At 40.5% G+C, this 58,374-nt stretch overlaps 2 protein-coding genes across 4 annotated transcripts; one reads left to right on the top strand and one right to left on the bottom strand.

Annotated features, from left to right (window-relative positions):
* Nucleotides 1–1,237: 1,237 nt before the first annotated feature.
* Nucleotides 1,238–30,253, bottom strand: tbc1d2b (TBC1 domain family, member 2B). Of its 3 annotated transcripts, none has more exons than XM_052119643.1 (13): nucleotides 29,867–30,253; nucleotides 26,465–26,609; nucleotides 24,909–25,074; nucleotides 22,010–22,182; nucleotides 21,444–21,667; nucleotides 12,794–13,186; nucleotides 10,842–10,952; nucleotides 10,363–10,559; nucleotides 8,848–9,342; nucleotides 6,304–6,421; nucleotides 5,586–5,771; nucleotides 4,199–4,320; nucleotides 1,238–3,364 (listed from the first exon to the last, which is right to left on the bottom strand). In XM_052119643.1, the coding sequence occupies exons 1-13, from the start codon at nucleotides 30,203–30,205 to the stop codon at nucleotides 3,169–3,171; spliced, it is 2,865 nt and encodes a 954-aa protein (XP_051975603.1). In that variant the 5' UTR covers nucleotides 30,206–30,253; the 3' UTR covers nucleotides 1,238–3,168. The 3 variants fall into 3 exon arrangements, with proteins under 3 accessions (XP_051975603.1, XP_051975605.1, XP_051975604.1); XM_052119645.1 differs by having other exon boundaries at nucleotides 5,640–5,771; XM_052119644.1 differs by having other exon boundaries at nucleotides 24,909–25,071.
* Nucleotides 30,254–36,307: 6,054 nt separating this feature from the next.
* LOC127638635 (uncharacterized) lies at nucleotides 36,308–41,452 on the top strand. Its single transcript, XM_052120245.1, has 7 exons — nucleotides 36,308–36,380; nucleotides 37,486–37,652; nucleotides 38,088–38,177; nucleotides 38,448–38,613; nucleotides 39,777–39,938; nucleotides 40,263–40,952; nucleotides 41,122–41,452. Exons 1-7 carry the CDS (start codon nucleotides 36,366–36,368, stop codon nucleotides 41,164–41,166), a joined length of 1,335 nt encoding a protein of 444 aa, XP_051976205.1. The 5' UTR covers nucleotides 36,308–36,365; the 3' UTR covers nucleotides 41,167–41,452.
* The last annotated feature ends 16,922 nt before the right edge of the window (nucleotides 41,453–58,374 follow it).

Raw genomic sequence — 58,374 nt, 5'->3', positions numbered from 1 at the left:
ATAGCGTTCTTAAAGATACAGCTCAGAGCAATAGCTTACTGACACTGAGCTATAGATGTCAAAGAAAACTAATTACAGCCAGATGGCAAACCTGGCATCCAAGTTGTGGGTTAGAGCTACTTTAAAAAGCACTCAAACATTTTGAGATTGCCGTTCATAAAAAGCATCAAGGGCCATGCCTTGCAAAAAAAGAGATTTCAGAAGACTTATGATCAAGAATTGTTGCTTATCGCTAAACTGGAAAGGGTTACAAAGTTATCTCGAATAGCTTTGATTTTCATCTGTCCTCAGTTTGACAAATTGTGTATAAATGGAGACGATTTATTACGGTGGCTACTCTCCCTAGAAGTGGCTGTCCAGCCCAGATGACTCAAAGGACACAATGTGGTAATAAAGAACCCTAGAGTGACAGCTAAAGACTTAAAGGAATCATTGGAACTGGTTCATGAGTATACTATATGTAAAACATTGTACAGGCATGGTGTCCATGGCAAGACACCACGAAGGAAGCTGCTGCTTTCCAAAAAAACATTGCTGCCGACCTGAAATTTGCCAATGACCAACTTAACACCCCACAACACCACTGGGAAAATGTTTTGTGGACAAATGAAACTAAGGTTGAATTTTTGGGGAAGAACACACAGCACTACTTATTGCAGAAGTTGGGTGTTGCAGCAGGACAACGACTCTAAACATTGAAGTAAAATCCACTACAGAATGACTTAAAAAAAAGAAAATACATCTTTTGGAGAGGCCCAGTCAGAGCCCAGACCTTAACCCAATAGGGATGCTGTGGAATGACCTCAAGAGAGCCATTCACACAGTCATCCTAAGAATATGGCTGAGCTGAATCTGTTCTTTAAGGAAGAATGGTCCAAAAATCCTTCTGAATGTTGTGCAGTTCCAATCCGCAGCTACCGGGAACGCTTAGATGAAGTTATTGCTGCCAAAGGATGATCGACTAGTTATTAAATACAAGGCTTCACTTACTTTTTCCACAGCAATGTGAATTTTTAACGGTATGTGTTCAGTAAAGACATGAAATATTATAATTGTTTGTGTGTTGTTATCTTAAACACATTGTACTATCTGTCTATATTCGTGACTTTGATAAAGATGAGATCACATTTTATGAACAATTAATGCAGAAAACCAGCTGGGTTCAAATGCCACTGTAATATATATATATATATAAATTAAATAAAAAAATTACTGAATGCATTAGGAATTTATTGGATAATCACGCTTTATTAAACACAACAGAACTGGAAGATTATAAAATGATAAAAGAAAGATATATTTCAGTAACTTTGTAAGAATTCAACATAAAAACAAATAATTTGTGTACAGCATAAATGCTTTACAGATGCATGTAAATACATGTGCAAAGCATTGCATCGAGCAACAGCAACAAAGACGGTTTGAAATCATAGCTTACTCACTGAAGGTATAAGAAAATTCTTTGCTATCACACAAACATCGTTGATGGGTAAAATAGAGATGCTATGAATGAAGATTTTATGATTTGGCCAGAACAATGGAAATATGGAAATTAACATTCAAGTCCAAGTTCGAGACTACCACAAGTTCGAGACTACCACATATTGCAAAAAAAATTAGAAATTAATTTCAAAGCAAAGCTTCACTAAACATATTCTTAATGTTTAATGAGGGTGATAACATTTATATCCTACACAGAAAACAGCATCTTGAGAAACCAGCTCACACAGAAAATCCAAAGACTGCCATAGTTTTAGATTGATGCTCATTGTCAAGCTGAGTCTAACAAGTCTCATAATGTATAATGGAAATTCATGCAAAGGTATATTAATGAGAATGCATAAATGAGAATTAACTGCAAAAATGAAACTGTGAAGCAAACGTGGATGCTTCCGATAGGACAAATGAAAAAAAGAATGGGAGTACAGCTTTTCCAAGAATTGATGGGTCTTTGAAATGATAAAAAGTACAATGGTACAACAGAGACAATTGAGAAATGTGCAATTAATCCACAATTAGACAATCCCTCATCAAACAGGCCCTTCAATTCTTATTCCATTTTCAGAATTAGGTGAATTCCAAGACATAAAACATAAAAACAACCCTCATTTTCATGCACATTTTTATGTTGATTTTGAGCAGCTTCAGTGTTATGGTGTTATATTGTGTACTTTAGTAAATCATAAACAGGTTTGTTGGTAGAATATTCAAGTTTGAAGCAGAGAGTAAAAACTACAGGAACTATACCTGTAATACACAAAATGCATTTAAAAACAATAAAAAGGTACCTGGTAAGACACCTATAAAGACAGAAAATTGTGCTCGTAAAACAGCAATACAAAAGACATGATGCTTGTGAAACCTGTTGAAGTTTCATTCTGCAAAATGGCAGTGTGGTAATCATGTCCAAAGAACAGACAGGAAGGACGTAATCAGATTGGTAGAGAGATCAGTCTTGTGACATGTTCATGTCTGTGTTAGCCTGCAACATTCGTTAAGTTTTGCCAAGGATTGCCCAAGCATTATTTACAATCATGCACTTTGAAATTCCCTGATAGGAGAAATTGTGTCTAAATGACTACTAAAGTGATCTAAGTGTTTCAAAATGTGGAAAAAAGTACTGAATGTACAGAAAGAGGGCAGGCCTCGTAAACTTGAAATATGCAAAACATGTACAAGTTTGATATCACATTATTCTATTAAACAAGAAAATTATGTTTAATACGCATTTATGGATATGACAATTACTGATTGTACGTAAAAAAAACAAGAGTTGTACGTTTTAAGAAGTGTGAGAGAAAACAAAAATGTTCAGGACTGTTCATCCCTATACTATGTCCAGCATAATGTAAGTGTACCAAAGTTTTGAATCATTTTTCCAATCCACACCGCATAATCATTACTCCCTAAATGCAAAGCACTTGAGTTCATTTAATACTGATTTTGGTTAACATCAATATGTACAAATGGATGGATTATTCAAGGAATACAAGACAATGAAAAAGGAAAGGCAACAGGAATACTGTCCTTTGGTCCCTGAAAGTCACAGTTTGATACCTAGAAGTAGGGTTTCAATAAAACCTGAAATACAAAAGAACTTTGAAATGTTTAATCCACTTTCTGATTGGTAAATCAGCTGTGCAGGTCTGGTCCCTTACTGGCTGTGCTTCAGCTGTCCTCCTCATCATCACTAATGAGCGTGCGGCCATCCAGGGTGGTGTCTCTCTCCCGCAGGAAGGTTTGGCGGATGGCTTCCAGCTCGGTGAGCTCCAGGCGGACCTTCTCAAGGTGGAATGTGCGGCGATTCTGGATCTGTCTCAGTGGGAACGGGTTCATGTCCACAAAGGCGATGCTCATCAACTTTCTATGTGGGAGGAACACAAAATGTTGTATAGTTAACCCAATAATGAAAATACTCTCATCATTTACTCACCCTCATGCCATACCAGATGTGAATTACTTTCTTTCTTCTGCTGAACACAAACAAAGATTTTTATAAGAATATCTCAGATCTGTACATCCAAACAATGCAAGTGAATGGTATCAGAACTTTGAAGCACCAAAAAGTACATAAATGCAGCATAAAAGTAATCCATAAGACCCTGGTAGTTAAATCAATGTCTTCAGAAGCGATATGATAGGTGTGGGTGAGAAACAGATCAATATTTAAGTCATTTTTATTATATATCTACACTTTCACCTTTTTCTTTTTTTTTTTTTGGCGATTCGCATTCTTTGTGCATATCGCACCTATTGGGAGACAGGAGACTTTATAGTAAAAAGGTTTTAAATATTGATCTGTTTCTCACCCACACATATCATATTGTTTCTAAAGACATGGATTTAACCACTGTATTCGTAAGGATTATTTCTATGCTGCTTTTATGTTTTTTGGAGCTTCAAAGTTCTGGTCACCATTCACATGTATTATGTGGACCAGAGATATTCTTCTAAAAATCTTCGATTGTGTTCAGCAGAAGAAAGTAAGTCATAGCCATCTGGGATGGCATGAGGGCGAGTAACAGAGATTTGTTTTTATTTTTGAGTGAACGAACCCTTTAACAATGTTGCTACAAAGCATCTCTTCAGTTCGATTACGTTCTATTAGAAAACTGTCGAAGCAAATGTGTTTATCTTGGATTCAGAGACTCAGATAGGCTTTAATTCATCTTTCAAAATCTTCATCAAAAGCACACACCTTGCATCCAAGATTGTACGTGTGAAGTAGCGAAGGTATTTGAAAATGGACATGGGATCCTGGAGCTTAAGAAATTCCTCTTCTTTGTACTTGAAGAGCGAAAGAGCAAATCGGAACATTATCTGCCAAAATAAAGAGACAGATGGGTCAAAACATCAAAAATAGTCAGCATTCAAGGAACAATATAATTTTGAAACAACATTCAGACTGGTAATGAGGGTCATATGATGTATATATATGTATGCATGTACACCGATGAGCCAAAACATTCGCTCACAGGTGAAGCGAATAACGCTGATAATCTCCTAACAAGGCCACATGTCAAGGTCTGGGTAGATTGGATGATAAGCAAACAATCAGTTCTCGTAGTCATCGTATTGAATGCACAAGAAATGGGCAGGTGTAAAGACCTGAGTGACTTTGACAAGGGCCAAATTGTTATGACCAGACGACTGGATGAGAGCAAACATTGTTCGGGAATGGTTTTAGGAACATGATGAAGAGTTCAAAGTGTTGCCCTGGCCTCCAAATTTCCAGATCTCAATCCAATTGAGCATCTGTGGTATGTGCTGGACCAACAAGTCTGATCCATGGCGGCTCCAACTGCTGCTAATGACTTGGTGTCAGATACCACAGGACTCTTTTATGGGTCTTGTAGAGTCCATGCATTGGCAGGTCAATGCTGTTTTGGTAGCACACAGAGTCGAACAGCATATTAGGCAAGTGGTCATAATGTTTTGGCTCATCAGTGTATACATGTATGAAGTACGAAAGCAATTTGCCAAGTATTATTACTAGGCCAGTGAATTTAACACTTTTATTGAGTGCAATTAAAAATAATATTTTTTTATTTTTTTAAACTGGATGATACATTTGATTCCAAAATGGATTACAATGGACTGTAGGCTTATGTTCAGTAATAATGAACTAAAAGAAACAATATATTGAACACTAAAGCTATTTTGTGAAATTACTTTTTAATGCTTTACTTGTATACTTTACTAATATGTATTTTTAATTATGCTTTATACAGTTTATGTATTCTAAGCATATGTTGCCATTTGCAACCAATTTGATCAATTAATTAGTGTATTATGTAATTGTTTAAATTAATTTAAATTTAATAACAATTGTACCCATGTATCTTAAAATAAAAAAGTATTTCTTTTTTATTTAAGGTGACTTATATAAGGATTTATTCATGAAAGGCTAATTATACCAATTCTTTGATGTCATCAGTTTTAAGGAAAAAAAAAAAAAGAACTGAATCATGATTATCAATTAGACATAAATTAGTACAATAAATTATAATTTTTTTAAGCAGTCAGTGCACAGTTATTAGGATCTGTTTTACTTCTCAAGTTCGAATCCATTTAATCCTTCATACCTTGGGACCCTCATAGAGAAAAGAATCCCAGATCTTGAAGAGAATGTCACTGACCACACTGTCCACAAACACAACCAGGAACCAGTTGAAGGTAATGAGAGAGAAGTCCACTTTATAGTGCTCAAAATGAGCGTGAAGCCTTGGCAACTTCTCGTTCATCAGGTCCTTAAACACACGCTGATCTACCTGCAACAAAATGTCAACAAGAGTCAATATACTCTGTTTGCCTTTGTCACAAACCTTCACTGTTGACTGCAGTCACATGTCAGCAATGAATAACCACAACTAGCAGCCTCCCAATAATATGGTATATATATATATATATATATATATATATATATATATATATATACATATATATATATATATATTGGTACAATTAATTCCAAATTAAAAAGCAATTATGTCAATTCAATATGCATGTGAACTTGTTGTTAGTAACCAAATCTAATGTAAAACAATCATTTTCCTGTTGCATAAGGCCAAAACTGTGGTAATGTTTGTTTGAGAAGTGCAGAACGTTAATGTCTTGGCATCAGAAAGGAACCAAAAAACAAAGTCACAATGAGAGATGACAGAATAGAAAAAAGATGTGCTGTTAGCCTGCTGCTAGTGAGTCATACCCAGTAAACAATGACATGCTCAAAGTCCCTGTCTCTTGTCCATTGTTATAACTCTGGCAGTGTTTTTGGGGGAAATTTCATACTTGAAACTGTACCTGTGAACCAAGCAGCGTTTTGGTGTAATAGTCACGTGGCATGAAAACCTCCACAATGGCAACGAGACACCAGAAAGCGTCCTCTTGATCCAAATACAAAAGAGCAATGGCTGCCAGCCTGAAAGATTGAAAAACAACCTTTAAAAATGAAGTGTGTATTTTCTGCGCCATTAGCACCACCAAACTGAATTGCAAAGATGAGTATTGCTATTAAACAGCTTTCCAAATACACCCATTGACTGCTGTTGATCGATGTTGATTGAACAGATGGTCCCACCCCAACTCACATCATTGAATGAGCCAATGTTGTCCTGTCGGGCTGGACAGGTTGGTTAAAACATACAGAAGATGCAAAAATGTTACAGCGCCACAGAGACACGGTTTAACATTTTCGTGAAAATTAACCAATGAACGGCTTAGGTATAGTTGTCTCTGTATGGTGAACAGACCGACATGTAAGCTGTTTTACACTTTTAAATTAAATCAATTCATCAATCAACTCATGTAAACAGAGCCCAAATCAAATATGGCGATGATATGTTTGATGACATCCTGATGTTTGGCCTTGAGACGTGCAGGAACCAACAAGGTTTTATTGACGCGTCACCATTTTTGATTTGTGTTAATAAGTTACTTGATTCGATTTGAGAATGAATAACAACTTAAAGGAAAAGTAAACAAGTCAATGGGTTCCAACACTTTCAAGCTCCAAAAAGGACATACTGTAAAGGCAGCATCAAGGTAATCCATACGATTTATGTGGTTGAATCCTTCTGAAGGGATTTGATTGAATTTGGGTGAGAAAATACCTTTTTCGGTATAAATCTTGCCATTTGCTGTCTCCTTGGCATAGTCATGATTTGAAGTTCAATCATAATTCCTTGTGCTTGACACATTTGCAGATGTGTAATTGAGAATAAAAAAAGTCGACATGCGGGTGAAGAAATTATGAGAGAATTATCACTTTTGGGTGAACTGTTCATATACATTTCAGTCTGTTCATCATACAGAGTGATAGTATTCCTTAAGAAGACTTGAAATATGATGCACGAGCTGCATGGACTACTTTTAGGAGACTTTGCTTTTTTAAGTTTTAAAGTGAGTCACTATCAACTGCTATTGTATGGAAATGAGTGATCATGACATTCTTTAAAATATATCCTTCTGTGATCTGTAGAAGAAAAAAATAGCTTTGATGGAAGGCATGTGGTTTTGGAACTACATTAGGGTGAGTAAATAATGACATCATTTTAATTTTGGGGATCACTGTGGTGGAGATATACTCTACAGTCCTAGCAAAGTATGCCAGATTGAGGTAATCTACTCCATCCTCCATAACCTAGCACTCAGAACCAGCTTGCAATCTGGGGAATTGCAATCAGCAGTAATTTGTAGGGATGGAACAATACCAATTTATTTCCTCTCGGCCGATACCGATCCTGATCCGATACCAATGTTGTTTTTTCTTAATGAGTTTAAAACATCTATAATTCACTGTGTGGAACTGATTGGGAGAACTCTTTGTGTAAAGAAACAAAAACCTCTAACAATATATTATTTCATTATAAAATAGAAAAACAAAAAAACAATTACATAAGAGCATGTGCAAACTTTATGTTTAACTAGTATGCAGCGGCAAAAATAACAGTAATTCCAGTGAAAGTCTTCAGTAGGAAAGAAGCCAGTTCTCTTTACACATTTGAACTTGTATCTGGACTTGTAAATGTTTTCAGATATCTCTCTCTCTCTCTCTCTCTCTCTCTCTCTCTCTCTCTCTCTTATTTTATTTATTTAATTTTAGTTTTATGAGTATATCAATCCACTTTTAAATCAAACACATTTCTGGAACCCAATTTGTTTTAACTGTAATTTGTAATAATAATTTTACTATTCATTGGCGATGCATTTCAGTTGTAATTTCTTAAGGCTTTTATTTTGAAAGTCCAGTGTTGAGTGCTCCAGGAAGTCTGTGTTTAAGTGTTTGTTTGTAGGCTAATTTACAGTAGTGTAATACACTTCTCATTCAACATCTGGTAAGATGCTTGTCCTGCGCCGTTCTCAATGCATGTTATAGGTGGACCGAACTATAGATCATCTACATCTGAGGTGGAGTTTGTGTGGAGTGACCACATATTGCACTGGGCAGCACATGTGTATGTTTCTACAGAGCGGCGCTCGTTCAGTAAAGCGTGGTGCCAGAGACTACTTAGCTGTGCATGCAGACACTATATTTATTATTAAACAGCTTTTTGCAATTCACAAAGCTTTTGGATGACTTTAAGAGTCTGAATACGAGTCCATATAAGTTGCACTCGATCCGGGTAAAAAGGTCAGTATAGGACCAGATACCAATCCAGGTATAGGATCAGTGCCATACCTAGTCATTTTTAGACTGTTTTTTTATAATATAATTTCTATAGAGAATCAGGCGTTAAAATAAACGATAATGCATGCAAATAATCAACACAATCAGCAGTTGCAATTAATTTTTAACGGATTCCTCCTAGCCTGCTTTAGCCATATAGAGCTGTTTGGACCTGTTACCTGTTCAGGCCTTGGCAGTAGCCGATATCTGGATTCCTCCAGGAGAAAGCCAGCAGCACATTCCTGAGTTTCTGAATGCCTTCAGAGTCAGGAGAGGCATAGTGCTTGTTGTTGGGAAGTGTCCGCAAGAGATCTAGCTCAATCTGTTTGCAGGCTGGGTTGGGTTTATCACTTGCCATGCACAGAAGGTTCTGGTAATAGTCTTTCGGCTGACTGTCACGGATCTTTTTCACGTGGAAGTTCACACACCAACTCCACACTTTGGAGCGGTGGTTATGGGGCACCCCACTTCGCATCAGCACCTTCAGCTCTGGAGATCGAACCATATCTCTGTTCATGGTGATGGCCAGGTAGTTGTCCCATTTTACTCTGACTGATGTCTCCTGGTCTTTTAGGGAAAGGGACTTCAGGTCCAGCGCTCTCTTTTTGGCTTCAAGTTTTTCCTCCTCATCCTCCTCTTCTGGCACGGTCTTGAAGCCATGCACGTCATACTCGCTAAATGAGATTTAAGAAAACATTAGCTTAGGTCATATGAGGCCAATGGTTCATAAGAGTAGTTTGTGTTAATTATAGTACCCCGCCATAGATAATAAGTGTCTATACACTTACTTTAACAAGGAAGTTATATATTTCCACCTTTATTTTGCAATGTCTCGCCCATATTCTGCCAAGCTACCATGTCATATAAAGCATATATAGATATTAGAAAGATTTAAAGGTTGCATCTTAAAATGTCCCATGGCAAATTTGTGTTACACAGTGAGACTGAACTAGGCATGAGGACAGGGGCATAGATCCAAGGTGGGATGGGGGGAGAGGTATATATAAAAAAATATAAAACACTAATAAAAAAAAGCAAGTATAACCCTCAATGATCAATGGAAACATGTAAATTCTTCACACTGTAACCCCCCCAATGTTCAAGCCAAATCTACGCCCTTGCATGATGATATTTGTTTTCACACCGTTTTGTGGAACAAGAAAACTGTTCATTTAGAGTTGCGTTTCAAGACCAGTAGAATGAAATGTTTGAGGATGAGATCTTTAGATATTGTAGGTTGGCAATAAAAAAAAACTAAAGTAAACATAAGTAAATGCAAATGTTATGGTGGCAGGGCTGGTTTTAATATTTGTTTTGTAGGCAGGGAATTTTATTTTAAATTTCATGTAGATTGGATTAACAGTGGAATTTGGTAATAGACAATATGCAATTTGAAGAGGTCATTTTGTTCACATTGTATTAATATTTTTTTCTTAATTCGACATATGTTATTCAAGGTTGTATGCACCAAAATTGCCAGATTTTAGTTTGAACATCAATACCATTACAATAAACAAATAACCAGGCTTCTGCAGCTCAATTTGTAAAAACAGCCTGGGTGGACTGGTGAGGGAACTTTGTGTTGTGAGTATATCTACATAGTAGACTGAATTTTTATTTCTTTGCCTTTAGGAAAATGTATTATCAAAGCATGGGGTTTTGTGTCACTGAAGGTTTTAGGTTGACTGTGATACCTGACAGCGTTTGGTTTGAGTATTGGATGCTCCTGCTGGTCTGTGCTCTCCACCTCTAGTGCATCTTCTAACAGACGAGTGATGAACTCTCCGCTATGGGTTTGCTCCGAGAAGGAGCACACGGGAGTCTTTACCTCCTGAAGAAGAACCAGGTACTTACTCTCCACCTGACAAAGCTTGGCCTCCAAACTGGTGTACTGTAGATGCAGAATAGATGCAAAGATGGACAGAAAGAGAACAGGGTGAAAAAGAGAGAGAAAAATTATTCCTCCGGAAAGAAAAACATGCACATCAACCTTGCGAAGGATAGGGGAATGCTAGAAAAAAAGGAAAAGCAAATGCCAACATGGCACAAAAGCAGAACCAATCTGCGAATGAAACAGCCAGGGTCATTTAAGTGCAAAAAGTTATTGAAGTCACTGCTGTACTTGCATTGGAAACACGTTTGATAAACTGTCTAATACAGAAAAAGCACAGACCTTTGCCTCAAGTGCCTTCTCTCTTGCTTCAGCATTTCTTCGCAAGACAGTCAGCTCCAGGATTTCTTTGTTCAGGAAGTTATTTTGGGATTTGTAGCCCTGAAGACTGTCCTGGAATAATGTTAAACCCACAAAGTTGAATATAAGACATTAAAAGTCATGTACAGAGACCAAACAGAACCTCGAAGTATAGATATCATGTAACAATCACTATAGCAATTAATTCGGTTCACATACTTTCTGTAACATTTCTTACATCTCTGAACATTTCACCTCTGAAAGGACAAGCAACTGAAGGACTACACAAAGTCAGTATATTATTGACCATTATTTCTGCAGTTTTTGAAATGTTATTCCCCCCGCACTCCATTAAAGCCAAGTTGCTTACCATGCTAATATACTTAATAAAACTTGTCACTATATACCATAACAGTCATTAAGGGTGTGTTCACACTTGGCAGGTTTGGTTCGATTAAAACGAACTCTGGTGCAATTGCTCGTTAGTGAAGTTCACTTAAACAAGTGTGAATGCTGCCATCCAAACCTTGGTGCATACCAAACAAGCGGGCCGAGACCCTCTGAATTGTGGGTCTCGGTCCGCTTCCAAACGCAGCATGGACCTAAGACATCTAAACGGACCAATAACAGGATGTGATTTCACAAGATGTGACCCTAAAAATAACATGATTTGATGACATAGAAAGAGCAGTAAGAGCGGTGTATGCAAAACTAAATGAGTGGACACATTTTGGAACATGGAGCAATGAGGAGGTAAAGTTATTAACATTTGATACGATGAGCATATTTCCAGTATACTGGAAAAAACACACAAAAATGCTCAAGAGTTCAAAATGTTCAGTGATAGGTTAAGGGAACGTGGGTCCAACGAGCATACTTAGACCAGCAGCAAGCATTGTTTTGGATGTTTGGCAAGTTCTGTCGCAAAACATATGTTATAAAAGCTATCCAATCAGGTTGTGACCTTATCCTTATGTCTTTTGTTTTGTATCTTTAGGTTCAGTGTTAAAAATGCCAGTGTGAACGCTAAGCGAATTAGGACTAAACATATAATTTTCTTTTTTGGTTTGGATCAAGTGAACCGAACTACAAGCGTGAACACACCTTAAGACAGGGCTTATAAAACTACCGTAACCTGCAGTATATAGAAAACTATAAACAAAAGAGATTTAAGACATAACAACCTGCTCTCATGACAAGTCCTTATAATTAATACAAGATGCGAAATCTTGAGAAATCCATGAGTTGGGTCATACAAAAACGTATAACTTTTATTCCCACAGAGAAAAATAAATGAACCAACAAATTACGTTATTAGAATTTTTCCAAAATTTAACCCCAAAACCAAACCTAAACCGAACCATAAAGTTCAACCCTTTACCCAAACTTAATTAAGTGTTGGATTGGAGGCTAGCTAAAATTGTATGTCTATATTGTATCGATTTGAAATTCTAAAAGTCGTACCTTTTCGTACGAGCCAAGTCTTACGATATCTTAAGATTTTGCCATCTCGTACAAATTATTAAGATTTGTCATGAGACTACCGTATGTTGACATAATATAGAGTTGATATTTTTTATTTGATTGTGACTCTATGTCAGGTAATTGTGAGTCTTACACATAACGGTTGCCATTGTCAGATTTATAACACCCTTCTGAAGAAAAAAAAAAAAGCTAAAACCAGTAGCCTTGCCAAGCTGGTTTTCAACTGATTTTAGCTGGGAGTCAAGCTGGTCTCCCAGCTTGAACAGCTTGCACAAAGTGGCCAAAATCCTCTAAAACAAGCCAATTTTAGCTGGTTTTAGCCATTTTTTTAGCAGGGATATCTGACCCAAAGCTCCCACCCACACTGATCATCTTCACAAACATATTCATATTTCAGATAATATAGATCAACTAATTTGGAAATACACATTTGTAGGTTCTTGTACTACCTTCAGGGTGTCCAGCTCTTGTTGCTCCCTGTTGGCAGTAGGTGAGCTGCATTCAGCTGATTGTGTTCCTCCTTCATTGGTTTCCTGGGAGAGTTTTATGATGACTTCATCCTTGGCCTGAATGGTCTCCATGAGCATTCCCAGCTGGTCGTTTATCTCACCAACTTTGATCTTCAAAGCCTTTAACTCCTTCTGAAGACTCTCTTTCTCCAAGGCTAGCCTCTCCATGTGGCCACAAAGTTCCTTGATTTGGTTGTCTCGTTCTGCCAGGGCTTTGCCTGCTTCAGTCTCATCCTGGTTTTGGTTGTGGGGCCCCACGCTACTCCGAGGTCCTGCGGATCGCCAGTCGCATTGGGAGCTACGTAGTGTTTGCTGGAGGAGACGAACCAACTCCTGGTAGAGGAGGACAAAATGGTGAATAAAACACAAGCCTTCAAGACAGTTCAGCAAACAGGAGCAACCAATCAATCACTTGCATAAACTACGCAAACACACACAGACTGATCTGGCCAAACAAACTGGTTAGCTCCTGTCTTTGTATCTGGAAAATTACTCATTCATTGTTTATCAGATTTGTTTGTGTAGGGAAAAAACACCAAGGAAACTGAATAAATATGACAGACACTTGCTGTGGTGGGCCATTATACTGGGGTTCTAACAGAAATTGGAGGCTTGTCCGGGATCTGTTAAAAGACTGTCATTTATGTAACATTGTAACAATGACTATTCAGCTTCATGGACTGGTGAATGATCATAAATAGGCAATAAAAACTAGACAGACACTACTCGACACATGCAATAAACTGCTCAATAGTGTCCTTTTTTGATCAACGTATCAACATGTTATTCATGTTGTTATTAAAACATAAAATTTTCAGTCATTAGGTGATCTGTCTTATCACACCTTTAGAAGTTAACACACAGTGGGCCTCACTTATGAAACTTTCGTAAATATTGGGAGTAAACCAAAAAATGAGCTTCCAAAAACTTTTATATGGGTTGTACTCATTTATACAGGTTGAATAGTCCCAGAAAAGTTGATAGTTTATGTCTATCTTATTTAAAAAGTTTAATTTCTACCTCCACTTTTTAAACACTGACAGATAATTCCAAATGATGTCCGTCATTTTGATAGATAAAACACAAGAAAACCATTTTTACCATAGCTCTTCAAATTTCATTTGAACTATCTTTACTGTCCTTGATATGTGGTCTTCTATATCTCCTTGCCTGCAAGAGAGAGTGCGCAAGCGGCACAACTGAAGTGGTGCGGGCGACGAAACATGCGTACCCCCATTGACAGATTTATTTGGCAGCGTTGGTAAATAGTCTTGTCTCTACAGTTTCTTGATTCATTTAGTTGCTCTTCGCAAGAATTTTGGCTTGCTCCATATGTGAAAATGTGCACTGTAAATGTCCGCAGCTACAGTTAAACAGTTAAAAGCAGTACAGTTCCCTCATGTTTTAAAATTCTTATGTTCACTTTAGCGTAATTCCAAACATATTTAAATGCAAATACAGAGGACACAGTTTGTAAATTGAGGAATTTTCCATATAACAAGAGTAACTGCAATCATGTGATCGACAAAATGTTGTGATATAATAGTCATCTGAACGCATGAGATTTATCACAGAGGAGCCATGAAAATTTACATTTACAGACATCACCCTGAGAAACAAATGCCGTACGCATAGGGCTTTAGTGTCACTGTGCATTTCTTATCGTGAAGAAAATTGGCAATACGCAGGCTTAAGTGAGCTTTTTGTGAGTTCATGATGGATTGAAGTGAACAGAAAGGTGAGAGAGGATAATCTTCATTCCATTATACACTGCAACAAAATATGTTTTTGATTTGCTTTTGTTTTTGCTTCTTTTCTAATATAAATATATAAAACTCCTTTAAAACAATGTACTTTAGCAGCTATACTGCAGAACAGAATGTTTTTATATGAGAATGTTGAATATAATATTAAAAATACAAATATTTAAAAATATCTAAAAATCCATAAAAAAAAAGATGCATTCACATGAGAAGCAGCATATAAGATATTTCGACTCGTTTTTAGAGAATAGATCTTGAATATACGTATATTTTGTCTTTACTGCATGCGCAGAAGTACAACCAAGTGGAGGAGCCGGAAATGGTCCGGCCACAACAGTGGCTCGGTTCAGCGACATGGCGGAGGAAAGACACAACGTGTCGTTCCCTCCCTCGGGGAACGGAGGTTACATAGGTAACCAAACGTTCCCCTTCTGTCGCTCTCTCCACGTTGTGTCGGAGAAGCGACACTAGGGGACCCATTCCAATCTTGCCATGTGCTGAACCGTGTACGTGAACTGCCGATACAGAGGTGGGCAGGGATTCATCCAGTGCCACGCATCGTCTGTACCCGGCTGCATGTACCCTTCCCCAATGCCCCATACGAACATCGGGATCCTTCTAGTTACCCTGAGAGGGGAACAAGGCGATGATTGCCAACATGGGAACGGGCCAGCCTGGCTGGGCCTTTTTTTTTTCTCTTTTCTCTCTATGTTTCTTGCATAGAGCAATCACGGCCGGGACCCTTACACGCATATAGGGAAGGGGGTCTTACCCAGACCCTGCGGAGACCACACCTGCCCTTTTTCTTGGGGAGGAAAAGTGGTAGACACGTCACACGGCCGTCTTAGGGCTCGTGTGGAAAGTATGGTGCGGTGGTAGATCCAGCCTCGAAAGGGGGGAGTTGCTAAAGCACGGCGACCGGGCAGCTGTAACTGCCTAAGGGAGACACGGGGGTCCGCTCGTAAGTGGACAGAACCGTGGAAATACACACAGGAGGAGTCCGAGCAGGAGGCCTTACCTGTGGAGCACCTATACCAGTACAGGGTAGCCATCAGGGTACCCGCAGTAGCTTGGGTCGGCGAGTTCCTCCGCTGAACCGCGGACTCGGAGGGCTGGGGAGGAATCGACCAGGGTCCCGACTCGGAGTGGGGCGCCCTGGAAAAAAAGGCGCACTACTTAAACTTGACGTCAGGAAAAGGGCGCTGGGCGCAAGCGATCCACCCAGCCGGTCGGTCTACATGTTACCGAGTTCTACGGGCTCGGACCTGACAAAACACGAGACGCAACCGACTCAACGCGGAGGTTGTAAAACCTCGCAAAGGTGTTGGGTGTTGCCCAACCCGCGGCTCTACAGATGTCTGCTAGGGAGGTGCCCTTGGCCAGAGCCCACGAGGACGCAACACCCCTTGTTGAGTGAGCTCGGACCCGCAAGGGTAGGGGCATGGCCTGGGTGTGATAAGCCAGTGTGATGGCGTCGACAACCCAGTGGGCGAGCCTCTGTTTGGAGACAGCATTCCCTTTCTGCCATCCCCCAAAGCAGACAAAGAGCTGCTCAGAGCGTCTGGTGCTCTGTGTGCGGTCCAGGTAAATGCGCAGGGCACGCACTGGACATAGCAACGAAAGGCTGGGTCTGCTCCTCCGGGCAGCTTGCAGGTTCACTACCTGATCTCGAATGGTGTGGTAGGAACCTTGGGCACATAGCCCGGTCGCGGTCTTAGGATCACAGACGTATCTGCCGGACCGAAATCCAGGCAAGTGTCGCTGACAGAGAATGCTTGCAGGTCCCCGACCCTCTTGATAGAGGCGAGCGTGATCAGCAGGGCCGTCTTAAGAGAGAGGGCCCTGAGTTCAATTGATTAAAGCGGCTCGAAGGGGGGTGTCTGGAGTACTGCCAAGACTACCGAGAGATCCCAGGAGGGAACAAGGCCTGGCCGGGAGGGATTCAACCTCCGGGCGCCTCTCAGGAACCTGAGGATCAGGTCTTGCTTACCCAACGACCTGCCGTCTACAGGATCGTGGTGGGCGGCAATGGCGGGAACATACACCTTGAGGGTGGACGGGGACAGCCTCCTGTCCAGCCTCTCCTGTAGGAACAGGAGCACTGACCTAATCGCGCATCTCTGCAGGTCTTCAGTTCGGGAAGAACACCAATCTGCGAACAAGCGCCACTTTAGGGCGTAAAGGTGCCTGGTAGAGGGGGCTCTGGCTTGGTTAATTGTATTCACAACGGTCGCCGGTAAGCCGGCTAGCTCTTCCGCATCCCGTCCAGGGACCAGACGTGGAGGTTCCAGAGGTCTGGGCGCGGGTGCCAGAGCGTGCCCCGTCCCTGAGAGAGGAGGTCCTTTCTCAGGGGAATTCGCCAGGGAGGAGCTGTCGCGAGAAGTCTGAGTTCCGAGAACCAAGTCCGAGTGGGCCAGTAGGGGGCCACTAACGTGACTCGCTCCTCGTCCTCCCTGACCTTGCACAGCACCAGTGCAAGAAGGCTCACTGGGGAAATGCGTACTTGCGCAGCCCCGAGGGCCAGCTGTGTGCCAGCGCGTCTGTCCCAAGGGGAGCCTCTGTTAGGGCGTACCAGAGCGGGCAGTGGGAGGTTTCCTGGGAGGCAAACAGGTCTACCTGGGCCTTGCCAAACCGTTCCCAAATCAGCTGGACCGACTGGGGGTGAAGCCTCCACTCCCCACCGGGCAGGCGTTGTCGTGATAGCGCGTCCGCTACGACGTTGAGCTTGCCGGGGATGTGAGTGGCACGCAGCGACCTGAGTCGCTGCTGGCTCCATAGGAGGAGACGGCGGGCGAGTTGTGACATGTGGCGGGAGCGTACGCCGCCTTGGCGATTTATGTACGCCACCACCATGGTGTTTGTCCCGAACTAACGGGAGGAACTTCCTGAGGGCAAGAAGGACGGTCAGCAACTCCAGGCAGTTGATGTGCCAACGCAGCGGGGCCCCTTTCCAATGGCCTGCTGCTGCGTGCCCGCTGCACACGGCACCCCACCCGGACCGGGAGGCGTCGGTTGTGACCAGAACGCGTCGGGACACCTGCTGCAGGGGCACTCCTGCCCGTAAAAAGCAGAGGTCTGTCCAGGGTCGGAGTGTTTTGAGGCAGGCGGGGGTGATCCTTACCCGATGCGTGCCATGGTGCCATGCTTGTCTCGGGACTCGAGTCTGGAGCCAGTGCTGGAGTGGTCTCATATGCATCAACCCCAGCGGCGCGACCGCCGCGGAGGACGCCATATGCCCCAGGAGCCTCTGGAAAAGTTTTAGAGGGACCACTGTGCCTGGCTTGAAGGAAGCGGTGAGACGTGCTGTCATTGAGACTGAGTCTAACTCCAACCCAAGAAAAGAGATGCTCTGAACCAGAGTGAGCTTGCTCTTTTCCCAGTTGACCTGAAGCCCCAAGCGGATGCCAGCTACTCGTAGAGGGCAAGAGCCGCCTCTGCGACCTTCGTGAAGACGCGAGGGGACAGAGACAGGCCGAAGGGGAGGACTTTGTACTGAAACGCCTGGCCGTCGAACGCAAACCGTAAGAAGGGTCGGCTGTCGTGGCAGAATTGAGAGTGGAGCGGATGGCACCTAGATGAGCGGAGAGCGGGGCTCTCCACGTAGACGTCAGCTCGTCATGCACCTCCGGGAAAAACAGGACCAGGGGGATGCGTGGCCGCGAACAGCGCGCTGCCCCCAGGAACCAGTCATCCAACCGTGAAGGCTGTGGGGAGGATGGAGGGTTCCAATCCAACCCCACGCTCACGGCGGCCCGGGAAAGCATGTCAGACATCTGAGCGTCGGCCTCAGCCTGGGCCTGCTGACCCGCAGGCGGCAGTCCAGGGGAGTCCTCGGCATCAGACATCACACTCTCCGATGCAGCGGCGAGCTCATCTGCTTCGGGCTCGGGAGGATAGACAGCCGGGCCGTGAGGCGAGCCGCTATCGCCGCGAGCATAGACGGGGACCAGTGAGCGTGTCGGGAATGGGAGGTTCGCGGGGGCTACCCGGCGAAACTGCACCCGCTGCCGCCTCAAATCGCCCCCAGCGCCAACTGCATCGCCCTCAATCCCGTGGGAAGAAGGAGCAATGCGGGTGCAGCTGGGGTGGCTTGCTCTCTGTTGAAAGCAAGCCGCGACCGCAACGTGGTTATGGTCATGTTCTCGCAGTGAGAACATGAGCCATCCACAAACGCCGCCTCGGTGTGATCGCGGCCCAAACACACGAGACAGCGCCTGTGGCCGTCTGAAGCGGAGAGCACTCTACCGCATCCAGGAACAACACAGGGGTGGAAGGGCATCTTGAAAAAGACGCGTCCTGAAAAGGACGTTCAACGCCGCTGTGTTTTGCTCTGTTAGAGAAATTAACTCTTTTAAGGGAAATAACTCTTTTAATACACAGTATGTGTGTGTGTCTGCGCTGTCGAAGCGCTCAGGGGCAACAATGCACGCCGTGCAATGCGAAGGAGAAAGCCGCTGTTGTGCACCGTCAAGATCCAACAGTATGCAGATCGTCAGAGGAAACAAGGAACGTTAGTGGTGTGTAACTCGCAGCAAACTGCAGACAGACCATCGGCTCCGAAGAAATTTTCTGAATGAACTCCCGTATTTGCGCCGCTTAAATACCCGTATGTCCGGGGCGGACATGCAAATACTGGCTGCCAACTCTCATTGGCCTTTTTTCATAGATCAGAGGTGGATATCAGCGCTCAAGAGAGACCCCTAGTGTCGCTTCTCCGACACAACGTGGAGAGAGCGACAGAAGGGGAACAATTGGATATTTTGCAGTGAATATTTTACTGAATATAAACTTAATAAAAAGTATTTTTTCCTTTAATTCAGTGAATGTCATTTAGAGGTATTTTTAAAAGATGATTTTGTACTCTTTAATGTTAGTAAGCACATTTAATACAATCTTTTATGTCGGGACACAAACTGAATAATTGGTTAAGAGATATTGATTAATTGTTAATTAATCCGAAAGGTCGAATATTTGTTCTAATGATCATTAGATTAGTCAATTATCAAAATAAACTTTAGTTGCAGCTCTACTTTTAACATCAATGCGAACTGTACATTTACAAAAAAAAAAAATGTATGGAGTGCATTCACATTGTAAAATATTGATTTATCAAACACTTGCATGTTCGAAAGTGAGGAACTTACAGTCAATGTATGCTTTTGCTGTCATCAGAGGTTCTTTTGTGAATGAAACTCTCCAAGAGGTCAATAAAAATGGTTTCAAATCATGCTTTAATGAAAAACAAATTTCAGTTCATGTCGACAGGAGGATGTCCATCACCATTAACATTTTCTGGTTCAGCTGAGCACATCGGCAGTATAATGATAGAAACTTAAGTGTAAATAAAGACTGTAACAGTGTTATACTTGCAACTGGAAGAATCTTCAAATAAATTGATGGAATGCCTAAAGAAGGTCTTTGATCGAAATTTTTTTTCTTTTCTGTTGTATTGTATATGCCCCTGCCAGCAACATGTGTTTATTTATAGCTTTAACAGCATTAACATTGACCATACATTATCAAATGAACACAATATATTGAGCCCTATACAAAATCAGTGAAACCTAAATTACAGAGTTCATATCAAATGAAGAAACTCTCCAACCAGTTCTGCTGTAAAAACAATTCAAATGTACAAAGCAGAGTCGGTAATAAATTATTTTGAATAAATAAATTAAAACACCAAAGAAAAGCTTTAAATTAGTATTTTGTTTAAATAGTTTGTCCCCTAATTTATGTAATTTTTTTAAGGTTAATTTCACTCATTTAATTATGAAAAAAAAATGTCATTACTTATTTAATTTCACTTCTATCAAAAGTTTTGTCATGGCGGTTTGTCTAAAAGAACACAAAACATTCATATGTCTTACACATGATTTACAAGTGGTTGGAAGCAGGTGCACATTTTACTTGTACCAACTAACGTTTTGAACATACAAAAACTTAAATGAATCCAAGAATTTACAATAGAAAGGATTTACGAACGATTTACCAAAGAATTCGTTCTGCTCGTGTTTTATGAATGAAGTCCATTATTTGTTCAAATCCTTATGAGTACATGTGTTAATAAAATGTGAAGTCAATGGTTAAAGTGAATAAAACACACTGTGTTCCTGATTACTATATGCAGAGCCATTATTGACAGTTGTTAAGGTGTCTGGGTGAAAAGCACAGCCATTGGCCAGAGGGTGTTTTTATATGCACACAAAGAGCAAAGTGCAAAAACAATACCCATTTTGTGGTTCTCAAGGCCCCTGCTTAACATGTGATGACACCTTTACAGAAAAGCACACAGAGCAGCAGAACAATTCAATTCAAAACTAGAGTGGCATGAAATGCTGCATCAAAGCTTATTGGTATTTCGATAAAGGACCATTCATTGAATTACAACTATAGATGCATTTCAGAGTAATCCGATTCTGTCAAAAACCACATGAACAATTTGTGTTCACCAACATGCATGGGAAATCCCCAAGTATGAATGAGAAATTATTAGCAAACAGCTCTGACATCCCCGTGAAAAATATCCCCAGGCCAAACGTTTTGGACTGCTGCCTGCAAAGGCAGTAGGACTGTATCAACAGTTTTACAACAGGGGAAAAATTTAACCAGAAATCATATAACTGTAAGCCCACATAAAATGTCTGCAAAACCATGAGAAAATACTTCTGCTATAAAGGCTGGACGGTATGATGTATATACTGTGTGAAAGCACAAAGATTCTGCTATACCATTAAAAATCATGCATGGAGCCCACACTAAAAATGACATTTATTGGGTTATAATCTTGAAGGATGAAGGATGGCCATGATTAATTCATATTGTACCTTCTGACTGGCAAGGTCCTCCCGAAGCTGGTTCTCTTGCTCCTGCAAGTGGTTGATCATCTCCTGTTGGCTCTGAATGCGCATCTGCAGTTCGGAGGTCTTGGTTCCGTTACATTCCACAGACAAGCTCTCTGTGCTGCGGGCGGCTTTCCCAGAGCCCATGTGAAAGGGCCGCTTCATTCGTGAGGGGCGGATATCAAATGTAAATGCTGAGCCAATGGAGTCTGTAGACAGATGGCAATGGAAAAAAAAAGAGCTACAGAGGGGCATTTAAAGCCTAGGCAGTTTAATACAGTCATTTTTGTTGCATGTCCTCAACTGTGCACAAAGCCTAAAATAAATACATTTCAAATCTGACACTTAGCATGAACAACTGTCGCATCCCACCATTACTGACAAACCCTCACAGGAAATCATTACTCTTCCATTAATAGAAAGTTCCACATTTAAAAAAAAAAAAAGAAGAAAAACAGAACATACAGTCTGTGAAACTGTCAATACGTCTCACAAAATCTACACATTTCTCTAATTGGCAGAAAGGGGAAATGTTTGAATGACGATCTTACATCTCTGAGAGTGTGATGGGCTCTCTCTGCGCTGGCCTTCAGGTGGGGGTTTGTGCTCTGGAGTGTCTCTATTTAGAGGGTCCACCATCTCCCAGTCCTCATTGCTGGGTGTGTAAAACACACTGCGTCGGTTCTCTCCTAATCGGCCAGGCCGCAAGTGGGACATACTATTTCTGATTGAAGGCAGGAGAAATGGAGAAAGTTTGTCTTTACCTATTCTTAACATATACTGTAGTTTAGAGGGTTAAAAAGCTTGAAATCAGAAAGAGTAACACCTCTATTTGCATTGACTGTCTGAGTAGAGGAAATACTGATTTCTGTTTTTAATCTATTACAAGGAAACTACTATTTGTTTTTCTTTTACATTTTCTGCAATGGTTGTTGGAGAAATATGCTGTGAAAAAAAATGCATGAAAGTACTACACTCTTATTGGAAGCTGATAGCATCTTAAAATTAGCCAAAATATGCAATTATTAATATTTTTATTGGTTCAATCAAAATTGTCCCACCTTAATATAAAGATTTCATTTAAACATACAGAAGTCTTGCTGTTAGTATGTTCTGGTATCACTGATTTTAAAATCTCTCACCTGACATTTATTATTATTCTTTTATTTGCATCAGCCAGCCACTAAAATTTGAACTTGGAGCTGTTCTAGAATTTCCAGCCAGTTGTCTTTCTTTAGCTGTGCTTTCGGCTGGCTTCAGCATTACATCTTTCAAACAGATGCCTATGAAATTTTGAAGTGGAGAATTCACTATAATATAAACTCAACAAAACAAAAAAACATCCCTTTTTCAGGACACAGTATTTTAAAGATAATTTTGTAAAAATCCAAATAACTTTACAGATCTTTGTTTTAAAGGGTTTAAACAGGTTTTCCATGCTTGTTCAATGAACCGTAAACATTTAATGAACATGCACCTGTGGAACGGTCATTGAGACACTAACAGTTTACAGACTGTAGGCAATTAAGGTCACAGTTATAAAAATTAGGACACTAAAGAAACCTTTCTACTGACTCTGAATAACAACAAAAGAAAGATGCCCAGGGTCCTTGCTCATCTGAATGTGCATTAGGCATGCTGCATGGCGGCATGAGGACTGCAGATGTGGCCAGGGCAATAAATTGCAATGTCTGTACTGTGAGATGCCTAAGACAGCACTACAGGGAGACAGGAAGGACAGCTGATCATCCAAGCAGTGGCAAACCTCATGTAACAACACCTGCACAGGATCGGTACATCCGAATGTCACACCTGTGGGACAGGTATTGGATGGCAACAACAACTGCCCTCCATCAATACTCAGACTGTCTGCAATCGGCTGAGAGAGGCTGGACTGAGGGCTTGTAGGCCTTTTGTAAGGCAGGCCCTTACCAGACATCACAGGCAACAACATCGCCTATGGGCACAACCCCACCATCGCTGGACCAGACAGGGGACCACCAGGGGTGATGGTCGGATTTGCGTTTATCGTCTAAGGAATGAGCGTTACACCGAGGACACCAAGCGGGATCGATTTGGAGGTGGAGGGTCCATCATGTTCTGGGGCGGTGTGTCACAGCATCATCGGACTGAGCTTGTTGTCATTGCAGGACATTTCAACACTGTGCATTACAGGGGAGACATCCTCCTCGCTCATGTTGGGCCCTTCCTGCACTCATCCTGACATGACCCTCCATCATGATAATACCACCAGCCATACTGCTCGTTCTGTCCGTGATTTCCTGCAGGTCAGGAATGTCAGTGTTCCACCATGGCCAGCAAAGAGCCCGGATCTCAATCCCATTGAGCACGTCTAGGACCTGTTGGATTGGAGGATGAGGGCTAGGGCCATTCCCTCCAGAAATGTCTGGGAACTTGCAAGTGCCTTGGTGGAAGAGTGGGGTAACATCTCACAGCAAGAACTGGCAAATCTGGTGCAGTCCATGAGGAGGAGATGCACTGTAGTACTTTCAGCTGGTGGCCACACCAGATACTCAATGTTACTTTTCTGATCATTTACAGACAGTTGCTTGTGTATACTGAACAGTTCGCAGAAATCAAGGCTAATTTAAAGTAAATGTCTTAACAGCATAAAACATATTTAAATCATAACACATGCATTAACCAGTGATGGTTAAGTTACTCAAAACAAGTAATCCACTACAAATTACTTGTTTGAAAATGTAATAAGATTACTGTACTGATAATTTAATCAAAAAAGTAATCACATTACTAATTATTTTACTTTTAAGGCACTTTATAAATCACTTTTCCTAGAAAAGTTTTTTCCTGCTCTAATTCAAAATGTCTATATTTCCTCCTCATTGATTGTCGCACACCCTTCAGCTGTCACCGAAATGCTAACATACTGTACATATGAATTAATATTTTGTATGTATTATACACATTACTTTAGCACAAATAATGTACTCAAAAGTAATTAATCAGTAATCAGTAACAGTAATTTCATTACAATAATTTAAAAGGTAACGCATTACATGAATCAAATTATTTTTAGTAAAAAATTTAAGTAACTAATGTTACTTAACACTGCCGTTAACATGTTACCTTTGCTGGCCCCATGATTTAAGTTTTCATTAATTACAAACCCGAACCCATACATGAGAAACCCGCAGGCGCAGACCTCTAGCTCATAGTATAAGGTTGACTTAGAGATCTGATTAGAGATCAGTGTTTGCTCATACAATGAGACACGACTGGCCTCTACTGATCATGTATCTCCAGCACCGCCTAACAGCGTACAGTACCGCATTCAATTCCAGGATTAGTTTTCTTTTTCAAGCATTTTTACATATGTAAAACCACCATTTCAACCATAACATAAATTTTTTTTCAGCTATCTGCATGTTTTTGTCAGCATATCCCAGTGCCTGTGTCCAAGGATTTTACCTGATCTCAGAGCCCCAGTGTCTGAGGGAATTGAGCGCTGCAGTGGGCTGAACAACAGGGCTACGTCCAGACTGAACCCCGACCAGTCCATCACAGTCCATCTCAACAGCAAAGTCACTCCGAACACTTTCCATGCTCTCATTGGGCTTCTCAAAGAGTGTTGCTTCTTAAAACACAATTCAGACATAGTTTGAATTACTAACATTTATGTGTATATCTCACCTGTGACAGTCTGGAGCTTTTTCCACATACATTAACAAAACTAGTGTTGGGAACCGAGAACTGGTTCTTGTTCAGAACCGGACCCATTCTTTACAAAATACCAGAATCGGATGATCATTGTGATTTTCGGTTCTGTTAATGGTCCTCCTGTGTGAATTTTCCAGTTGGAAAACCGTACTGAAATATTCTGACAGTGAGTCCAGCAGCGTTGCCCTCTACTGGGTCAAAAGTGTAAAACACACAAACAAATGACTCTTATGAGGCGGGCAGCTCTGTTGAATCTGCAGTGTGTAACAAAAACGTTGCAAAACACCTTTTAAAAGAAGGTTTTAATTTTATATCTGATTTGTTATGCTCTGTACAAAAGAACCATTCATTTGGCAACAGACTACAGAGGACAGTAAATCCAATAAGAATTGCATTTCTCATTTTCAAATAATTCTTCCTCAAAAGAACTTCTGGAATTGTTACTGGAACCATTAAGGAACCGCAATCGGAACCGGAATTGTTAAATTCCTAATGATTCCCATACCTAAACCACACCACTGATCTAATTAATTGACTAATGCACTAAGAGATCCACAAGGGCATTTCTTTTATGTAAATTAAAAAAGCCATTGACTTGCAAAGTGGTGGTAATAAGGAGGAAGCACACTCTCTTCTGCCTTTTATACTTCTAAAATAATGCTAAATTCTACAGCAATTCTCATACAGCAAAAAATACAAAACTGCCTGAGGGTTTGGCAAACCATTACATTTCCTCATAAAAAGATAGAGTAAAAGAGAGAGATCATGTCTTCCATTAGCCAACTACATATGCAAGATATGTAGGGCCCTATTTTAAGGGCACTATGCCTTAAGTGCAGTGCTATGCGATACGCCATATGTGCAAAGACAGTGGCATGGCCATGAAGGTTTGGCATTTTCATGCAAACATTCGTGAACTCTAGGCGCAAGTGGGTTTGCGAAACTGCACACGCAATGCACTAATGGGCTGGGATAGCTGCAATTTTATTCTGAGGTTCTTCTCCGGTTATTGCACCGACATCCTATTATATAGTCCATTGCATGACAAGCAACATCGATATAAATGAAGACAGCCCATTCATAAGAGTTTGGTAGTGTATATGGTCTGCATGCAATTCATCACATTTATGACCTACATGTTTAAAGTCTGTTTAGACTGAGTAACTGTTCATTCATGTCAAACATATACAACAGTATCAAAAGTTCTACAGATGAAAGCAGAACATGAAAAGCAGCTGATTTCTATATCTCTTTCATGTTATCTTTTTCCAGTGCATACAATCTGCTGCTTGTTTGCTAACCCTCACCTGCATCTCTGGCCACCAGACCCATATGTGGATAAAACAGGGTGGGAGAGCAGCGGCTGTCTCGATGGCCAGGCATGTTACAGAACTCCCAGCGTTTCTGCTGCAACTGCTGCAACCAGTAATGCATCACCTGCCTGTTGGGCGCCTGTACATTTCAAAGGAAATAAAACCAGTGTTAAACAAAACATTTATTTTCTGCCCTGTTGCTTTGTGGTATAACAGGAGGAACAGGAAAACAGGTGTCTCCCTTGAGAACCGACATGCTCGTTTCATTCTCAGTTCCAGTTTACGGCTCAGCAATCTGTACTTTATGTGAAAATCTAAATAAATGTGAACTTCTTGCATGAAAGGTTTGTATGCACTATAGCAATGAAACTCACAGTTTAAACTAGAGATGAAATGATATTGGGGGTTTTTATAGCCAATAATGTTAATGTTTAAATTTATGACAGCGTTACGCAGAAATTATTTTCAATAGTTCAATATTTTCAATTTCTGCTCTTTGACGTTATTCATGTTAACACATACAGTCTTTTCCATAAAATGACCTTCAATTTCCAGTTTATAGGTCATGTGTGAACACGACCCTTTTGAAAATACATGTAAATTTTGCTCTGGCAATTTTCCTTACTGCAAAGTTGCATCATTACCTATACATTTCCTTATTGATGGTATGTGTGAACAGCGCATTTGGTACATTTACCAGTAAAGGCAACCCAACGATTTTCCTGTAATTTACCTGGTTGCATGTGTGAACGGGGCTAATGCTATCTAAATAACCATAATGGGGCTTTCACACTGGCACATTTGATGTGCACCTGGGGTCAAATTACATCAAAATTCAGTTTGTTAGGATAATGTGAACGTTGTTTTCAGAACTCAGGTGTGCAACCATGAACAGCATCCGGGTCTGCTTGAAAACGTGGTCTAGGGGTACGGTTCATGTGAACTTTGGTACGGTTCACAACTGATATGAATGCAATCGTACCAAATCGCGGAAATGAACCGCTTGAGATGACGTATAAATCATGTCTTCGCAGGATCCCATTCGCAATTATTATGGTATGATCTGCATTTCTCATTCCTACTTGTGTCCAAATAAATCCTCTTTAAAGAGCGGTTCACATTCTTCACATCATTTGCAATGCATCAGCGGGAGACAAACACAAGTGTTGTTCTGTAAATGGAAAGTTTTCGTGGTAAATCCAAAGAGACAAATTTGATGAGAAATACTTCACTTAACACAGTGAGGTTTTCTCGAGTTCCTACCTAGTTGCAGTGGTAAACAGCTGCCGCTTGTACCCACGCTGATGACATAATATGATTGCGGTTCGGACCCAAATAATATAATGTGAAGACAGACCAGTGCAGGCAGCGGGAGGGGGAGGAAACTAACTTGGGTTCGGTCCTAGCAATCTAACCAAGTGTGAAAGCACACATTGACTACTTGACGAAACCTGTCAAGACAATGTCCTGGTCATATTATCACCAAAGTAATAAAAAAAATTTTTAAATTATATTTTGCATAAATAAAATGGGTTACTTAAAATAAGGTTACTTAAAACAAAACGCTTTTGTTTATGAACTTTTTGAAGAACCGTGTGATAGATCATGCTTCACTGTTGCCGATATAAAAAGTAGTAATATTTTAGACCTAATTGAAAAGCATAAGCTATTGTACGTCAATCATAAACATAATTACTGTAAAACAAAAATTTAAATTCTGGTATAGTGGACATGTTGGAAAATAACACCAAAGTTAATTTAATGACCATCCATACTTGCTGTCTAAAAGTTATAATGCCCAAACATGAATAATAACTGAAGAGTGTATTTTTAGCATGTTTTGTGTGTTTTGTCAGCAGTGTTGTATCGTGAGAGTCTCTGAGCGTGATTAAAATATAGTTGCATACATTTTTTTTTCGTTATAAGCACTTACTTTTGGGTATGACATTTAAGCATTAAATCCTTAAATTACTTCAGGATGTAAGGGGTTAAATAGAAAAGTGTGAATATTGGTAAATAACTAGGCCCGGGAAGAAATATCGACTTTCCAATGAATCGTAATCTTCACTTGAATGATCCTAATATAAATTCTTAAAATCCCAAGATGGATCTTTTACTTTTAGCCTACTTTGAAGTCTATTTCAGTTTTGGATTTGTTCATTATATTATCTGTCAAATAAATAGCAATTCAACTGAATATTTTAGGCTGTTGTTTATTTTTAAAATGAATATATATGTAATATACCAAGGTAAAGGTTTCCCTGTATAATTTACAGTGTTAGCTGAGGGAGAATTTCTCAGAAATAAAATATACCCAAATAAACCAAAATGTTTAATACAATTTCTAGAAATAAAGTTGGGAAACTGACATGAAAAGATTTTAATATCTCAAACTGTTTCTCTAGCCTGCTAAAAGGACCAACCCAATAGTACAGCGCAGTGTTCAATTATAACAAGAATCTCGTGTTATCATCCTACATTCTCCAGCTATGGGACAAGATGTTTAGAGCACTGTCCAGCATGTTATATTGTATCCTGACAACAGCCGAATGACTGAGCCAGTGTCTAACCTTTGTATGCTGTTCAAGTGAATTTCTACACATTCACTTCTGTATACTGTATGTGTGCAAATGCACTTTAGGCAAGCAGTCAAGTTCAAAATGGAGAGTGTGTGTAATATATATATATAACTGTAAAATAATAGTTTATTATTAGGGCTGTGTCGATACAATCAAATATCACAATGTTTTTTTCATGATATGGTCCGATTCTATAGATCCATGTGTCGATATTTAGATTAAACTATTTGTGTATTCATATCATGTAAACACACAATAAACTTGGCACACTGTTACTTCCAAATCAATTTAATGAGCTCACCAAGAGACAAAAACGTGGTTTCGAGCTACATGCTATTCATCAGACATCAGCATATAATTGAAATATACCCAAATAAATTTGAACAGAAATTAGAATTGAATCGTATCGTATCGTGATGTATTTCAATTTATCGAATCGTGACGAGTAATGAGATACGTATCGTATTATGATGTGCCAGGCGACATCCAGCCCTCATTATTATTATTATTATTATGGGGCAGGGGGGCGGGGAATCTACACAGAATCTACAGTCTACACCCCTGCATATTACACACTTTAAAACTAAAAGACTTAAAAATAAAAGAAAATTATGATCATATGGTTTTTGTAAACATGACTGATAGTACCAGGATGGACACTTTTTCATAAAAAGTTCATACGTTTTGTAAGAAATTAATCTTTCATAATGAAGCCAACAACAACCAGTGCAATTAATGTATATATGGTAAACATGCTCATGCATTCCATCCTCATGGTCTTCGAGATGATTATTTAAGATGTATTAAGTAATTGTACCTTGAGCAGGAACTCTTTGCCGTCGGTGTGGATCTCAAAGACTCCCTCTTCTGCCTCCACATCATAGCTGAAGCATGCGTCCGCTATCTCAATGTGTCCCAGCGGCAGGGCGTCTTGGGGAGTCTTAAAAAAATACAAGTAACATTTCCTCGGGTCGTACACAAACCAGCGCGTTTTAAACCCTCTCAGGGGCCCTTTCCCGTGCAGTTTATTCAAGTAGCCACATAATTTGGGAGCCTCCTCCTTCGTGCCATCACTGTCGGGCACATCTAGAGACTTGGTCGCCAGGATCCGAGAATTCCTGTTGGGATTGGGAGCGCTGTCATCCTCTTCGTGCATCTTTCTCTAGACTTTCTTCTCCTCTATCAGCAGATACGAAGTTTCCATCCGCATTACGACACATGACTTCCATTCTCGTGCTGCAGCGGAGGATGATGGGAAATGTAGTTTAGTCGTAAAAATCGTTTTGAGTTGATTGGAAATGTTGTGGAAAACACTAATATGAATATCTTTTAACAAATTTGTTAATATTTTAATACATAACATTTTCTAGGGAGACTTTAAAAAGAGGATTTGGGCTTTTGATGATTTTCTTATTGTATAATTCAATTGTATGAGGCATATGAAATATGTTAGGGAAAATTAATAAATATATGATACAATAAAAAAGAGTGAAAGTGTCAAATAACAGGACGGTTACGGTTAAGAAGGTTGTATTCGGCTGGTCATGTGATTCTAACATGGCAGCCCCCATTTGTGGACCCTCTCCATGTAGAATAAAACAGCTTTTAAAAGGTTACTGATATGACTGGAATCTTCATCTTATGTGTGTTGTCTTGATTTTATTTATATGTTTCAAAATAACAATTAATTTCTTAAGGAGTAAAGCTTTTTTAATGAGGACAAAATTACTGAGTGCACATTTAATACATACGATTTTCTCAAGACACATCAAAAAGAGGTTGGGGCCTTTATGTTTGTATTATTGTATCACAGAATTTGTTTGGTGCATACAAAATATATTACAAAGAATGTTATGGAAAATAAATAAATAACATGCTAAAATTATATACAATAAATGTAACAATATTATATTATATTATATTATATTATATTATATTATATTATATTATATTATATTATATTATATTATATTATATTATATTGTAGCTACACCATGTGCATGTTCATCAAGAAGACTATTTTTTTAGATTGTTTGCTCATCTGCAATATGTCTATAAGACATTTCCTCTCGGATGTAAATAAGATATTCAGCAGATGTCTTTGAGATGTTTATGATTTAGAATGTTTGTAAATCTGATCTTTTAAAGATGTTTAGCAGATGTTCATTAGAATGTGATGCTTTCCAGGTGAAACACTTTTATACAGACATCTCAGAGATGTGATGTCTAGGATTTTATACTATATTTAAACATAACATATAATAATGTTTAAAACACAGGATGTCCTCTTTAGGATATACAGGCCTTAAAATAATAGCTTGTGTTATCTCAGAGAAAGAAAGAGAAAAAAAAACACTAACATGGGCAAAAATGATTTGCTGGGTGTCAGGACTGAGGATGTTTTGCCATTATCCATGACCTTTAAGGGGTACTTTTACATTTTGTATCATCGTAAACTGAAGTAATAAAATGTGTTTTAGAATTGAAATGATCAAGGGATGATTTGTCACTTGTTAGGAGATGAGGTGAAAGATACTGGGCCTGCAGTACAATAAACTCATGCAAACCATGACCATTCGGGGGAGCAAAAGAGTCATTCTTTATTATATCTCTCACAATCTGGAGATGTGCTGAGGTGTGTGATTGCTGTTTGTATAAATATATGTCTATTTCATTTTTTCCAAAAATGCCTTGGTAGAATTTAAACAATGTCAGTCTACGTCTACTCATATTGTCCTCTCTTGTGTGTTTAAAAAAAACTCAACACTCAAATACTGAAATGGTAATAATATTCTTACATCACGATGAATCTCAGATTCCATTTGGAAAATGGAGACTTTGGGAAATGTATGCTCTGTTCCATTGCAGTGACTGGAATTACTGGAAACATGAATGATACCCATGAATTTAATTAGAAGAGAGTGAAAGCGATTCTCACTACAGGATGTGTCAATCAAATGAGACGAGAGGACTGTTTCATTAAACTCTAACGTGACCTGACAGAAACCAGATTACTGTTTAGTATGTTAAAACAATAATGAAACAATAATTAACTTTTCCTCGTAATCACAACAGTGTGTTTCCATGCACCCCCCCCCCCCATATCTAGGTTGCCATGGTTCCTGCATTAACTGTTTGTTTGAGATGAAAGACAGAGGGAAACACTTTCGTTTCCTGTACCACAAGACCAACTGAGAGCTTTCCTTAAGGTGACATCTGTTTGATACCACTGGCACAAATGAAATTACATCTGAAATTAAAAATTAAATATTGTATGAGTGAATTTCACAAAACCTGTTAAGAAAATGCCATGGTCCTATTTTATTCCAAAATCAACAGCAACTAATATTAATTTATATTTTGCATTTAAAATGAAACCAATTTTTAGGCCACTTAGATATTTTTACATTGTAACATTATTTTCATGACAGTTACACACATCCCCTTTACACCCACCCCCACCCCCAATTTTCATTACCGTATTCGGAAAAAATATGGTCATTGTAATAAAAAAATGGCATATTTAAATTGTACATTTGGTAGTACTCCATTGGTACTGCTTTTAATTTTCTCTCATTTTATAACAGTATATATTTACAGGTTTAAAGTATGTTTAAATGTCCTGAAAATAATATTAATATTAAATTTGACCAGAAATGCTTAACAGGTTGTGTGAGAATCACCCATAAACAGTGGTTGCTATAAAACAAATACAAAACAATTAATATATTTTGTCTTGTTTTCCAATAAAATATTGAAACATCCTTGAAACGAGATGCATTTACTTGTGATGCAAATTCTTATTGTCTTTAAGCATGAACCTCACCAAATGTTGGTTTGAAATGAGAAAAAGCAATATTTTAATAGGTTGTGAAAAATGAAAACAAATCTAAATGTTCTCAAATAAATAAGCAGCAAAATTTTGAACATCTACACACCATTATCCTGTTTTAAGGATGTTTAGATACACTGAAAAAAAAAAAATTATGGTGAAGAAAATATTGCTGATTAGATGAAGTACTTTCTAAGTTTAAGCGTGAATTGAAAATATTACTTAAATTCTACATTTGTACTCAATTCAAACATGTCAAAATGAATGCTCTACCTTATAAGTAAATATTATTTATGATTGTTTATCATATTTACAATGCGTCAGTATCAATCCTAAAGTAGAAAACCTTGTCATATTTATTAGCTAATTTTAGTACATTTTACTAAACCTTTTGAAGCTGATGTTCCCAGCATGCACCAGGCTTATATAATTAATAAGCTTGCATGGTTTCACTGTTTGCAAGTTTATTTACACCATTTGTATTGTTGATTTTGATGTTATACTTGGTAATGTTTTGTTATGTGAAGTCTGAAGATCCTTTTCTAACCAAAATGATCCGTTCATGATAAATAAATTGTGCTGATTGTTAACGTCATCGTGTTTTGTGCACCAAGTGTTGACGTCTGCATGTGCTGCTCTGTGTCATTTTACAATCATCTGTAATACAAGGTGATGTTGTCTAATAGACCACATGCGTCAAGTTACTCTGTGGAAGGCTTCATGGGACGTGATTAAACATGTGTTCATAAGAAAAGTTCAAAATGTTTAATGTTCTAATTAAATGTTCATTTAGCCTTTCTTTTTACATACTATTAATTACAAAGCCTTTTGTGTATCTATACTGTATATTTGTAGTTAAAATGCACCATTGCAATGCAGTTTAATGACAATTAATACTGTATCGTATCTTATCTATGTTTCCATTACTTTTCATGATAGTTGTCTCATGATAGTTGTCATGATAGTTCTTAAAAGATGTCACACAATTCTGCAGCAGGCAGAAGTAACTGTCACTTTGACATTCTCCGCTGTCTAAACAGACATCTGACCTTTTGAAATGTCAAGCTGTCTCACTTGAATTGCTCCACTGTGTCTCACAGAGAAGCGTCTTTATTTCCTTTTACCTTTATTTCTCTCACCTTTGAGGTCTGAGGGTACACAAACCTAGATGTATTTGTCAACTGTCATCATCAATCTATAAAATCTCTCTGAGGAATTTCTAATTAAATTGTCACTCTCCCCATGAATAATTAATTAAGTTACATATTGAAAATAGATGTGTGAACATCAGTGGGTTTGGGCTTGAGGGGATTCCCATAATACACAATTAGTGATTCAACAGCACCAAACAAGGGAGATTACAGTAAATTCATATTCCAGTATTCCCTGCAGTCCTTAAACTATAACTAAAGTAAAAAAATCAAACAGATGATGTACAGTAATACAACTCAATATTGATGAAGTAACCCCAGTGCAGACACACTAGATGGAAGGTGTGAGGAAGAACCATGTACACCATGACACATTACGTCTGAGGAGGCTGTTTGTCCCACACATGAGGGGAATAGATCGGGGCAGGCTGAGCAAACCACAGAGTTACAGTAGACACAGTTTAACCATGATGACTCATCCATGTGTTGTTGTGATTGAGTCTTTGCAGGGTGGCCACCTACAATATGGCAGCTACATGCTGGCATGACACTGATTTCACTTTTTAAGATTGTTTGCAATCGTTTCAGTAACAAATAGCTCAAAAAGTTTGTTTAAACTGCTGGAATCAAATCTTTTATATCTATGAGTTACAAAAGGTGTTTGGACAATTTAAAGCACACTTAAAATTGATGATTTTCATTGCATCGATATGATATTAAATCAAACTTCACTTTTCTAAACCATTTTTGTATTTCATTTTAACCAACTGGTCCTAAGGTCATTTTAAGTTTATGGTCTGTATGAGGTCAGTTTCCCTCAAGTTTCAACATGATCACACAGAAAAGCAACATGTTGCTTCCAAAAGTTCATGTAACCTAAAATCGACCCCATTCTGCCAAATTACTTTCAAGCGCCATAAGTCTTTTTTGCATAATTTAAACTGCTGTCATCTTTTCCTCTGGCGCTACTGATAGCGTGTTGCGCGAACAACTTCCAAGACACGAGTTCTGGTCCCATGGAAACCAGGAAGTAATTGCACTAACCTAACAATGGTGAGCTTGGTCCGGAGGTTGCATTCTCGCTCTAAAACTACATTTTTACTCAACAAACGGTTTGGTGTAGGGTTGGGCTTTGGATGTAGAGTTAATAAAATATGCATTCCTCTTGACTGTACTACATCATTTAAAACAAAAAATACAACTCACGTTTGGCGCCACTCTGAGGAAACTGAAGCACACACATGACTATATGTTAAACAACACTTCCAGCTTCGGCCACTGGGGCAGTGATACGACTTTCGGTAAGCACAAACCGATTTCAGCGGTAAAAATTTTGACCTAATGTCGTCAACTCAGTGTGATCATTTAAAAAAATGGCCATAAACTTCAAAACTTCAAAACGCAACTTGCCATTTTGTTTTCTAATGCATTGACATTCCTACTTTAAAAAAGAAATGTGGCTTAAAGGACCAAATACTTTTAGGGACCGCTGTAATATGCAAGTGTCTTAATTGTGTTTTCAATATTTGCCATTAGGAAGCAGTTTCTTATTCTTGAAGTTTACACAACTTCCTGCAAGTATGTTACCCACCACTACAAAACTAAATGTGTGTGTGTGTGTGTGTGTGTGTGTGTGCAGTAAGACCACATTTTTTCCCCTACGCTGTTCCACTTCTCTTTGATCTGTGATCTGTGTGAGAATGTTTTTGTTTCTTTCCTTCCCTCCCGCACGCTGTCATACATACGTGAGCTAAGCAACCATCTGTATAACTCTCATTTTCCAAACCCTGCGGAACAACATCTGTCAGTGAAGTATATCAGCCTGTATATGTTAGCACCCCTTCACAATGTCCTCTCTTTCTTCAGAAGTATATCAGATGTGTGAGAGGCAGAGGACAGTTTTAATCTTCAACAACATGACACTGAAATCACACTGCACGCATCAACGCAGGCCAACAGGTATATCTCCGGTGTCCATGCTCTTGTTCTTGATATGTTTTGAATTGATAATTTATTTGTGATTATATCTCTTTTTTATCATTATAAAAAAATAGTCATTGTTTTGTGTGAAATGATCCATATTGTGTTCCATAAGTAAATTTTATGTAAATAAATAAAAGAAACCTGCTGTTATAAAGTGGTTTTCCATGGAAGTCTTCCACAGAAATGAGATAAACTGATGCGGTTTTACATTTTGTCTCTTCTTAGGATCCCTATGGACCAGCACACACAGTGTTAGACAGTACAGCTCTAAATCCCAGCACAACTACCTCACAAGAACACATCCCAAGGACAACAGCAGGCCCAAATCCCACAGGTTCCACTCTTGCCTGATGTTTCGCTTCAAGGTATATGACACATGTTTTAGATTTTTAAATGAGATATACAGTGGCCTCAAAATACTGTATATTTGGACACTGAAACCACACTTTAAATGTATTTTTATTGCATTAGATACAAATGGAACAAAATACCAAAACAAATGGCATCTGCAAAATGACGCTACACCTTTTCTAAGGACTAACTTAAGTTTTCTTAATCATATTTCCAATTACTTCTAATGCAGTGACATTTATACTTTTTTAAAGAGATGCTTAAAGGGATAGTTCATCCCAAAATTATTCATTATTCACCCATCATTTACTCACACTCATGTCATCCCAGATGTGTATGACTTTCCTTCTTCTGCAGAGCACAAACAAATATTTTTAGAAGAATATTTCAGCTCTGTAGTTCCATACAATGCAAGTGAATGGTGGCCAGAAATTTGAAGCTACATCAAGCACATAAAGGGAGCATAAAAGTAATCCATATGACTCCAGTGGTTAAATCCATGTCTTCAGAAGTGATATGACAGGTGTGGGTGAGAAACAGATCAAATTCAGTCCTTTTGGACCTACAGGGCTGAGATATTTTTCTATAAATCTTCATTTGTGTTCTGCAGAAGAAAGAAAGGCATACGCATCTGGGATTGCATAAGGGTGAGTAAATGATCAAAGAGTTTTCTTTTTTGGGTACACTATCCCTTTAAATGTCCAAATAATTTTTGGGGCCCTTCACTGTATTGTAATTACTTCTTTAAAATGGTTGTATTGCTTGTCATATGATCTAATTTGGCCTAGCTGTCTCTGACAATCTAGTATTACAGAAAAGTAAGCTGGCGAGCTGTGATGTAGCTATTAAGAAATTCATTGGAAATTTTCTTACGCTGAGAAACGTTGTGCAGATGTGGTAAAATGTAACTATGCCAACCTACTTAGGCTCTGGCATGATAAACAAGAACAATGGCTGTGTTGAGAACGCCACAGGCATTTTATGACATCACCTGGAAAATAGGCAAATGAGGTTCTTAGTGTCGAAAGGCTCTTTCAAGCCTAGTGCCATTGGAAATCCAGTGCATTGTCTAAGTAGTCTCACCTTGGCAAAGTTGTCTAAAATTCTGGATTGAAACAGGATCGAGTGAGGATGGACCAGAGGCAACCTGTAAGGGACATCCAGACAGAAAACACAGAGAGCAAGCTGAGGAAACTGGCCCTCAAATGGTTTACGGAGACCCAGGCACCTCTCATTCTACATAATGGGAATTTTCCAGAATGGTTCCAAGGATTCATCAGCAGAAAGTAAGAAGTGCTTCTTTAGCTGCCCCAACTATTGGAACAAACAATAGACATTTATTATAAGGATAGTTCATAAACATAATTTACTTCCTCCAAACCCATATGACTTTCTGTCTTAAACAGAACACACCATTCACTATCATTTTAAGGAAAAAATATGCAAGTCAAGGTAAACAGGAAGTCATAGATGGTTTAATTTTTGGGTGAATAATCCCTTTAAGTGACTCTGTAATAAAGTAACTGGTATTTGTTAATTGTTTTATGTAATGCAAGTCTAAAATAGAATTTCTTCATAGCATTTTACAGCATTTTGGAATTTGAAAACTTCAAGTTTCAGTTCAACATGCACAATTACACTAGACTTTATATTGTCATAAAAGCAGTATTAGTTGGACATGAAGTCATTTCATTATTCCCCTATTGTGTTATGTTTCACAGGGATACAGAGGAGCATTTAAAAGACAAGAAATTGGGCTGCTTCCTCATTCGGCTCAGTGATAAAGCCACTGGATACATTCTGTCATATAAGTGAGTTTGTTTATCTTACACTTTGAAACAATAATAATGGCTACTCGATATACATTCAGTAAAGGTATTTTCTGGTGTACCATGTTGATTTTTTTATTTTTAAATGACTTTGCTTATAACAAGATATTTGCATTTCCTTTATGCAAAGTAGGAAACTGTTCAAATGCAAAGTTTTGGTTGAATTTAACCTACTTTGGGAGTCATTGTTTTATGGGATTGGTGGAATAATTTATATATTTTATATTAATTGTATAAATAATTGTTTTTCAGAGGTCGTGATCGATGTCGGCACTTTGTCATCAATCAGAATAAAGAGGGACGCTTCATTGTGACGGGTGACACAGAGATGCACGATACACTGACCAGCCTTATCGAGTATTACAAGACAAGCCCCATTGAACCTTTTGGAGAGTATCTGACACTGTCATGTTTTGAGGTGAACTCTCTACCCCTCCACATCTGCAACCACTTTTAAATAAAGTTATATTTCATCATAATACTTGAATTATTTAGTGTTGAATATTGTATAATATTGCCCTTTTGCTAACTCTTATTATATTATCATATGGTAACATCTAAATTCATTGGATTTATTCAATTTAAAAAATGTAACATGACAATCAACCTAAATACAATTACACTTTTCAAGGTATAGATCAGGTAGAAATATCTTCCTAAAGTAGCAATTATAATTTACCACTTTTCACAGTGTATATTATTATTACTATTTTTCTAACTGTATTATTTTTATTACTGTATATTATATTATATTATATTATTAATTACACATTATTGTTAGTATTTATTCATTGTTATTCTATTAATATTATATTACAAAAACTGTTAAAACCTAAAAATGTGGTTTATATGGTAATATCTAAAATAACTGTATATATTCAAGTACAAAATATAAACAACTGAATACAATCTGTATACATTAGGCTACTAAACTAAATAAATGAATTCATAAGGTATAGATCAGTAATAATAATTTACCAATTTTCAAAGTTTATATTATTATTATTTAGCTAAAAGTTTTAATATCATCAGTATATTATATTATATTATTGTTATTATTTATGAATGATTAATTCATGTATACAAACAATGTTAACCTAAGAATGTGCTTTTCATCGTAACATCTAAAGTAACTGGATTTATTCAATATTAATATTAAAACAATATTACATGACTGAATCAACCTGAATACATTAGGTTACACCAAAAAAAAAAAAAGAAAGAAATTAAGATCTAGATCAGGTAAAATATTTTCTTAATGTAGCAATTATAACTGACCACTTTTCACAGTGTATTTTATTATTATTTCGCTAACTGTAATTTAAATGTAAAACTGTATATTATATTACTTTATATTACATTATATTGTATTATGATTTAATTGTATAATGTATATAATGTTATTTATGTATAAATATATGTAAATATTAATATTTAGAAAATTGTATATAGACATATTTATTTATTTAAGTATTATTTGTAACTATATTAATTCACTAAATCATACATTTTGGCTTAAAAAGAGTATTTTTTACTGTGCATATCTGATCTTTTCTATGTGTGGTTACATGTGTGTTGCAGTCTTCCACAAGCGACCTGTATGATGTGGTTCATTTTGACCTGAGGGAAAAGCCAGGTGTGAGTGTAAAAGTTGTGAAGGATTTTTGGCATCAGCAGTGTGAAAAGACCAATGAGATCCTGCAGCCTCCAGCCCTGCCGCCCAAAGGCAACAGAAACACACAGGTATGTCACAATCATTTAAATACATTTTGAAAGTATTTTTTTTATTTATTATTTATAAAAATTCTTATTTTCCATTTAATTTTGAACCAACTTTATATATCTTTAACTGTGTACTTTGTAAATTGATGTAAGTAAGAATTTGATAAAACTTGATAAAAAAAAACTTATTGTGTACTGTTCAAAGTGGTTAAAGACCAAATTCTTTATGTGGTTTTTAATAATTGTTTATTACTATGCATTCTTCAATATTATTTTTGTCAGTACAAGTTACTCAAACACCTGACTGTGCATTCACATCTGGATAATTGTGATTTCTTTCCACAGTCAGTACCTCCAGTGCCAAGAAAAAGCCCTCCTATAAAATCTGCTTCCTTGGAAATCAAACACAGCCCAGAAAACGTGCTGTATACTCAGGTGGAACTGCAGAGGCCCAAAGAAAGAGTCAGAACGTCCACTGAGGACATTTCACTTACAGCTCTTAGGGTCAACCAAGGAGCACACCCCAAAGACCCCAGACTGCAGAAAAAACCTGATGTAAATCAAGGAACCATATACTCTGAACTCATAGTGCCAAACTGCCGAAGTCAGTCCCTTCCTTTCCTGGATGATGACAATGAACAAGACGAACAGTTCTACAGGAAAAGCCAACCCCACCTGTCTTCTCACATACAGAGTGAACAGCTCAGTAATCCACCAACCAACAGGGTGCCAGGTCTCAGCAGCAGTCTGGATAAGCTATGCAATAATTCTCTCTATCAACTAGCTGGAACATCTGGCAACCAAAGCGTAGCAGGGCAGGGAATGTCAATGGCCAACATGCAATGGAATGATGTTGCGTATGCTGAGGTGTCTCTCGAATCCATTCCTAATCACATTCACGTGGATGACACATACGAGCAGATTCCAGACGCACGGCCAACAGCCAGAGACGAGGAGAATTCAGCTCACACTAATACATATGAGACGCTAACCGACCTAAAACCAAAGCAGATCTTTGCTGCCAGAGGCATTAAGGTGAGTGTATGTGAGACATATGTGAAATTGATATGGGTGATACAAATTGACCAAAAAAGTAAAGGTGAATTGTGTGATTGTGTGATTCAGTGTTTAGCTTGTAAAGCAGTTAATTAATCAATCAATGACTCTTCAATTCAATGAAATAACAGACTTCCTTTTCCTGCAGACTGAGAAATGGAAATGGCTGTCCCCTGAATACTGGAAAAAATAACTCTTCATTCTCTTCAGCAGCTGATACAGATAAATGTGTTTCCAGGCTTGAATCACAGTCATCACAAAATGACACTTATCTGAGAATGGTCATAGAAAATCCTAACAGTCCGAGAAAAAGCTAACTTTATTTACTTTGAAGCAGTTTCTGATTATTGAATACTAGAAATACTAGAACCGAGCTTTATTCTTTATCAACTGTGAAATGTTTTTAAGTATTTGTGAAATATTTTAATTTGTATATGTTTACTTACTATTTATTGACTTAATAAACATCACATTTCTGTGTTTATGGTTTCATGACTGGGAGAACAAGAATCCATTGGAACAGGAGCAAGCACCTTTAAAAGCAGTTCATTGTCCACATACTTTCATTCTTTTTAGTTATGTGACTGGTGTAGTGCAGTATCATAAAACATCTGGTATTACTAACCAAAAACATTTCAGGGTCATCAAAAGTGGGCCATGATGAAAAAGTATAATCCACAAATGTGTCATTACACCTAAATGTCTCATACAAAATATTAGCTGCCTCAATTCATTCAATTCTTAGACATGTGTTATGTGGTTCAGGTAGGAATTTGTAAAGAAAACAATATTTGCAAGATTTGACAATCAATGACTTTCTATGACTAATTGATCTACAGTAGCACCCCAAAAAAGTATGTAGACACTTAAGCCACACTTTAAAATGTTTATTGGACTGATGAATCTAAGGTTGAATTGTTTGGGAAGAACAAGGAGCGCTACTTTGGCATAAAAAAAGGCACCATATACCAACATAAAAACATCGTCCCAACGGTGAAGTACGGTGGAGTGAGCATCATAATTTGGGACTGCTTTGATTTGCCATCATCATATATTTATTTATTAAAATAATCTGATATATTTATATGAAAGTATTTGTACATATTACATATATTTAACAGACATACTTCTATTCATCTAAGAAGATGATGATATTTTGAATATATCAGCTGGGGGTTCAACAAAGCATGTTGTTATCAAAACGTTGAATACAATATGAAATATAATGAATTTCTGCACCACAATTCTTGTCTGATTACAGCTTTATTGATGTATCTAATTATCAACCCTTTAAGTTAAAAAACATTATTGTCAAAAATATAATAACTACAGTCTTGAACAACACAAAATAGATTGTGTTTGAAAGCTTAGAAGCTGTACTTTACAATGCATTTAGGCATTATGACCAAAATAAGTGGTTTTAAATTAGCAGACGGTCAGAAGTGTTCCATTTTGATAATTTATGAAACATGTTGCACTTTACATATTACTGCAATCTGTAAAAACATCAAACTCATCAAACAGACATGTGCCATTTTTTGTTGGAAAGCTCTAAAAGAGTAGAATACAACCAGCCTATTTTTGTTTTTTACTCACAGACAAAAATATAGTGAATAATTGTTAAGGATGTCTTTGACATTTAGGTGGGGTTTTCTTATATGCCACGCTTTCACTTTTCACCTCACGAAAAATAAACTGAACATAAAATATCACACATCATTAATTGGAGGAGGTGATTATCTTTCAAACGAGCCCACGCACAGATCATTAGATAACCCACACGAAGCACAATGTTACATATGGCCACCAAAAAACATGATGCAGACTCATTGAGTCAAAAGGCCCTCATTCTGTGAAATCTCATTTATAAAATCACATCTGCAGGTTTTCATGTGTAATTAGTTCTTATGTACAGTTATAATGTTTTATTTGTTTGGAAAGGCTTTTGGACACATGGAAATGTTTTTGTACACTATGATGAGATAACTTTGATTGCTTTGTCACATTAGGTGAAATGATTGGGAACAAAACAAAACAAAATACGTTTTTCAGAGCCACTTCATTTCACCAAGAGATTTTTGCAGTTTCTTAATCTGAGAGACTCAGATTTTATAATAATCTATATCATAAAAAATGTGATAAATTTACTTTACAATGATACCAAACACTTTTTTCTTGAGGTATTAGTCTTTCATTTTGGGTATCCCGCTGAAACAGGAAATCTTTAAAAACACCTTCAGACCTTACAGTAAATGGTTAATACACAGAGCAGGAATCAGATGCTGTAAAACTTTACAGTCTTTAAAATTACCTTACCTGCCAATTACAAAGACCATCTGTGAGGGAACACATCTGTCTTACTGAGACAGTGTGCAACCACCGGAATCATTAAAACACATGATGTCATTGTACTGTAACCACAAGTGTCCTTAATGCAGGCACTATATCAAGATTCTATCTTGGCCTTGAATATTTTAAATGTCAGCAGACTGTTGGTTCCATGTACCATATATTTACTAGAATTATAAATTACAATCTATAAATTCTATAAAACAGCAAGTGGCATAACATTCCCTGACTGTCCAATACTCATATGGGGAATTTGATGTGACATGGCAAAAATTTGAATTCATCAAATATGAGATCATCATGAGGGAAGAGCAGCAAAAAGGGCCTCCTTGATTTTTAGATAATAAATCTGTCTAAAATAATAATGTGAATAATTGATAGATTGAGAGATAATTTACAGTAAGTACTTGTTGATCACAAACAAGTTACATATAATAATAGCGATACAAATCTATCTCTCTGAGGGACTGTGATTTCTTTGAAGGCCTTAATACATTTACATTCACTTTTTATACACATAGAACGTTTGGTTGTGGATTATTTAGGACACATAACAGTAGAAACATACTGTAAGATATTAAGAGCATGCGCGCTAAACACTGCGCCACTAGCTGCAAACAGGTAGCATCTTAGCATAGCCCAGATAGCATAGACATATTCTGACAGGAATGATCGAGTTCCATTATCTGTATTGCTTTAGGTTACTTGAAAAAGCTAATTGCCTATGAATATTCATTCTTGCTGTTGTACATTATTCCAGATCCACCTTGTTGAAAGGGTTAGCTTTATCTGCTAGCTTCTGTATAAACATGTACACTTTAGCTTGCTCAGCAAGATTCTGTTTAATCTGTTGCTCCATTAAGAGATTAGTTGACTCAAAATGGGAAACTGGCTATAGAAGACAGTTCTCTAATGTTTGCTATTGTGCTCCTTTCGGCAACACCGATAATGCTTATTGCACTCATTCACAACATTTGAAATCGAGCTTGCATAGCATTTTTGTTCACATACTTGCATAGAGTATATTTCAGGCCTTAATATTCCGCTTCACTCGGCTCAGTGTTGATTATTTATGGGAAAAAAATAGCTGAAGGCTAGTTGAATAGAATTTTTTCTGATTAGTTTATAAGAATCACATGCCTATTATTGATTATAGACTTGAGGCTATATATACCACGGAAGTCCATTCTGTCTTGTTTTCTCATAATCACGATTTAATTTTCTCGTGATCGTGATTGTTTTTTTTTTGTGATCTCGAACATAACAAATGTTGTTTTCTCGTGATCAAAACATAACTTTCTCTTGTGTTCTCATGATTCCGACTTACATTTCTTGGGAGAAAATTAAGCTTTCTGAAGCAATCTTTTAAAGCAAATGTATTGAAATTGGGTTTGTTACTCAAAGCTTCTGTAAAAATTTAAGAGCAGCTTGTAAGACGCTGTGGGTGACAACGTTTTGAAACAGTCAAATTTATTATTAATGCTATTATGTAATGTTTGTCTTTTGTTAACTAAAGTAAGTGTTTATAAATAAGTAATAACCAAGTGAAGGCTCAATTGATTCACATATGAGTTAAGAAGATACTGTGTTCTGTTAAGAAATAAAATCAATGTCTGAGAGTAAATTGAGAACTGATTATTAACACTTAAGTTGTGATCTCAAGAAAACAACTTTCTAGTGATCTTGAGAAAATTAAGACATGATCATCAGGGATGGATTATAATTAGCAAGGGCCCCTCTTTTCAAATATTGTTGAATTTAACAAATACAGTAGGCTCCTACAGTATCTATGCAAGGGTTTGGTGAAATTCGGCAAAGAGTTCAGGCATTTTTGGCTCACACTGCTAGATCTTTTGTAAATCAGCTGAATGATGGGGTGCGTTCCATTCAGAAGTGATCATCCCTACACCCTATTTCCTTCAAAGACTTTACTGTCCATTGTGAGAGCTTTGAAGGGCTAAAAGGGGTTTAAAAATAGTGGTCATTTGGTAATTCTTTGGGGAAATTCTGTTCTGAACGATCCTACAGCTTGGATACCATTGTTATTCTTCCATTGAAAAGCCCCACTAAGGCATCATTTAAGCCTTTTCAAAGTGTCCAAAAATCCCCTAGACTACATTACATTGACAGAATATTTAAATGAGCTACGAGTCTGTTTGGAATGCTTTGGAATGTTCATAATTTAAAAATTTAGCTTTCAAAACTAAGATGCTCTCTTCTATATTTCTTTCTTTCATTCTTTCTCTCTTTCTCATTATAGTGTGTTTTAAAAAACTTAATGTACTGTATCTATGCTAATCAATGCTTTTGAACCACACAAGGTAAAATATCAATATTTTCTTTTTCCTAACCCACCTAAACCAAGTTATGTAGGGCAAACATGCAGTAGAGCAATGAATAGTATAATAATCATTTTTGTTCAACAGCCCTTTTATATAAAGAATAAAGCTTAACCATATAAAGCCTAACATAGGAAATAATAGTCTGAAAATTATATATTTAAAACATGTTAATAAATAATAAAATGTTATGCACATGTTGCTTGAATTCAATAAACACTAATTTTGACATATCAGTAACAAGATAACCATTGTTGTTAATTTTACTTGATCAAAACCAGCAAATAGTTCACATTAAAAAGATGAGTGCATCAAAATATGAAGTTAGCTATTTTGGAAATTATTTTACAAGGTCTTCTACTTCCAGGAGTGCATGGAAACTTTCACCAGGCGGCACTATAAGATTAAAGAGCTGCTCAAAAATTTTTATTAGAAAACCTGTTAGTCAAGGACTCCTGGGCACTGGCCCTGTTGGCCCCCGTAATTCATCTATCATGAACATAAGAAAACACTAATTTGCTATGTTGAGATCATGAGAAAATCAAGTCGTTATCATGAGAAAACAACTTTTGTTATTTTCTCATGATAATTTTATAAGAAAATTAAGTTGTGTTCACAAGAATACAAGACAGAAAAAGTGATAAACCATGGGCAAAATGGGCTTCTTTACTATTCAGTGACTATACATTATTGCACAAACACAAATAATTGTATTCAGCTTTAGCTAATTTCTAACAAACTTCCTCACACATTCCTCACTCAAATGTAGAGCTGTGATCCTTATATGTGATTAATGTCCAGAGAAAATTTATAGTGGCCTTTCCAACTCCCTGGAGAAGCAAAACTAGCACACTTTGGCAGACAAACTCAAGGGACAAAATGGTGTTGGACAAGATCTTCATTTAAAAGGGGACAATAAAGCTGCCAAAAGTGACTGTTCATCAAAGCATCAATTGTAATAAGGGACAGAACACACTGTAGACATCATAGTTGACAAAGATTAGAGATGTTCTATCAAATATGTCCTTCTCTCTACTGTTAGCACCATGCTTGATACATTTTTATTGATCAACTTCCAGCTGAGGACATGTGAGGCATCTATTTCTTAAACTAGAGGCTCCTCTTGTTTAGTTGTACATCTGGCCTTCCACATCTATTTCTGTCTTGTTAGAGCCAGTTGACCTTTGTCTTTGAAGACTGTAGTGTACACCTTTGTGTGAAATCTTCAGTTTTTTGGGGCAATTTCAAGCATTGTATAGCCTTTATTCCTCAAAACAATGATTGACTGACGAGTTTCTAGAGAAAGCTGTTTATTTTTTGCCATATTTGACCTAATATTGACCTTAAGACATGACATTCTATTGCATACTGCGGCAACTCAAAAACAAAGACAATGTTAAGCTTCATTTAACAAACCAAATAGCTTTCAGCAGTGTTTGATATAATGGCAAGTGATTTTTCTAGTACCAAATTAGCAATTTATCACGATTACTCGTGGATAAAGTGTTGGAGTGATGGCTGCTGAAAATGGGGCCTGTCTAGATTTGAACAAAAATATATTTTTTCAAATAGTGATGGTGCTGTTATTTTACATTAGTAATGTCCTATACTTTGTGATCAGCTGAATGGCACTTTGGGGAATTAAAGTACCAATTTCCTTCCGAAACAGCAAAATTTGTACATTGATCCAAACGCCAGTGTATATAACAGGGTAGACAAACATATCACATTTGATTCTATGTTTATCATTATTGATCATTAGCCTACTGTGCTTACAGTAGAGACAAGAAAGATATTACATTAACACATCCAGTAATACTGCTCCTGCCATTTCACTAAAACCCTAACAGGAAACAATGAATACAACACTAAATAAAGCAATCAGTGTTCATCCAAATTTGTCACTCTGCTTGTTTTAAAAGCTATCGAACTGATTTATAAAAAAAACATAGGTATGGATTGTTTTGCAACTCTTTGGATGCCATATTGGCCAGCCTCAGCGGGCAAATGAGATTAGAGGGCAGCCAAGGCCAGCACACCCAGTGTGTGTGTGAATCAGTGTGCATGTGTGAGAGAACCAGGAGTTGCTGACACCCCATTTTATGCCCAACATCCAGAAGAATCGATGCTCTAATGCCTACATTACCGTCAGCAGCCCAAGTGGCTGTATCAGACTGGAACAGAAGCACATCTAAATCAGTAGATGCTCAGGGTGAGGGGCGTAATTAACGGAGGTGCATCATCAGCACTTACTGTATATCCCACTGGAGTTTTTAATACAGTCCTCATAAAGGGAGTTGGAGGTAACGGAATGAGGAATTAACGGTATATTAGCACAGGCCGCCTGCTCTTTAATGACTGCAGACTGCTGTGATATTGCCAAAACGGTTCTTCAACAATTCATCCAGGCGTGTCTGAGAACCATTTTCATGGTTACATAAGCAGTGCGAATGGGATTTATTTTACTAATAACAAAGGCCCAAGTGCATTTGTGTTGACTTAAAAGACAATTTTAGTATGTAAGTATGTAAGTATGGGGCTAAAAAAAAAAAAAAAGCTATTGGATATTTATTTAGTGCTTGCGATTATTTCGCGTCATTTCTTTTTTCAATGGCAGATTTTTGTCTTTCTATACTGCAAACACAACAAACTTAGCTTTAGAGATTTGAAGAAAAAAAAAACCCTGATTGTGATTCAGGGAATCACCTACTTTAACAACAATGTCTTTTCCGGGTTAATTTCTTGCACTTGGTTGAGATCAGCCACCGTCATCATGACACACTGGAGTGCAGAGTTGGCACTCTTTTAAACACTTGTCTTTGCAGTAATATATATGTCTGTCTTTTAAAACAATATACAACCATTTTCATGATCTTACTTGAATTCTTTACACAAAATTCATCACGCATGTTATGACCACGTATAACTTATTTGCATTAGCATTAGCTAAATCCAGAATGGAAACATGACAAATTACAATTTAAATCATCATCAAATGGTTAAAACAGCTTTTTTTTTTACTGCTCTCATGTGGATTCTATTCATAGAATGAGGCATGTAATCATTGATAACACATTTTAATGTCACACCAGTAAAATATTTATATAGAGTCTGTTGATGTGACAGTGTATATCTTATATTTAAATGCTCATCTAAATGCCAGTCTCAGTGGAGTGGGCTGGTCCAAATGTTTGAAAAGGTATACCATTGCTCCACTGTTCTGACCTTCTTTCTAGCTCAGAGCGAAGAAAAACTTCATTGTGAGTGTATCAGAGCTTTTTAAGTATTAAACTTTACTATGTAACTCTTTCCACACTGTTTGTATTATGGATGTAACGGTAGCCAGCTGGTACACGCTGTGCAGTGTGTAAACCTTACTCCCCTGGCCTCAAGAGGCGCATTAGCGACTGATGCTAGGGACTGTAGCCTTTAGCCTCCTTGTTAGCATGCCCACCTCCCATGCCAGAAACTCAGATTCCAATCCTGCTCTGAACTGGTCAGCAGGACTAGTTACATGGACATGAATGATACTGTCCCTCAAATAGCAAAGTTTGTTAAAAAGAGGTGTGCTACTATTTCTGCAAGAGATCAGACATGCGGTTTTCACTTAATGAATGATTAAAAAAAAACCTCAAAGGCTTAAATTAAAGTAGTGGCTTCAGCCATTTCAAAGGATCAGAATATCTTTTGAATTGGGCTAATAAACAGCCATCTATTAGCCAACCAGAATTCCTAGCTATCATTTATAAATGCCCCAGTAACCAATCAGAATACTCTAGCAACCACACAATAATCGTTTGGTTACGTATGTAACCTCCGTTCCCCGAGGGAGGGAACGACACGTTGTGTCGGAGAAGCGACACTAGGGGTCTCTCTTGAGCGCCGATATTCACCTCTGATCTTATTGAAAAGGGCCAATGGGAGTTGGCTGTCAGTATTTGCATACCCGGCCCCCGGACATACGGGTATTTAAGCGGGGCAAATACGGGAGTTCATTCAGGATTTTTCTGAGGAGCCGGAAATGGTCCGGCCACAACAGTGGCTCGGTTCAGCGACATGGCGGAGGAAAGACACAACGTGTCGTTCCCTCCCTCAGGGAACGGAGGTTACATACGTAACCAAACGTTCCCCTTCTGTCACTCTCTCCACGTTGTGTCGGAGAAGCGACACTAGGGGACCCATTCCAATCTTGCCATGCGCTGAACCTTGTACGTGGACCGCCGTTACAGAGGCGGGCAGGGATTTCATCCAGTGCCACGCATCGTCTGTACCTGGCTGCACGTACCCTTCCCCAATGCCCCATAAGAACATCGGAGTCCTTCTAGTTACCCTGGGAGGGGAACAAGGCGATGTTTGCCAACATGGGAACGGGCCAGCCTGGCTGGGCCTCTTTTCTCTCTATGTTTCTCGCATAGAGCAATCACGGCCGGGGCCCTTACACGCATATAGGGAAGGGGGTCTTACCCAGACCCTGCGGAGACCACACCTGCCCTTTTTCTTGGGGAGGAAAAGTGGTAGACACGTCACACGGCCGTCGTGTGGAAAGTATGGTGCGGTGGTAGATCCAGCCTCCAAAGGGGGGAGTTGCTACAGCACAGCAACCGAGGCAGCTGTAACTGCCTAAGGGAGACACGGGGGTCCGCTCGTAAGGGGACAGAACCGTGGAATTACACACAGGGGGAGTCCGAACAGGAGGCCTTCTTATTTTACCTGTGGAGCCCCTATACCAGTACGGGGTGGCCATTAGGGTACCCGCAGTGGCTTGGGTTGGCGAGTTCCTCCGCTGAACCGTGGACCCGGAGGGCTGGGGAGGAATCGACCAGGGGCCCGACTCAGAGTGGGGCGCCCTGGGAAGAAGGCGCACTACTTTACCTTGACGTCAGGAAAAGGGCGCTGGGCGCAAGCGATCCACCCGGCCGGTTGGTCTACGTGTTACCGAGTTCTACGGGCTCGGACCTGACAAAACACGAGACGCAACCGACTCAACGCGGAGGTTGTAAAACCTCGCGAAGGTGTTGGGTGTTGCCCAACCCGCGGCTCTACAGATGTCTGCTAGGGAGGTGCCCTTGGCCAGTGCCCACGAGGACGCAACACCCCTTGTTGAGTGAGCTCGGACCCGCAAGGGTAGGGGCACGGCCTGGGTGTGATAAGCCAGTGTGATGGCGTCGACAACCCAGTGGGCGAGCCTCTGTTTGGAGACGGCATTCCCTTTCTGCCGTCCCCCAAAGCAGACAAAGAGCTGCTCAGAGCGTCTGGTGCTCTGTGTGCGGTCCAGGTAAATGCGCAGGGCGCGCACTGGACACAGCAACGAAAGGGTTGGGTCTGCCTCCTCCCGGGGCAGCACTTGCAGGTTCACTACCTGATCTCGGAATGGTGTGGTAGGAACCTTGGGCACATAGCCCGGTCGCGGTCTTAGGATCACTGACGTATCTGCCGGACCGAACTCCAGGCAAGTGTCGCTGACAGAGAATGCTTGCAGGTCCCCGACCCTCTTAATGGAGGCGAGCGCGATCAGCAGGGCCGTCTTAAGAGAGAGGGCCCTGAGTCCAACTGATTCGAGCGGCTCGAAGGGAGGTCTCTGGAGTCCTGCCAAGACTACCGAGAGATCCCAGGAGAGAACTAGGCCTGGCCGGGAGGGATTCAACCTCCGGGCGCTTCTCAGGAACCTGAGGATCAGGTCGTGCTTACCCAAAGACTTGCCGTCTACAGGATCGTGGTGGGCGGCGATAGCGGCAACATACACCTTGAGGGTGGACGGGGACAGCCTCCTGTCCAGCCTCTCCTGTAGGAACAGAAGCACTGACCTAATCGTGCATCTCTGTGGGTCTTCGGCTCGGGAAGAACACCAATCTGCGAACAAGCGCCACTTTAGGGCGTAAAGGTGCCTGGTAGAGGGGGCTCTGGCTTGGTTGATGGTATTCACAACAGTCGCCGGTAAGCCGGCTAGCTCTTCCGCGTCCCGTCCAGGGACCAGACGTGGAGGTTCCAGAGGTCTGGGCGCGGGTGCCAGAGCGTGCCCCGTCCCTGAGAGAGGAGGTCCTTTATCAGGGGAATTCGCCATGGAGGAGCTGTCGCGAGGAGCCTGAGTTCCGAGAACCAAGTCCGAGTGGGCCAGTAGGGGGCCACCAACGTGACTTGCTCCTCGTCCTCCCTGACCTTGCACAGCACCGGTGCAAGTAGGCTCACTGGGGGAAATGCGTACTTGCGCAGCCCTGAGGGCCAGCTGTGTGCCAGCACGTCTGTCCCAAGAGGAGCCTCTGTTAGGGCATACCAGAGCGGGCAGTGGGAGGTTTCCTGGGTGGCGAACAGGTCTACCTGGGCCTTGCCAAACCGTTCCCAAATCAGCTGGACCGACTGGGGGTGAAGCCTCCACTCCCCGCCTGGCAGGCATTGTCATGATAGTGCGTCCGCTACGACGTTGAGCTTGCCAGGGATGTGAATCGCTGCTGGCTCCATAGGAGGAGACGGCGGGTGAGTTGTGACATGTGGCGGGAGCGTACGCCGCCTTGGCGATTTATGTACGCCACCACCGTGGTGCTGTCCGATCTCACGAGGACATGTTTGTCCCGAACTAACGGAAGGAACTTCCTGAGAGCAAGAAGGATGGTCAGCAACTCCAGGCAATTGATGTGCCAATGCAGCAGGGCCCCTTTCCAACGGCCCGCTGCTGCGTGCCCGCTGCACACGGCACCCCACCCGGACCGGGAGGCGTCGGTTGTGACCAGGACGCGTCGGGACACCTGCTGCAGGGGCACTCCTGCCCGTAAAAAGCAGAGGTCTGTCCAGGGTTGGAGTGTTTTGAGGCAGGTGGGGGTGATCCTTACCCGATGCGTGCCGCGGTGCCATGCTTGTCTCGGGACTCGAGTCTGGAGCCAGTGCTGGAGTGGTCTCATATGCATCAACTCCAGCGGCGCGACCGCAGCGGAGGACGCCATATGCCCCAGGAACCTCTGGAAAAGTTTTAGAGGGACCACTGTGCCTGGCTTGAAGGAAGCGAGGCAGTCCAGCACCGACTGAGCACGCTCGCTCGTGAGACGTGCTGTCATTGAGACTGAGTCTAACTCCAACCCGAGAAAAGAGATGCTCTGAACCGGAGTGAGCTTGCTCTTTTCCCAGCTGACCTGAAGCCCTAAGCGGCTGAGGTGCCGGAGCACCTGGTCTCTGTGTGTGCATAGTAACTCTCGAGAGTGTGCTAGGATGAGCCAGTCGTCCAGGTAGTTGAGAATGCGGATGCCGGCTACTCGTAGCAGGGCAAGGGCCGCCTCTGCGACTTTCGTGAAGACGCGAGGGGACAGAGACAGGCCGAAGGGGAGGACTTTGTACTGAAACGCCTGGCCGTCGAACGCGAACCGTAGGAAGGGTCGGTGTCGTGGCAGAATTGAGACGTGGAAGTACGCGTCCTTCAGGTCCACCGCTGCGAACCAATCTAGATGCTGAACGCCAGCCAGAATATTTCTCTGCGTAAGCATTTTGAACGGGAGTTTTAACAAGGCCCGATTGAAAACTCGCAAGTCCAGGATTGGTCATAAGCCGCCGCCTTTCTTGGGTACAATGAAGTAAGGGCTGTAGAAACCCTTCCTCATTTCGGTTGGAGGGACGGGCTCTACCGCGCCCTTGGCTAAGAGGGTCGCGATTTCTGTGCGCAGGGAACTGGCGTGCTCGCCGTGTACTGCGGAAAAGCGGATGCCCCTGAAGGGGGGCGGGAGCCGGGCAAACTGAATTGCGTAACCGAGTCGAACGGTCCGGTGCAGCCAGCGTGATGCGTTGGGAAGCAAAAGCCACGCTTCCCAGCTCTGCGCTAGGGGCACCAAAGGGACGAGTATTTTGGACGTACCCAGCGGGGCCTCGCAGCGGGGCGGAACAGGTAATGCAGCGTCAGGCGGCTTCGTTGCGGCCTGAGGCTGAGGTGCTGAGAATAGACTCAAAACACTTACCTTGCTCCGCGCGCCCGGCAGGGGGCAGGTTCTTGACTGAGGAGGAGGTCTGATGTTGGCGTCCTCTGGACTCGTCTGAACTGGCCGGCCGGGGGACAGTTGTGGGCAGGCGGAAGGCGGGATCACCGCGTCCGGTGTACCGGGACTGTTGTGATCTGAAAGCACATTGCCGTGAAAACGGCATTTGCGGGCCAGGTGACCCAGAGGCAAAGGAAATAGCTCTTTTATTGAGAATGTGGGTACCACAGCCCCGTCAGGGGTGTGGCAAATGAATAAACAAAGGATTCTCCTCCCGGCCCTCCACCGGGGGACGGAGCGGTCTTACCACCTCCAGAGCTAACGTCTTTGGCTCTGGGTCGGCTGTCTCAGGAACGCTTGGGAGCCTTCTGGGTCCTGGAGGGGTTCAGTGAGACAGGGGCGTCGCGCCGCCTGCGGAGTGCTCGACGCTGGGGCTGAGAGCTGGGCCCGGGTTGAGGCGGAGCAGGAGCTGGTTTCCTCGCAGGGGGACGCCCTCGGCGGGCAGACGGGGCAGGGCCCGTAGCGGCAGGTCTGCGGCGGGGCATGATGTGCGAAATGGCCTCCGTCTGCTTCTTCACCGTGGAGAACTGTTGGGCGAAGTCCTAAAGGTGTCACCGAAAAGGCCAATCTGGGAGACAGGTGCGTCCAGGAAGCGGTTTTTGTCCGCCTCACGCATCTCAACCAGGTTGAGCCAAAGATGGCGTTCCTGGACCACTAGGGTGGCCATCGTCTGTCCGAGTGTCTGCGCTGTGGCCTTCGTCGCTCTCAGGGCGAGGTCGGTCGCTGAGCGCAGTTCCTGCAGCACATCAGGATCAGGTCCACCCCCGTGCATGTTTCTGAGAGCTTTGGCCTGGTGGACTTGCAGGAGGGCCATCGCATGCAGGGCGGAGGCAGCGCGTCCAGCCGTAGTGTAGGCCTTCGCGTTAAGCGAGGATGTTGTCCTACAGGGCTTGGATGGGAGTACGGGGCGACCCCGCCAGGAGGTAGGGCTACCGGGGCATAGATGGTGCGCAACTGCCCTATCAACCTGGGGAATCACGTCGTACCCATGGCGCTCTCCGCCGTCGAGGGTGGAGAGAGTGGAGCGGGTGGCACCTAGACGAGCGGAGAGCGGGGCTCTCCACGTAGACGTCAGCTCATCATGCACCTCCGGGAAGAAAGGGACCGGGGGGATGCGAGGCCGCGAACGGCGCGCTGCCCCCAGGAACCAATCATCCAACCGAGAAGGCTGTGGGGAGGATGGAGGGTTCCAGTCCAACCCCACGCTCAAGGCAGCCCGGGCAAGCATGTCGGACATCTGAACGTCCGCCTCAGCCTGGGACTGCTGGCCCGAAGGCGGCAGTCCAGGGGAGTCCTCGGCATCAGACACCGCACTCTCCGATGCAGCGGCAAGCTCATCTGCTTCGGACTCGGGAGGATAGACAGCCGGGCTGTGAGGCGAGCCGCTATCGGCGCGAGCGTGGACGGAGAACAGCGAGCGTGTCGGGGAACGGGAGGTTCGAGGGGGTTACCCGGCGAAACTGCACCCGCTGCCGCCCCCAAATCGCCCCCAGTGCCAGCCGCACCGTCCTTAATCCCGTGGGAAGAAGGAGCAATGCGGGGTGCAGCTGGGGTGGCTTGTTTTCTGTTGAAAGCAAGCCGCGACCGCAACGTGGTCATGTTCTCGCAGTGAGAACATGAACCATCCACAAACGCCGCCTCGGTGTGATCGTGGCCCAAACACACGAGACAGCGCCTGTGGCCGTCTGAAGCAGAGAGCACTCTACCGCATCCAGGAACAACACAGGGGCGGAAAGGCATCTTGAAAAAGACGCGTCCTTAAAAGGACGTTCAACGCCGCTGTGTTTGCTCTTTTAGAGAAAATTACTCTTTTAGTAAAAACTCTTTTAATACACAGTGTGTGTACGTGTCTGCGCTGTCGAAGCGCTCAGGGGCAACAATGCACGCCGTGCATTGAGAAGGAGAAAGCCGCTGTTGTGCGCCGTCAAGATCCAACAGCATGCAGATCGTCAGAGGAAAACAGGAACGTTTAAGTGGCGTGTAACTCGCAGCAAACTGCAGACAGACCATCGGCTCCGAAGAAATTTTCTGATTGAACTCCCGTATTTGCCCCGCTTAAATACCCGTATGTCTGGGGGCGGTGTATGCAAATACTGACTGCCAACTCCCATTGGCCCTTTTCAATAAGATCAGAGGTGAATATCGGCGCTCAAGAGAGACCCCTAGTGTCGCTTCTCCGACACAACGTGGAGAGAGCGACAGAAGGGGAAGCTTAGATAACCACCCGTATTTTGCACAGGCAAGCACTATTCACATTTCCATTCTCATAGATTTTCCCTATCTAGCTATAATCATCATTCTGTCCATTGCACATGTAATGCAGTATATGGCTCTCCAGTGCTACAGCACATGGACGTTATACAATGTATTATATGACAAGATCAGTAGCAAAATACACACCCATTCTTCAACAAAAACAAAGTTCAACATGTACATTCACTACCTTAACAATATCATCTCCCTGCAAGACAAAATTGAATACATTTTGAATCAATGTTGAACCCTGTTAAGAGGACATGAATTGGCTGACCCAGTAAATTATCAAGTGAACTAATATGGCCAGGCTTAGCTCTGCGCTGTGATCTCTGGGTGGAGATTTACCGGGCTGAGAGTGCGCTGAATATAATCATATGGGTGCTGAGGCAGCGCTGTTCCTAACGATCTCATTCAGCTTAAAAAGTAATTAAAGTGGAATACGACAGGATGGGCTGAAGAATAATTGTTGTCCCGTCTTTATTATTAAGGCTGGTTGGTTTGCTGCTGCATGGAGCCTCATCTAGATGAAGAGGAGGACAAAGGAGGAGTTCAGCTATGACCAGAACTGAGGTTACAAATGTTTGAATTCTTTAATCTTGGCATGGGAAATTTAGCTTGAGGTGATTACTACTGATGTCCCCAATGCTGTAAAATGTGCTTCAAATATGTCTACAGTAGTGAGTGATAGTCCGATATATTGGCCAGGACGATTAATTTTGTGATGATGGCACCGATATTAGGGTTCTCTTGGCCAATTAACAGAAGTTTTCATTTTCCCTTGTGTCAGTTCCAAATCTTCCAACAGTTTTGCCAATGGATAGTTAACACTTTATATTTTCAATGGTATTTTTCTTTTCAAGTTTAAATTAATTTGAGTAAATATTGTGAAAATTAAGTGTTAATTTCACTTAATTTGTTTGTGTATATCATTTGCTGTTTGTTGTTGTGTCTTATGTACCCTCACTGAGTACTTTATTAGGAACACTATGGACCTAATAAAGTATCCAACGTGATCGTCTGCTGTTGTAGCATATTCACCTTAAGGTTCGACATTTTGTGCATTCTGAGATGGTATTCTACTCACTACAATTGTACAGAGTGGTTATCTGAGTTACCGTAGCCTTTCTGCCAGCTTGAACCAGTCTGGCCATTCTCAATTGACCTCTCTTATCAACAAGGTGTTTCTGTCCACAAACCGCCACTCGCTGGATGTCCCGGTGTCCGGCATTTTTAATAACCACAGACAGAGACTGTTGTGCTCAATACTCAAACCAGCCTGTCTGGCACCAACAATCATGCCACAGTTGAAATCACTGATATCACATTTTACCACTTCTGATGGTTGATACGAACATTACCTGAAACTCCTGACCCATATCTGCATGATTTTGTGCATTGCACTGCAGCCACACGATTGCCTGATCACATAATCGCATGAATATGTAGGTATACAGGCATGCCTAACAAAGTGCTTAGTGAGTGTATGTCAACATTTCTATCAACCATTGGCCATCCTGTTCTCTAGATATTGTATCGGCCATAGAATACCCCATATCGGTCGACCACTGATCCACAATGCAAATATTTTAAATAGTGGCATCAAAAGTCTAGTCTAATGGCAGTTGATAGCAACTCTCTTTAAAGCTTAAAAAAGAACCCACAAGTATCCCACAAGTAGTCTATAGGACTCGTGCATCATCTTTCAAGTCTTCAGAAGGCATATAATAAATAACTATTTTCCATATAAACTCAGCAAAAAAAGAAATGTCCTCTAAATTTCAACTGCTTTTATTTTCAGCAATCTTAACATGTGTGAATATTTGTATGAACATAGAAAGATGCAACAACTAAGACATAAACTGAACAAGTTTCACAGACATGTGACTAACAGAAATATGATAATGTGTCCCTGAAAAAAGGGGACAGTGATATAAAATCTAAAGTAACAGTCAGTATCTGATGTGGCCACCAGCTGAAAGCACTACAGTGCATCTCCTCCTCATGGACTGCACCAGATTTGCCAGTTCCTGGTGCGAGATGTTACCCCACTCTTCCACCAAGGCACTTGCAAGTTCCCAGACATTTCTGGGGGAATGGCCCTAGCCCTCATCCTCCAATCCAACAGGTCCCAGATGTGCTCAATGGGATTGAGATCCTGGCTCTTCGCTGGCTATGGCAGAATACAGACATTCCTGACCTGCAGGAAATCACGGACAGAACGAGCAGTATGGCTGGTGGTATTATCATGCTGGAGGGTCATGTTAGGATGAGTGCAGGAAGGGTACCACATGAGGGAGGAGGATGTCTTCCCTGTAACGCACAGCATTGAGATTTCCTGCAATGACAACAAGCTCAGTCCGATGATGCTGTGACACACCGCCCCAGACCATGACGGACTCTCCACCTCCAAATCACTCCCGCTCCAGAGTAGAGTCCTCAGTGTAA

This window comes from Xyrauchen texanus, chromosome 46, assembly GCF_025860055.1.
Source record: "Xyrauchen texanus isolate HMW12.3.18 chromosome 46, RBS_HiC_50CHRs, whole genome shotgun sequence".
NCBI lineage: Eukaryota > Metazoa > Chordata > Actinopteri > Cypriniformes > Catostomidae > Xyrauchen > Xyrauchen texanus.
The sequence above is the reverse complement of the archived record's forward strand: the minus strand, read 5'-3'. Positions and strand labels throughout refer to the sequence as shown.

Bases quoted from the DNA above. Each gene is read 5' to 3' on its own strand.
- tbc1d2b (XM_052119643.1), bottom strand. From the start codon at position 30,205: ATGCACGAAGAGGATGACAGCGCTCCCAATCCCAACAGGAATTCTCGG. The intron at 26,610-29,866 runs GTACAATTACTT...TGAAATGTACAG, and splicing joins GCAAAGAGTTCCTGCTCAAG to GCGCCCAACAGGCAGGTGAT. The intron at 4,321-5,585 runs GTATGAAGGATT...TTATTTTGGCAG, and splicing joins TTCTCTATGAGGGTCCCAAG to ATAATGTTCCGATTTGCTCT.
- LOC127638635 (XM_052120245.1), top strand. The intron at 38,178-38,447 runs GTGAGTTTGTTT...ATTGTTTTTCAG, and splicing joins GGATACATTCTGTCATATAA to AGGTCGTGATCGATGTCGGC. The intron at 40,953-41,121 runs GTGAGTGTATGT...CTTTTCCTGCAG, and splicing joins TTGCTGCCAGAGGCATTAAG to ACTGAGAAATGGAAATGGCT.